This window comes from Trachurus trachurus (genome assembly GCF_905171665.1).
Source record: "Trachurus trachurus genome assembly, chromosome: 15".
Lineage (NCBI taxonomy): Eukaryota > Metazoa > Chordata > Actinopteri > Carangiformes > Carangidae > Trachurus > Trachurus trachurus.
Genome location: NC_139906.1, coordinates 8434203 through 8506291, shown reverse-complemented (window position 1 = coordinate 8506291; position 72089 = coordinate 8434203). Strand labels below are relative to the sequence as shown.

The 72089-nt window shown below is 42.1% G+C and overlaps 2 protein-coding genes across 4 annotated transcripts in view; one reads left to right on the top strand and one right to left on the bottom strand.

The window, feature by feature from the left end:
• The first annotated feature begins 33848 nt into the window (after positions 1 to 33848).
• Positions 33849 to 61288, top strand: LOC310998381 (sprouty-related, EVH1 domain-containing protein 2-like). 2 transcript variants are annotated; one of them, XM_083988393.1, is made up of 6 exons: positions 33849 to 34500; positions 47337 to 47529; positions 48177 to 48345; positions 49896 to 49960; positions 56058 to 56216; positions 57165 to 61288. In XM_083988393.1, exons 1-6 carry the CDS (start codon positions 34475 to 34477, stop codon positions 57951 to 57953), a joined length of 1401 nt encoding a protein of 466 aa, XP_083844519.1. In that variant the 5' UTR covers positions 33849 to 34474; the 3' UTR covers positions 57954 to 61288. The 2 variants fall into 2 exon arrangements, with proteins under 2 accessions (XP_083844519.1, XP_083844518.1); XM_083988392.1 differs by having other exon boundaries at positions 57162 to 61288.
• Positions 61289 to 65888: 4600 nt separating this feature from the next.
• actr2b (actin related protein 2b) overlaps positions 65889 to 72089 on the bottom strand; it is a 16568-nt gene continuing 10367 nt past the window's right edge. For both annotated transcript variants that reach the window (XM_083988415.1, XM_083988416.1), the window contains 3 exons: positions 71540 to 71685; positions 70291 to 70423; positions 65889 to 67457 (listed from right to left, as the gene is read on the bottom strand). In XM_083988415.1, coding sequence (XP_083844541.1) covers positions 67287 to 67457; positions 70291 to 70423; positions 71540 to 71685 — 450 coding nt within the window. In that variant the 3' untranslated portion in view covers positions 65889 to 67286. The remainder of the gene's footprint in view (positions 67458 to 70290; positions 70424 to 71539; positions 71686 to 72089) is intronic.

Sequence of the window (72089 nt, the reverse complement as noted above, 5' to 3'; positions counted from 1 at the left end):
GATCCTGCTTTTTAAAATCTGCTTGTTTATTAATGCCTAGAACATTTTTTTTATCAGTATTTGTGCCTTAATTTAAAGGTAGGGTTGGAGATCTTGGAAAATCAGGCCACATTTTGAAAATACACAAGTCAAAAGTCCCAGCTCCTATTTTTTGAGGCTTGTTCGTTCCCCAGGAAAGGGTTTGTGAAAAAGCCTTTATTTACTCAGTTGCAATCGGGTGTTAAGAGGATTTCTAGCAGATTAGTAAAAAAATGATCCAGAATAAAGTCTCCAACCCAACCTTTTAAGGAGGTCAAGTGTCTATGAGAAGCCAACATAAATAATAAAGTATTTTGTCTATGGATATTCTCATTCATCTCTGGGCAACAAATTGAATCGAAGGCAATTGGACTTGTATTTGTCTAGGAAGATGTTTCGCCTCTTATCCAAGAGGCTTCATCAGTTCGCTTTGATTACATTTGTTGCCCAGAGATAACAAAGTGTTTTGTTATAAATTTTCCATATCTCACATCTAATGCTTCTATCATTCCAACTTTTATATTATAAATCTGTTAGTAAACAGTTGCACATCCACCAAACATTATGTCTCATAATAATAATAACTTTATATAGCAGTGCACCTTTCACGAAACCCAAGGTTGCTTAACAAACAACAACTAGCTGTCTAGTCTAGCTCCACTTGTCCAATGTTACGTCTCCTTTCAGCTCTGTTTTGGTTTCTTCCAACTAATGAGACACTTATCTGGCTCCGTAGCTGCTTAATCCCCCACTATGTTTACCATCTATCTGTCAACCCTTTAACAAAGTGATACCGCTATATTGCCAATGATAAAAAGAGCCCCCACATTATGTCGTCTTTATTTGTTAACACTGAGTCAAACAAACAACCATATTGCTGTGCCCATGTGTGATGTTAGAGCCCATGCCAGCGCTCTGGAATCAGAGGTGTGATATGTAAAAACATATGTCCCGCCATGTTGGCTCTGACTTTGACACATATGTCCATCGGGCAACGTGACAACTGATATACAGGCAGAACAACAATACTACCGATTCATGTTCATACCGAAATGGTGCAGTGCAACGTTCCCACACTGAACAGGCTGAGTCGGCAGAGTGAAGTGGATTTATCACTGCTTTCTTTTCTTTCTTTCTTTCTTTTTTTGGCTAAAGCCGCTGCCTGCAGTGGCGTGAAACAGGGTTGATTAGAGCACTGAACCAAAACAGTAAAACAGTGAGATGTAAAAAAGAAAAAAAAAAAAAAAGAAAACTTAAACTAAAAGAAAAGGTAGAACAAATTCTAAAAGGCTCGATATAGAGCTCAAGAGACCGGCATATTCAGGTTTCTTCCATTGTTAATACAAAACTATTGATTAGCAACCGTTTAAAATGCAATTAGTAGGTCTATTAAAACGTTGTGATGTGCCCACATCATACTGCTTCAGTTGTCATGTCAACCGTGTTCAATGGCACAATAAACGTGTAGCAGTGAACGTCAGATCTCTTATTTTCCATCCACACAGGATGCATATATATATATATATATATATATATATATATGATATATACTGTATATATATATAACGTTTGAAAATCAAACCCTTCAGTTCTGTTGGCTCCTTTTGTAACAGACGGCATGTGTGTGTGTGTGTCATTGATGTGTAATTGTAAATATCGTGGCTCAAAATGAAAATACCTTCGCTACGTCAAATGGAAATCCAAGCACAACTTAATATAAACCAGCCCGGTGCACACAATAGTACACTGTTGCACCATATGGATGCATAAACCATACACACATATTTCATGGTTGCGCTGTACAAACAGACTTTCAGCTTCATGCCAGCTAACGTGCATTCGCTCTCTCTAGGTCATAGTTACTCATTTCTAAACAAAATACTTATATGTTGAATTCAGGTTTGTAAATCTGCAAACTTACAAAACACACAATCGACTTCTTGTCATTGCGCTTTGTGTGTAAATTCGACCCCCTGTGCACCTAAAGATGGGTCACTTGCGCTGGGGGCAATCTGCAATGAAAGCCTTCCCATTTGTAATAAACCAGAGCCTCTCCAAAGAGCAATCCTTCTGAGGATCTGCCATACTCTCTCTCCTTCTCCTCACTATAACAACAGCGTGTGTAAAACAAATGAGCGGGGAGGTAATTGCAGACAAACAAAAATTACATTTCCAATAAAGGTTTCTTGTCTCTTTGGGCTCCCAGAAGCCCCTGGCCCTCCTCAACAGTTTAACAGCCTTAATATACCCCCCTCTCATCAGCCTTTCGTGTTCGAGAAGCCGCCTGAGAGAGGTTATCAGAGCACAAACAGAGCTCATCTAATGTGAACAGGTTGAGGGTTTTAGTGGTTGAAGTGTTTTAGGCAATTAAAAGGGGGAAGTGATGGTGGGATAGATGGATGAGAGCATTAGACAAAACACCGAGAGTTTACATGACCCATCCTTTATACTTGAAGACATTCATGGCACTGTAGTAAAAGTCTCATCATAAGAAGCACTTATGGAAAGATGAGTAGCAGAAAGACGTGTAATAAAGAAAAACTACGCAAAATCACAGAAGAACCCAGGGCACGGTTTTCAAATTAAAGTAAAAAGAAAGGTGCTTATCTACGAACAACTGTCTGATTAAATCATCATTCATGAATTGTTCAAACATTCCTTGAGTGTTTTGAGTGCACCAGAAACAAGAACTAATATCAACCATTAGTCAAAACGTTCCTCTGTTTCCTTCAGCGGAGATGAATAAAAATGAAATGCAAGAGGGTAAAGCAGGTACCAAACACTCACCTTTAACTTGCCAAGCTATATGTGCTACGTGTTGAATATTAAAGGGATAGTTCAACATTTTGGCAAATTGGCCCATTGCCATAATCCCTATAGTCATAGCAGTAGGTTTGTTACCTTTAATTGTCGGTGCAAGCTATTTTTAGAACGGCGGAGCAGAGTCGCGAGCTGCTCAGAGCTACACTACAGAGGCTAATGGGATTTCTTGGTTTCCCTCATCAAACTCATCAAATACACAATCCAACAACTCCAAAACGCTCTGGTGGACAAGTTGTGACCTGCACATTCACCACGCTATGAGATAATAATGTAACGTCACGAGACAGAGTTGTTTTAGAGGCAAATTCATGCAAAGCAGCTGATGTGCGTTCCCGTCGGGGGCAGTTTTTCGGCAAGCAGTCTCTGCATTTGCCTCAAAAACAATGTGCTACATGTTGTACATATTAACATCAATATATATAACTGATACGGAACAGAAAGAAGGCACTGTTTATTGACAGCTTTGGGCGACATAATTGACAGTACAAGGCAAAAGATGTAATTAAATCTACATAACAACGACTGTTAGGCCAAATAGAAAAGTATGTGAACCCTTCAGTTGTGTTGCTTTTGAAGTGCCGACCTCTTTTAACGTTCAGATTCATCTCTCAATTTCCATAGCAGTGTTTGTAATTGCAGCCAGATCCCTTGTTTTGTCAGCAATCAGTCCAAAACCCCGAAAAGACATTTTAATTCACATCGATATATAAAACAGTTTGACAAGCTGGAACCTGCACAGTTTCGGCCTTTATGCTTGATAAATTATTAACAATCATCAAAAATAGCTGCCGATTAATGTTGATGGATTAAATAATTAATCAAATAAATTGTTCCAGAGGTAGTTTTTTAGAGAAACACTGGCTAACAATAGCAACACACTCCACATACACACACACACACACACACACACACACACACACACACACACACACACACACACACACACACACACACACACACACACACACACACACACACACACACACACACACACACACACACACACACACACACACACACACACACACACACACACACACACACACACACACACACACACAGCTGAGTTTATAGAGGTGTCATTCTGTGCTGTTGAGATAACGTCAGACAGATCCTTGTTTAAAAATACTGCACATAGCATTTTTCAATGAATTACCCAGACATGTTTGCACACATTCACCCAAAGTCACTATTACACACACAGTTACACAGAGTCAAACTGTGTGTGTCCTGAGCCAACACACACACACACACACACACACACACAGAGTAAGAATTCCACTGAGTGCAGCACTGAGATCAAATCAGCCTGTTTATCTGATGGTGAACCTGACATTAGGCCAAACTAAAGGTCCCTGCTCAGCTTCCTCTTATCAAACCCTGCAAACAGTGAACTCTGTGCCCCCCCCCCCCCCCCCCCCCCTCACATGGGGAGTGTGGGGGGGGGTGAATTGATTACAGCCTCGGGGCTGTAAACGGCAGTAAGTCCGCAGCTCTGTTCATTCCATTATGGATCCCGGAGCCAAGCGGGGCCGAGGTGGCTATTAGCTACAGATTCTGGATCAGATCCTCCTCTAGATATTATATTTGATCTTGTAACGGCGGTGGGTTGAACGAGAGGTGGAGTAATCTGAGCTTAGATGCAGGGAGAGGTGGTGGTGGTGGTGGTGGTGGTGGTGGTGGTTGGGGGGGGTCAGGGTTCGTATTATGACCTCAGCGGTGACTAAACGGGCGCGATCAGAGCTTTTCGACGGCGAGGTCGCGGCTGCAGGTTCGTAGCCTATTGGTTTGACATATTTTAAAGGTTGAGTCTGGAGTTTTGTGCCCAAAAATAAACGTTAGACTTATACAAATGAAATCCGTCTTAATCATCACCTATGGGCTTCTAGTATGGGCTTTTACTTTTTTTATTCTTCTTTGCTCCTGCTTTTAACTGTGTTTTTATGCTGTTCTTTAAATATTTTTTTTTTTTTTATGTAAAGCACATTGAGTTGCCTTGGTATGAAATGTGCTATATAAATAAAGATGCCTTGCCTTGCCTTGACTAGTTCTGTGCGGTGGTGGCAGGCTGTGTCTGCAGCGCCCCCTCCCCCTGCCTGTATTTTGGTCTTTTGCTTTGTTTTCTTGTGCATGTGAACGTTTCTGGGTGGAGAGCGAGAGAGTCAGTGTTTTCTCTCCAGCCAATGACGGAGCTCAGGTGAAGCTACGTGCAGCAGAGTAGGAGGCTCAGGGCTGCTAGCCGCACTAGCTGTCCCGGATGTTAGCGAGTGATAGATAGCATGTCTCTCTCTCTCTCTCTCTCAGCAGCAGCAGTCTGGACCGCAAAGAAAAAGAAATACAGTCTGAGTGAAGCGCTGGAGCCGCGGACGTCACCGACAACTAAAGCCTCAAGTGGTAACAAGTATGAGAGCTGTTGTGGTGAGCTAGCTCGATGCTAACTTCGGCTAGCGGTAGCGGTTAGCATCCGCCGCTAACACTGTCTTCCCAGCTCACCACAACGGCATAACGGAGGCTCACGGTGTTGGTGACGGTCGGCTATCGGCCCACGGCTCCAGCGCTTCACTCGGACTGTATTTCCTCTCCTTTGCGGTCCTGACAACTGCTGCTACCCAGCTTAGCCCGAGAGGAGGGTCCCAGTTTGAATGTTGTTTACCAACTGCAACGAACAAAAATCCAGACTCTACCTTTAACTCTCAAAATGGACGGATTGACTGGAGAGAAAAGATGGAGCGGCTCATTTTGTTGGGTAAAAATGTTGTTGTTTTTTAAAAAAGGTTGTGTAAGTGTCTGCGCAACACATCTGCCTGGTGTTTACCACTGTTGATCCATTCTGTTTAAACTGATGTGTGAGAGAGGGATAAACAGCGAGAAAGTCTGAGAGAGATGAAGAGCTAACAGTTTGAGGGCATTCCTGTCAGTGTTGCTGTATGATTGCAGGTCCTCTGTGGCTTCCTGCAAACTTTGCTGCGAAGACGGGGTTTGATGTAAACGCTCAGAGGAGGCAGAGATGGGGAAAGTCCCTGAGATATTTAACTGACTAATTCCTTCACCGTTTTTTTTTTTTTTCGTTCTCTCTCTGCTCTCTGTCTCTTTTTCTTTTCATTACTTTGCCTCAATCAGTCCTCTGTGGCGGAAGAAACTGGGAATCCGGGATATGCAAAACAAACATGCCCTTTTCCTTCATCATCAAAACACAAAAAAAAAAAGAAAAAATGTGGATGTGTGCTACAGACGAGCAGACATGCAAGTACACACAAACACACACCTCCATCTAACAAACACACCTTTATGTTAAAACTTAGCTCGAGGCGTTTTATTTCTCCAATTAGACTTGTCAACGGCCTGACAAGTCTCAACTTTGTTTGCTCCACCAGACAGGAAATTAAAAACTATATTTGAAACTGTTGTCTTCCAACTGAACCAAGCAGCAGGCAAAAAAAAACAAAAAACATCAGCATAACTGCTGCTTGGCACAGAAACATACAGAGTTTTCATCACAATTTAGACAAAAACATTGATTGTGTGTGTCTAATTGAGTGCTGTGTTTACATTTTACGAGTCAACCCTTCAGTCTTTGAAATATAAATTATCTTTTTATTCTATTTTGCATAATTTGTTCAAGCTTTAGGTGCCATATGAGTGACGTTTGCTTTACTGGACAACAACATTAGTACAGTGACGGGCTACAAGAACAAGAAAAAGTGCTCAACCACTTGAAGCTGACGGACATGCTGAGGTGTGAGGACCAACCGTTGCATGTTTTGTTTTTGTCATTTTCTGTGGGCATGGGTGTGTCCTGATGACAAAGGGTGGCCTTTATTTTGGCGTGTCTGCAAACATGCATTGTGGAGGATCCTGGGATCTCTGATTGGAGGTTATGGGTGGTAAAGCTACGAGCTACAGACAAGTGGTGTCTTTAATTCAGCTGATACAGGAATCAGCTAAGAAACTGTGCACATTTTGATGCATTGTGTGCAGACGTAGGTGGAAAATGTAGGTGGTTCTTCAGCTCTCTGTAGCCTAATGCATCTGAATATCTTTTATGGAATAGGTGATATACTGTAGTTGTCATGATAACCATTACTTTTACAGTGCATGGTGGTACCAGGATGTTTGTTTGACTGGTTTTATTAACTTGTTCAATTAATCAGGCTTTTGTATATCTTCATTTCACAACATATACAATGTAAATTTACCCCTATGAGAACAAAAACCTACATTAAAATCTACACTGATAGCTGGAAATAGCAGTAAAATCAATCTTAACTAGATATGACCACACCTGGAAATATTTCACTTGAGCATCTTTTGCCCTGTAACATTTCTTCCTGTTAAAGAATGACACCTCGCTTCACTGTCTCCAATCCATTACCCACCACAACACATCGAGGTGAGAACAACCATCTATATTAATATATAGTATAGGATATGCACACACACATCAGAATAACCATTAATAGTAGATGCTAATTTAATTCTAATAATAATTTATTCTCTGAGCTGCTCTTGTTCCATCCTGAGACAAAAAAAAAAAAAAACTTTGCCACACCTGGACTGAGAAACCAGCGGCCCACACCATTTGCAGGCTACATGCCGTCATGCTGTATCACGCACGCACGCTAATTGCAAAGTGGGACTTATCGGCCACATGTCTGCATTTCCATGTATGCACACCCCCACAGGCCGCCGACCCCTCCCTCCCTCCCTCCTTCCTCCTCCTCTCTGATGTGTTTTTCATGTTAACACTTTGCAGTGCCTTAGGTACATCATGCGGCTTCCCGCCATACACAGCACTACTGAGCCCATTTAGAATGTTTTTATGGGATAACATCGTTTTTATTTTTCAATTAAATTTTCATACTTTTGTGTTTTTTTTCCCCCCTTTCTCCTTTTAAGGGTTGCTATTTTCCCCCTTGTTCAATTTCCTTATGTTCTGCTTTCTGCATTCTGTGCTGTCTTTGTCTTGAAGAAATGCTGGTTGTTAACTCTGTTGTGGTCTCTAAAGAAACTAAGAATAAAATAATAAACATAGTTTAAAGACTACTCAGTATAGTGGAACATTTCATTGTGGAAAAATATTATTATTAACATTTTATAGCAGTTACACTATTGAAAAGTCTAATGTGAGTAGTTGACCGGAGTTTGACATTTTAAAAAAAAAAACGTTTTCCTGTGTTTGATGTGTCAAACCATCACGGAAGGAAATTAACTACTATAGATATACATTCATTACGTACAATTACGAGATACTCTTACCTCACATAAGTACCTTTAATCATTTTAAATGTGCTAACTGCAGTTGTAAGATGTTTTAAATATAAGCTCTGACTTGCTAAAATAAGCTAAAGCAATAAAATGAGATGCATTGCTGTGATTTAAAGCATCAAACAGCTCAGTCAAACCACATCAGATGGAAGAAAAGTTGTGTGAAAGGAAATATTAACACATCCATACGTTATTAATAATGTTATAATCAGAGAAAGACTTTTCTTCACAATAAAATAGCATCACTTTGACACTTAAGAGCCTTCTTCCGTTAATACCGACTTCCTTTATTTAGTTTAACTCAAGACGTTTTCCATCTTAGTGTTACAACATTTGTTTAAGTTAAGTGCTTGAATGGTTTTTCCACTAATGACGATGATACCTAATCACCGCTTCATTTTTTTTTTTTTTCCTTATTCTTCTGTGCTGCTGTTGAGCCAAAACACAGGACACATTCATGACTCATGGTCTGAGTATTTATACAGAAACTCTGGGATCACAGCCTGTCGTCCTCAGGGCTCCACTGAGAAAACTATAAAAATATAGCATCATCTATTCATCATCTACTGTCACAAAAGGAACACACCAATTAGCAGAATACATTTTTCCCATGAACTGCACTCTTATCCTCTTATGTTTTATTAAAAATCAAATAAAAGTTGAACTTAAATGATTAGTGATCTGTGGAGAAACCTCTACTCTGAACTCAGCGTGTTAAAGAATGACCCTGATGCCTTTTCAAGTGTATGTAACATGTGTGTGCAGCTACGGGGGAAAAACAGGAGAGTGGGTGGAACCACGCTGCTCCTCGGTGAGACCTACACATCCCTCCCTCCCATCACTGCAGGGGCTTTGTCACTGTACTATCGTCATGACCAAGAAACTGATAAGAACAGATCATTGTTTCCATCTCTCTGGCTTTCAAAAGAAATGTTTAGCCGTGTTACAGTAGCAGCATGACTCGAGGGCTCATCCATCCATCCATCCATCCATCCATCCATCCGCCCACCACTGCAGACTGACAGATCCTAACAGCGAGATGGATAACCATGAACTTTTGTACAGACGGTCACAGTCCCACAAGTAGGATCCTATTGACGCCACTATGAGCCTGACATTTGTTGTTTTCAGTCTCAACGCTCGTATTGGATACCTTGTTAAGACGTTCATGTCCCCCTCAGGAGGAATTAGTATAATTACCTCGGTAAACCCTTAAAATTTTCATCTGGCACTTTCATCAAGTCGAAATGTTAATTAGTGCAATACTTTTTCTGACTAAATAGCTGCACAACTTGATATGACAGTAAATAACCACACACCTGCCTGTCATTACGAACAGCCTAACATGCTGATGTTAGCATTCAGCACAAACCAGCTACGTATCTGCCCATATGCAGCCTCACAGGACGGCGGATGAACTCCTGGTCGCATTTGGACGTATTTTCTCCATATTTTTCCCCTTTCCTCTTGTTTTCATCCTCTATTCCTTCGTCTACAACAGGTTCAGCAGCCTCACCCGCTCTCACTGCTTCAGCTGCAGCTTCCTCCTCACTCTGCTGCAGCCCTGACACCGCAGCTGCAGCTCTGGGTCTGTGGCAGGAGTCTGGACTGACTCAAGATTGTTTTAAAGAGATGTGTGCAACGTCAGTCAGATGCATCATGCAGCCATCCTATCCACTACATGGAGAGAGAGAGGGAACAACATCCATCCATCTATGTATCTATCCGTCTTCCAGAGCTCTGCAGTGGAAGCCACATTCACCCATTCACACACTCATTCATCCACCACTTTGGCACCACATCTAGGGCAATCTGAGGTTCAGCGTCTTGCCCGAGCACACTTTGAAATGCGGAAAAGTGTTGGTGAGCGGTGCACCACAATTGCGATGATAAAAACCCTGTTTACTGTTTGCACACAGGAAGCGTTTTATGTTGCGTGCAGCAGCAAGTGGTTTCTTTGAAGCACCTACTGTATGACGAGCCACCACCACCACCGACAGAAACAGCAGCAGCAGCAGCAGCAGTGTTGACACTAGATCAACAGAAAATCCAGGACAGAGAACATCACACACTGATTCTGATTCAAATTGATTTTTTTGTACACAATAAAAAGGATAGAAAGACCATTGCTTAACTACAAAGATGCAGACAAACTAACACATTTCACAAATGATCGCCACTCCAACAAACTCCATATGCAGCAAACAATCAATCAATCAATCAATCAATCAAAGCCTGTCAAAACAAAAGAAAGCCAGCAGATGGATCGGCTCGTCTCATCTCCTTCCCTCTCATCACCTTGCACACCAATCTGAATTGCAATTTGAATGGTTCTGCTGATGAGAAGAACCAAAAAAAAAAAGAAAAAAAGAAAAAAGCTTTGAAGCTCCTTTACACCACCCCGGCAAAGTGATGCCATATCGCATCTGACACCCCAAAGCCTGAGAAATTGATCCCCCGGTGTGGTCATTGATCGGGTCGGGGGTTTGAACATGCGCTCGGGCCGAGCGTGGAGGGAAGGGTCAGGAGGAAGACGTGTGCCCGGCTCAGTTCTTTTGTTACGGGAATCGATGCTCGCTCACAATGGGGAAGATTAGCCCAGTCGGGTCATGTGAGGCGCACAGCGTGAGTTTATGTTACATCCAGTTTGTATACGCGTCTGTCTCCAGTATGTTTTTGTCCTTCCGTCTTTTACTTGGTCTTTAATCTAATTTGTTGGGGTGTGTGTGTGCTCTTGCCTTTTTTTTTTTTTGTCCTTGTGAACACCGAGAAAAGAGATAAAATAAAATACAAAAGTGTGCATGCATTTGTTTGTGTGCGTGTGACCTCTCCTGTGCGGAAGTACGCATTTCTCAGACAGATGCTAATTGGCTTTGCTGGGAAGTGAGGCTATAAGCAGGCACACACACACACACACACACACGCATGCCCACATTTTCCCCGAGGCCAGATAAAACTATCTCTGTGCCATCTATCTCGACTACAAGTTCATACACTGACACTTAAAAGTACAGGCAGGCACTGTTTGCCAGGAAACAAAGTCGAGTAAATGAGCTTGACGGAGCATGCTGTCTAATGATGTGCATGCATCTTCGTTTTTTGTTTTAGCTAGATTGTGTCTTCCAGAGACGCGCTTGTTCTTAATGGCATAAAATCATGTTATACTTCAAACTTCAAAACAAAGAGTTCACACTGCCACACTCAGATAGAACAAACAAGACGTTTAGTGATGCTAAGTTTGCACTAAAGAGAAAATAAAGGATTAAGTATTTTTGTGTCCAGGGTGCTTCAAATTTCAAATGGTCCACAGTGGGAAACATACTGGACTTGTTCGCTCTCATGCAAAAAGAAGCTTTCACTCACACATCTGGCCACAGCTTAGCAACAATGCTGCAAACATGTAAAAATTCTAACAAACATCATCTCTAAGTTCATTAATCTAATGTTATCAATCAATTAATCAACTTTATTTATATAGAACATTTAAAAACCACAGGGGAAGGCAAAGTGCTTTACATTGAGACATAAAAATAGGTTTAGGATTAGGGTAAAAGGCATAAAGACACAAACACAAAGTCAGTTCAGGAAAAACAAACAAGAAAAAGCAAAAAATAGAGTAAAGGAACAAACAAGCTCACTGCAAGTGCTTTTAGGGAATGACAGACAAAAAATGAAGGTGAGTTAAAGGCGAGGGAGTAAAAGTGCGTTTCTAAAAGAGATTTAAAAACAGGAAGCGATCTCATTCTCATTCTCTATCTCATTTAACCTTCAAAAAAACATATAAAATGAGTTTGAGGTTTACATAAGGCTTGTATCTTACATAAAAAGTGCAGAAATAAAGAAAGCCTAAGCAGGATCCAAAGGAAAAAAAGAACAGAGGGAATAGAGGAGAGAGCAGAGAGCAGAGGCAGGGAGAGCTGAAGGCTTTGGCAGGGGCCAAAACAGGCCATGAACAGACCAGTGCTAAAGGGCCCAGGACAAGTGTTGCCATGTCCCCCTGAAACCGCCGAGGCCGCTGGGTAATGAATAAATAAACACCCCCTCCAACCATGCAGCCTCTTCCTCTTCCTGCTCTCCACGTTTGGCAGCCAACACACACACATGCATATGCATATGCATACACACACACAAACTGGCACAGGCACATAAACAATACACACAAATGCATACATGCATGATTGCCATCAGCCCGACAGCCCAAATACGGACTCAACAAAAAATGTAGGTTTTTGTGCAGCAGAGTCTCTGTGATTGTGTGTAGCGTGCGTGTGGGCAGTGGTCTTCCATACATCCAGCTGACGGCGAGCCAGAGTACATTCACATTCCCTGCTCTGCCCACTTCATACTGTTCATCTGTATGCATTTTATTTGCCCATCCATATTTATCTAAGACATTTGGCGGGCGAGCCTCAGTCAGTTCCATTCCCACACTCATGCCATGTTTAACCCAACTGAGAAATCACCACCACACGCCAACGTAGAGGCATGAGGCAACGCCGTGTCAGAGCTTAAGAAAACAAGACACACGAAGCGGGCGAGACTCGCGGAGATGGATCCTCGGCTCCACGTCTCCTGGCCTGACAAGTCAGAGAAAATATTTTCAATTATTCAACTTGGCGAGATCGAGAAGCCAAAGACGGAGCAAAGGCCTTTTAAAATGTAACTTGTTGTGACAACACTAAACGACCTCCACCGCCGCCTGATGAAATATAGATATTTTGTTTTGTTTCCAAGAGGCTTTAATTTGTCATTACCGGAGTTGTTGCTTTGGCAAAGGGGGCTGAGATCCGCTCCTATCAAAAGGGTGAGAGGGAAAATGACGAGAGCTGGTGAGTGACAAAACCTCCAGACATAATCCGATCGCCCAACAGGAAACAGAAGGACGGCAGTAAAAACACACAAAAACACAAGAGCGTTATGCGGTTTTTAAGGCTGAGATCAATATTTTTACAGTGAAGCTTTTTTATTTATTACATTTGACCTTTTTCACAGCTAAATTTTCCTGCCAAGATTTGCATCCCGTTTTATCTGATTTTTATGCGACACTAAAGTTCTCCATTAAAACCAGACGACTAAGATGCTCGTAGGTAGGTGGGGTAGCGACTCTTTAAACCTGCAGGAGCCAAGTTCCATTACAGCTTTTATAAACAGCCAATTGTGAAGCTTCTGTGTGAAATAATATCCTCTCCATCCATCACGGCAACATCAGTAACATGACTTTTATTAAATGGTCCATCAATGTAGCTGTACTGTGACTGCCAGGGCGAGAAAATAGGACGCCTTGACCAAAACATTTCCTTGAACGTTCACAAAATGCGTATAAAATTAAATAATTCACCAAGCCATCCAATTTTCCCATGTAAATTAAACCATACGGGCCCCATTAATCATCCCTGATTATATATTATACTCTATGCCCAGGTACTATGTTTTAATGAGAGGAGAAATAGCTTTTTTATATATAAATCAGAAAGCAGGAGATTGCACAGCCTGGAGCCACAGGGAATTTTATCAGGCAGAAGTAAAGGAGAAAGTTTACTGAACACAAACCACAAAAAAAGAGAAAAAAATCAGGTTAGATTTGAATACTGTTCTTGTGCATAGATAGAATAAATGCCTCTAAAGCTCACACCAGTCCCCCAAAAGTTAATTTCTTTCACCACTACACACACACGTCTGCAAATTCCCAAGTGTGGGACTAATAAAGGACTATCTTATCTTATACCATCTACTTCCCATGTGACCACACATACACACACACACGTATTGCTCTCCATTAGACAGAAGATTACACGGCAACCTTGACCTGTCTGCCCATCATAAATTACCACACAGCCTCCGCTGGCTCCTCATTTTGGTGTGTCATCAGCTCGCGCCCACCACCACCACCACCGCCGCCGCCGCCGCCTTCACCGCCGCCATTACACTACATCAGTGCCTTGGTGAGTCGACCGTATGTATTACACCATGTTTTGTAATGTAAGTGAGCTCCTGTTGTCCTTGCAAGCCATGGTGCAACATCCATACGCTGCGTTATGGGCCGATTCTGCAAATCTACAGGAAGATTGATTGCAAATGCATGAAAAATTTGAACTTCATTCAACAGAAATCATATTGCATGTTCTCAATTTCTTGCAGACAACAGGGATATTAAATAAATGCAAAAAGATTCTTCCTTCTCCACCACAACGACATGTTTCTTCAGATGGAAAACAACCACTTCTACTGTAGGTCAGGAAAAGGAGGAGATAATGAGAAATGGAGGGCCCTGTCTTATGATTTACCCTGACAAGACTTGTGCATCTTAACAACAATAAACCGTAACCCCCAAGCAGCTTTAATTGAACGTGGCAATTAAAGTGATTCAGATGCTGATCATTAGGGGCCTGAGTACCAGCTATGCTCATTCATCCCCAAAAACATAAAGGCCTAACAGGTACGGAGACAAAGCGTTCACAATCCTCCTGTATACAAAACCTGAAATGCTGAGCAGCCAACTTTAAGGGCGAAAGACAAAACAATTAACGTGAAAAATACACTTTCACGGCGCGTCGATGCTCTGTGATGGGTTTATTCATCAACGCCGTGACCTGCGCCGGCCTTCATTAGGTCTGTCAAGGCATCAACAGATTATGTTCTGACGCTGTCGTCGGCGTATGAATGGCTGTCACTGTAATTACACTTAGGTGTCAAGTAAACAAAAGGCGGCGAGTTTTCCAAAAGAGAGACGGGAGTTATGAATTAAATGTTTGATTCACTTTAACCTTGAGTGATTGTGGCGGAGCAGAGTGAGCAGCACATGTGAGTAATCTGTCTAGTATTCTGGTACATGCATATGTGTCTCGCTCTGTGCAAACGTGCGTTGTCGGCGCTCTCCATGCTGCTCTGCTCCCACAGGGCCCCTGGGACCCATCTGCCTCCCTGTTATTAATTCATCAGGCTTAACCATGCAGTGCTTTATGACTCTGTTTGGACTGACGAACTATCACACACCCCTATCTCTCTCTCTCATCCTCTCTCAGGAACACGGTATTGAAAAACAATATCTGTCACTGGATGCTGAACCTACACTCGCAGCTTGATCTGTCTGCTGCATTGTCTGCTATATGTCTTTGCCTCTCTGTACAGGGCTGCTGTCTCTATATGAACAGTCAATATACTGTAGTGGGAACCAGTGAAGTCTCTGCACCATTGACATCAACACCACTTTATGCTTTTTACATCTTATTGTCAATTTTACTGCTGCCTGGTAATTTTGCAAGAGCCTTCAATAATCATTAAGTCACTCAAAAATGATTACTTTGAATAAGAGCCAACAAAGTAGAATATCCTATTACATTTCAGGGGCCCTAAGGGCCAGAGATGATTTCTCAAAGGGCCACAAACCTTCTTTGCACCGCTCTGAACTTCACTCACTTTCCTCTGACTTTGTCTCTGTGTCACTAATTCCCCCATCATGGAAACTATTTTGGCTGAAAACACAGCTGATTGTGACCATGTTCAAAAATAAACCCCTTTAAAAAGAAAGAAATCTAAACTCAACATTGAAAGATAATCTAAGAATCAATCAATGCCCTTCACGTGAATACGTCTTGATTGCCATGTCTAAACCTATTCCCATCAAAGACAGAGGGAAGAGATCTGAGATTGCGGCACATCAAAAGAGTTTATCTAGCTAGAATTATGTGGCTGTAAATAGCTGCAGCAAAGATACAAGACACACTGACGGAGCAGTGAGAAAGTAACAGTGGAAAGAAAATAAAGACGGAAGGGAAAGTTTTCTTTACTGGCTAGCAGCTTAAAATCAGACAGTGCAATCCTCAAGAGACACAAAAATTAACCAGCATGATAAGAAAATGATATTTATATATTTATAACTGATAGTAAGAAAATATAAGCTTTTTTTCCTAGTGTGAATGCTTTGCATGTTTGCAACTAAAACGTCTGATCTCTAGTTTTTTGTATCTGTTTTAACTGAATACAACCACAGTATGATTGATTATTATTATTATAATATAACATGAAGGTCTAATAATACTCTTAATTAAGTATTTTAAACACATATAACGTATTTTGAAAGACTGTTTTCTTTCTGCAAAGATAAGAAGAGTTTTGTTTTTGTTGTTTTGGGTTTTTTTTTTTTTTCTTTAAACATGAACATACTTGGTGTAGGTGACTTTTCCTTCCTCCCTCAGAGGGCAGCAGTAAACTTGAGGGCATCCAGGGGGAGTTCTTGTTGGGTCTCGGGCAGCTTTCTACTGGGGCTGCACTGCCCCCCAGTGGACACGGGGCAAACACAACCACCTGCAACAGAGAGGGAAGGACAGTCAGTATGAACAAGTCAAGAGTGTGTGTGTGTGTGTGTGTGTGTGTGTGTGTGTGTGTGTGTGTGTGTGTGTGTGTGTGTGTGTGTGTGTGTGTGTGTGTGTGTGTGTGTGTGTGTGTGTGTGTGTGTTCAGTCTTACGTTGCAACAACTTGTATAGACTGAGATGTGGTAGCCCTGGAGCGGGTTCAGGATTTTTGCTCAAGGGCACTTCAGCATTAAAAAAAAAAAAAGCCGACAGATGTTGTCAGTGGAGCAGGAGAGAGTGAGTGTTCAAAGTGAAGCCAAAAACATAAATATCTAATTAACCTGACTGATGTGTTTGTGACTAGACTAAAAAAAAAAAAATGCAGAAAATTCCCTTGTTCCCTATGTAATTTAATTCAATTGCATGTTTAAACAAACAAAAATACATGTAGAAATCATACTGGGTAAAACTGTTGCACCAGGAAATCACAATTACAAATCACTGTATTTCCACAAACCACTACAAGACACATAAACACACATCAGTCAAAATTGCCCATGATATAGTGTAAGTCCTTCTTTTATACTGGTTGACAATTCCCCTGTTTGATTCTTAGAGCTCTCACATATTTCCCACCTCGGAGCCTCCACGGAGCAAAACCACTGACAATGTTTGAAAATGTCCCTGACAACGTGATTACAGATATGACAGTTTGCATGTTGTCACTTCAAAAAGTAAAAAAAAAAAAAAAAAAAGTCTGCAGAAAGAGAGAGAGAGATGGGAACTGGATGGAGAGGAGGGATGACAATAGATGGAGAACAGTGGTAAGACATGGAAGTGGAAAAAGTTGACAGAGAAGATCGAGGATGAGAGGAGAAATGAGAGAGTGACATGAGGCTTTTACCCTCCCTTCACCACGGCGACACGGTCGGACGAGGAGATGGAGAGACAGGAAGGAAGGACGGACGGACGGGGGAATGAGGGTAAAAGGAGGAGCAATCTCATTAGGAAGTAGCATGACATTAAAGCAGAGTGCACAGCCACTCCCTGAAGTGTGCAAGTAAATCTTCATCTCTTATCTACGAGGACACAAACTTGCATGATGCAAATTTACATCCTCGTTTCTACCAGGAGACACATTGGAAATAAAATAAGTGATATTTTAAATGTATCTGAAGAGGAGACGGAAAGAAAAGTGGGAAATCTCAATGATTTATATCGATTTAATGTCATTTTCTGTGTAATAAGGGGAGAAGGTGATAGACACTGATAATAAAGCAGACTGCAGGACAGGAAAATGTAACATTTATTTTTATTATTTACCATTATCTATCATCAAAAGAGCTGAAGGACAAGTTTATTTCCCCTAGAGGATAAATGAAGTCCAACTATCATATCTCAAAATATCTATTAGACACTTGACTTCCTCCACCTCAGTGTATTTTACACTGCAATATCATACTGTATATTCTGTCAGGTGGAGTTGGCGACTAGCATGAGCTGTCAAGATTATCCTCCACACAGGAAAAAAATACTTTTGCTTCATTTATATGTTGCCCAAGTGCAAGTAAGAATTGCATGTGTTGACAGCTTCTCAAGTACAAAAGTAGCTCCTCTAAAGACACCATAAAAAATGTAATTAAACAAGGTCACTGTAAGAGGGCCAATTTGGCATCTTCACTGTGCTATTAGCAAGTACACTCATCCCTCCTACCCTTCTCTCAGCTCACCGATGTGCTTTAAAGAAGCCACTATGTTTATTCCAGCTTTCTTACAAACAAACAAACACTGTAAATTACTCAAAAAGTACAAGAAAAGGCTCCTCGGCTGTCGTAATGAAGTTCTTGTCACATTAACACTATGACATTTTATGAGTTAAACAATTAAAACCCTTAAATCTAATTCAGCATCAATGCCAAGATTGCATCTTTGTTGTTGTCTGCCATGTAAACAGTCATTATAACTACAGCAGAGACAATGTAGAGTGAATTAAAAACAATTAGCCGTAGACGATATGGAGTAGTTTGAACCCTCTTCTTAGATATTATAGATATTCTCCTCCTAACGCTGACTGGAGACCTCACTGCTCCTCACTGCTGCTCTTTGTAATATAACCCATGTGTACAGGGGAACCTGAACAGCCATAAACCAGTATGGGGTTTTCTGTAATACACAGTAAATTTCCGGGACTTTCCCTCCGGTCGACCTGAGGCAGATTATACACGCAGCTAAAAAAGACTAAAAGGAAGAAACACGACAAAGCCGAGGCAGAGCAGAGCAGGTACTCTGGTGGCGTTAAGGAAGTGTTTAGACTTTTTCTCTGTTTCCAAAAAAGAAGAAGCAAACATCTTTTTATCTCCTCGGGTATAAACTGCTGCCATCTCTTCCATTTCCTGCCCCGAGCAACCTCACTTAGTGCCTTTTCCCTCCAGGGAGCTTTTTCTTGGCAAACAGGGCTGTTTATTTTACTAAAACGGGCGCTCACTTCAGCTGGTTTGTCTAATTAAAATGTTGCAAAAGCGTAGAGGAGTAGGCATTTTATTTAACGGCTAATTGTGCTGACGCTAGGGACTGGGATATTTTATGCATACACTTTCCAGGATCTTGGGAGAAACACACACACACACACACACACACACACACACACAGGAGATCAGTTTCTTGCTCATTGGTGGGATGAATTTTAAACAGTCAGGAGTATCGAGTTAATCAGTGAGAATCCTGTGGGGGAATATCAGGTTGCCTTTTAACACGGGAGGATGCATGTATGATTAACGCACCGCTCCCCGTTGGACTCAACAGAATAATTGTCTTGTTTACCAACAGGTGTTTTTAATCTAGACACAGGAATTAACAATCCTGGTTTGTGAGCGGGGCACTCAGGGGTTGTCATGTTGGAGCTGTAACCACTTGCTGTTTTTCTTGTCAACAGCTCATGTCATCGTAATTGAGTGTTTCAAGTCAACAAGTTTAAAGAGGATGAGGTGCATCTCCAAATGAATAAAATGTTAAAGGGATAGTTCAACATTTTTGGCAAATTCGCCTCATCCCTATAGTTTTAGTAGTAGGTTCATTACCTTTAATTGTCGGTGCAAGCTGTTTTTAGATCGGCGGGGCAGAGGCGCGAGCTGCTTACGAATCGGTACTTTCCCTCAAAACTCATCAAATGCACAATCCAACAACACCAAAACACTCTCGTGGAGAAGTTATGACCTGCACATTCGCCACGCTATGAAATAATAACGTATATGAAGCAAATACTCGGAACAACTCGTGCTTTTGAAATCACTCCACCCAGCAGCCGTGTCTGAGTCTGGGATGTAGTTCCGGCTACGCATTTACCTCAAAAACAACTCTGTCTCGTAATGTTACATTATAATCTCATAGCGTGGTGAATGTGCAGGTCACAACTTCTCCACGAAAGTGTTTTGGAGTTGTTGGATTGTGTATTTGATGAGGGAGTGGCGAAAGTACCGATTCGTGAGCAGCTCCCGTCTCTGCCAAGCCGATCTAAAAACAAAATGCACTGACAATTGAAGGTAATGAACCTACTCCTATGACTATAAGGATTATGGCAACAGGCGAATTTGCCAAAATGTTGAACTATCGCTTTAAGGAAAGTTGAATCTTGTGGACATTCCCACACTCACAGTGTTATTGTGCTCGCTATAAATGTGTGTTTTTTAGTTGGTGATCTGTGCTCTATTACACATTATTCATCTTCTGTTCAGGGATCTCTTGTTTGGACACAGTCACACCTGCAGGAACAACCACAGACTAATCAGATGATCAAACTGGTCACTGCTGCCCCCCCCCCCCCCCCCCCCCCCCCAACATGAAAGGTGGGTTAACCCAACTCCCCGGTCACTTGTTAAACACACACGGCTCATTTTCAAGCGTCACTTTTCACCTCAAACTGGGTGCTTTTCCAGTTCACCAGCAGCCAAGACAGCAACAGATTTCAGGAACCAGTCCTTGCTCTGCTTTTATGGCTTTTTGTGCATTTTCATTTGTGTTTCCCAGACCACAACTGTGTCTGTCTTCATGTCTTTACACTTTACATTTCTTGTGCAATCACGCCACTTCCAACATTTGCTTTGCATTCAGGTTGAACAAAGCCTTTCAAGGACCTTTTGACACACAAGTGACAACTGCAGCAGCTCTTACTAATGTACTGCATGTTACAGCACAGGTCTCAGCAGAACCACACATCAGCCGGCACATCAATCAGCTCTACATCCACAGGTAAAAGCCGCAAAGGTCTGACATGTTTGTCAGACCTCAGCAGTATCAGCAGGAGAAAACACAAACATCTATGTTGATTCACTAGAGCTGCAACAACACCTCTCCTCCCCAACAGCACAGCTAGCTGCCAGAAAGCTGGGTGACAAAGGGAGAAAAGGGACGAGGTTACAAATGGATCCTAATGAACAATGACCATAAAACAATGAAACTTTGATAGGAAAATGGGGGGGGGGAAATCACTGACATGCCTATGGTTGCTACAAATTAAATGCTGATAGTTTCCTTTATTTAATCTATATAAAGATATAAACATAATTTCCCTGATTCCAAGGCAACATCTCTTCTTTGCTCTGACAGGCAGCTCAAAACCAAACCTATTGAATTTCCACTGACATAAAAACCTGATAAAATACTCAAATAGGTGGTAATAAATCAATTGATCACCAGATTTTCAATTGATTTTTATAAAAAAGAAAAGAAAAGGGGCTGTTGTATTGAATAAGACTGGAAGGAGTTACTGTTCATGGATCATCCCTTGCACGTTTCCTTTCAACAGGCGTGAAGCCACTGGGAAATAAATTTATCACATTTAATATTTTTTATTCCCTATTCTGTGATATTTTGTCAGAAATATACAAAAAATCGCAATAAAAAAAATTACTCGCCTGCTTTTTTTTCTCTCTCTCTCTCTAATGAGGTGTTAAAACTCTCGGGTTGTGGTCTTCATTGGTTTAGGGTGGTTTGGAAAAAGGATAGTGTGAATTTGGTGCAGCTACTGAAGCAGTGAGTGGGGGAGGAGGGGTGAGGAGGGGGTTCCTGAGTGAGAGTAAAGGCCTAGCTTGTATTACCTTTTCACACGTCAGTCTGGAGCTGACAGGTCGCTAAAGCAAAGGTATTTTAACATCCAATTTCAACAGTTTTGTGGCACAATCGTGCGAAACGAGGGGTGAAAATGAAAATGGAGAGAGAGAAAGAGAAAGAAGGAGCTAAACTTGGGAATGGATGGAGGTTCGCCTTTGTCGTTTCTTGACGGGAAAAAAAAACTACATACAAACCAATACCTTTCCTGTCATTTCTCGCCTACACTGAAATGGAAACGCAGCGGTTTTTGAAAAAGCTGGTCTAGAGATTCAAGAGAGGAGACATTTTTAGGAGGTAAATTTAGTTGATGGAGCCTGATGTGAAATTATCGGCCCAATATTGGCCAATAATTATCATCAGACAATGTTTATCGGCCAAAATACACAGATAAGTCCGATAATTAAATGTTTCGTCCAAGAGCCAGTCCGTTTGCCCCCTAAGTTGATTTAAAACAACAATAAATGTTGATTTTTGAAGAGTCATAACTGTTACAACAGTAGTGATGTCGGTTATATTATATTGTTAAGTCAGAGGCATTGTAATAATGTTTAATTCATCTTTACTCACTACATCTACTACATACAGCCTTTATTAACCTCAGGTGTGGATATAAACTATTAAAAAATGTTAACTGTATCAGCATTGGTTACGAGAAGCAGGAAGTTATCGGTTATCGGTGGAAAAAAACAGTTAGAGACGAGCTTTTACACTAAATATAGTGCATTATTATCACTGAATTGTTTTAATTCAGTCTGAACAGCCGCTACTTTAACTCCATAGCTTTGAGACCGGGCACGCTATCACAAGTTTGTCCAAAGGGAACAGCCTAACCTTAACACTTTCAGATTTTATGGTTTTACTCATGCCTACGATTTGTTGTTCAACCACATCAGAAAATGTTTGGAGTTTCTTCTTCACACTTGAAGGTATATTGTTCAAATATGAGAATAAAATAATCATAAGTGAACTAGATCATGACAGATGTTATAGCTAACAGAGCTGGCAAATCACAAGCAGTGTGCTTTGAAAAGACACAGTGACGTCAGCAGCAAGGTGTAAATTATCTGGCACCTTTCAACCAGAAATGTTTACTAGGAGATGTTAGTTGATGGACATGCCAGTCAAGCTGTTTCTTCATTTCCAGTCTTTGTGCTAAGCTAAACTAAGCTGCTGTTCCAGCTTCTTATCACTGTACAGACATGAGAGCGGTATTACTTTTTATCTTTTCATTTTTCACATCTAATCCTCATTCAGTTATTTACATTTATATATGTACACAAGATGAACTTTGCTGTTGCTGAATAAAATAAATCAGAGCATCTACAGCGGTTTGAAGCTAAACTTTGAGCTGCTCTTCACAGCCCTCCTCCCCTCCAGTGATCTTGCCAGGATCCCATCCTATTTAGAAAAGGGTTAGTCAGGATTAAAGGGTGTTTCTGTCGCTCTTATCTAGTGTTTGAGCACTTGATCACGGAGGCGTGCCCTAATCCGAACATCGATGCGGTTCCATCAACACGCTCTCCTGGAGCAACTCGCCAACAAAGCGGCTGTTGGAGCTTGTTTAGATGGGGCCACACTCGCCCCCCCCCCCATCCACCCTCCGCACACGCAACATACACACATGCACACAAACACACAGATCCCTTTTTAAGGGAACACTGTTTCTGCTGTTGCTCGCTTTGATAGTTGATGCCAAACGTCTAATCTCATAAACTTCTGCTTGTTCTCTGCTGACGGACTCAGACTTAAGATCTGTGACGCATTTGTGTGCATGTGTGTACGCGTGTGCATGTGTGTGTGTGTGTGTGTGTGTCTGACACAGGGTTTGTTTGGAAATCTAAGTGGGAGATTAAGTCAGGTTGGTTGATCACCAGTGGATTTGTTTACAGCAAGCTTTAGACAGAGATGATAAGCTGTTTATGTCAGATCTGTCATGAATAATTGCAAATGTTTGGGCCCCTCTGATGTGTGTAACATGATCGCCTACATGTGATGGGGCTTCCCATCAGTATAGATAAGCAATGAGCTGTTGTGTATCATTTTTGAAAACTACTTTTTAAATTTTTGACCTGTAAATTTCAGAATAAAACAACATGCATTACCATTATTTATATTTCTGCAGCTGGGGTGCGTGTTTTTGTTGTGATGCACGGACAGATATATTTTGACCTTGTGGTTGCATCTGTGTTTATCAATTAGCACATGGGGAAAGAAATGAACCTCGAAAAATCCAATCGTGCAGGATCCAATGGTTTTTCTTTTTTGTGGGTTGCAAGAATAATCTGAGCGAATTATGAATCATTTCACTTCTTTGTAACTCCAAGTTCTTCAAATAGGCTAAAAATCACATTAGGGAACTGTGTGTTGGTTGTACTGATCACAAGCCACTGAAATTTGCAATTTGATTTTGAGCGAACTGCGCCAAAGAGGGAGCCAAGGAGCCAAAACATGTTCAACAACAGAGGATGAAAGATGAACAATAAAAATCCATGTCTCAGGTAAAAATCTCTCGAGTATCATAAGCACACTGAGTATTAGTGCAGACAGCGATGGACTGACCGAGAATGGTCAAACAAGAAAAAAAGAAAAAGAAAAAAGAAAGCCCCTCTGCTTCCCTTGTGGGCCCGCTGGCTATTTGACAGGACTGTATATCATACTCTTGGATGAGCTGTAATTGCAAGTGACTGCTCTGTGTTTCTCAGAAGTAGTAGTGTTGTATGTGTGTGCATGGTGGTGGTGGTGGTGGTGGTGGTGGTGGTGGTGGTTGGGGGGGGTAGCGAGGGGGAGGGGGTGGGTGGGGGTCAGTGGTGTTTTTGTAAAAATAAAAGCAGAAGTGTTGCGCTCGCTGTGGATTCTTTAGGAAATTGCTGTCGCACACACAGGGGCTGGAGCCGGGCCCTGGCGACGGAGACACAGTCTGGCTCCCAGAACCATTACTGTGCCTGCTGGAGCCACGGAGGCCAAGCTGTGTGTGTGTGTGTGTGTGTGTGTGTGTGTGTGTGTGTGTGTGTGTGTGTGTGTGTGTGTGTGTGTGTGTGTGTCTGTGTGTGTGTGTGTATTTTGATAGTACTGCAGGCTTCTGGGGCCCAAGCTGGACATGAGTTGTGTGTAGGTTTGAGGCTGTAGCAGTCACATACATGTGTTCATTTTCTGTCTGGGCTGAAAATCAAAGAGTCAACATTGTTTAAGTTGAAACTTCTGTGTCATGTGATGATGATGAGGATGATGATGAAGATGAAGCCATCACAAGTGGCTTTTGTGCTGAATCTACTGAATTCAATTCTTTGTCTTTTGAGTTTCATCTTCATCTCAGTTCTCAGGTCTATTCAGTTACAATACAGTAAGGAACTAAAAGCTATTTAACAATGAAAGATCTGAGTTTAAAACACAGACATAATGCTGTGTAATGCTCTAGCAATACTGAAAATAAGGGTGTATGTACTGTACATGTATATACGTATATACGCATGTGTGTGTGTGTGTGTGTGTGTGTTTACCAAGAAGGTCCCTGTTGAGAAGGTTTCCATATAAATCTCGGCAATGTGGACAGGAAGCTGGAGTCGCCACTCTGGAAAAACCCACAGACTAAACACTGATGACCTGAGCACTGACCTTACACACACACACACACACACACACACACACACATTCACATACACACAGCAAAATGACACACATGAGTACTTTCGGACCTGCTTAGTTAAAGCAACAATTTTGAGGTTTCTGGTAAAGCGGGAGAAAATTTGAAGGCTGCAACTACAACTTATTGTCGCCATCACTTCATCTGTTGGTCATTTAGATTTTCTATCTATTTATCATTTGACATGGAAAAAAAACATCTGATAATTGTTTTTAAAAAATAAAATAAAAAAGGCTCATCATAAACAATCGTGTAACCCAAGTTCACCAACTTCAAATTGTTTTTTCATGCCAAAAGTCCAAAACCTCAAACATATCAAGTTTTGGACAATTATTTAAACTACGTATACCATATGACAATGGTCCAAGTACTTGACATACTTTCTCTGCTGTAAAAAAAAAAGTTTGCATCCATATTCGATTTAATATAGAAGAAAATGAAAGAAAGACTATTCAGAACAAGCTCTAACCAGTGAACATCTGGTATTTTGCTTCTAAGACAATAAATACATTATGACAAATGCACCCGCAATTTCCCTTACAAATATGTTGATGTTTTCAAATTACATGAAATTACTTGTTTTTTTTCTTCCCCAAACCAAAATATCACCAATGTCCAATAATCTACTGGGAATTTTTTTTAGACAGCTGTTGGCAACTTGTGAAGGCCTTTAAGTTTTCCAATATCCTCTGAAGTAAAAAAAACAAAACAAAAATGTAATATTTCTTGTTTATTGGTACTTTTTTTTCTTCTTTTTTTTTAAATATAAAGCACTCTATTAAGGTATGATACCAGCTGGGAGAACCACTGGACCACTGTGTCAGGAGCGATGCAGTTAAATGATTCTCTGTCTCCCTCTGCTGGAGCAGACGGACACAGACCTGTTGCGGTCTGGTAGTCCGGTAACTAGGAAGTGGGGCAGGAGTTCAGTTCAGTGAGACTAGTAAGTAACCCACGTCCCACTGACTTCGATTTGCCCCCGAGAACCCCACAAGAACTGTTAGGTCGACCTCTGACCTGATACCACACACTGGGGGCAACCTCATTTATCACCTGGATGTGGAGTGTTGTGATATGGGGGAAGGAGGGAGGAAGAGGGGTGTGGGGATGTAGGGAGGGGGTCATTAATGTGCAGAGCAGTGCCGATGTTGGTTTTTAAGGGGGTGTGTGGCTTTGTGGGGGTGTAAGCAGCGATGTTGAAGCGAAAGAAGGCTTTTATGTACGTGTACAAAACTTACAGACAGAGAGACGCTGTCTGGTTTGATTCTGATTGGCCGGGGGGCTGGGGATGCAGAGAGAGGTCAGGGAGTCAGGCCTGATGAATGTTTTGTGATACTCAGGGGGGGGTCGCTATAAGGGGAGAGTGCAATATGGTGTGGTTTGAATTAGAGACAAATTGACCCTCTTGAAAAAAAAAAAAAAAAAAAGAAAAGAACAGCCTATGTATTTACTGTTGTGACTGGAACTGCTCCTGAAAATGAACAGAGAAAATGTTGTGAAACGTGTTTTTTAAGAGTCAGGCTCATGACCAAAGATCTGCTATTTAAGGACACCAACAATTTTTATTTCATTTCTGCTTATTTTTAGCCAGTTGTTCCCCGTTTCTCTTCCAATTTTCACTTCCAATTTGGAGCAACCCATTTCAGTATGTGCTGCAGCATTGCCAACTTTGGGATATCAGATATTTAAGTGAACCCTCAACACCAAGGAGAGGTAGTTTACAGTGAGACTGACTGGAACATTTCAACCCGCAGAATGCAGAGGCTGATATTATTCCTCCTCAAAAACGCTAATGTGAACTTGCATTTCAAACACACATGGGACACATTTTGTTTTTTGTGGCACAACTGGACAGCGCAATCTAAAACACTGAATTACGCCTGTCTCTTCCTTTTCAGGAGATCCTTGAGTTGATGATGTGACAACCAAGTTCAACTTCAAATTATGAACAGTACTCTCAAAAAGTATTCAAACTAAATTCATTTATAAAATTGTGACAGGGAACTTTGTCACACGCTGCGTGCACACTGCACTCATATTGACCTGAGTGCACACAAACACTGTTGCTGTTTCAGAGAAGTTCTCAAGGCTGCATTGTTCTCAATGGGCACTAGATGCATATGCTGACATAATTTACCAATTAGAAATCACTTAACACTCCAGTAACACAAAATGCAGCATCATGAACACAATATTTGTCAAAGCAGCCACAGTAATTTTACCCAATATAACACTGGTTGCAGGTAAATGGGCAGGTAAAAGGGCCCTTTTCATATGTGAACATGTCACAACAGATAAAGCACAGACAGATAGCTGAATGACCAAACTCACGACTTACAGTATTGAGACACTAGCATAAATCCAAACCAAGCCAGTTTATCATATAGGCTACTTAATGCATCTCACAATTGGCCTTGGTAAAGACATGAAACTGAGTTGCATGAAATAAAAAGTGTAAATGATCAAATGAAATGATCGGAAACTAAACTGGCCTAATACCAACGCGAAAGCAGCAACAGAAATTACACAACTAAGATCAGATATGACAGTATCAGTCCATCATGAGACAGCAACTGAAACTTCCCTAACAATTGCACTATCATTAGTCACTTACTCTTTTTACTTCCCATTGTCTACACAAGTGTCCAAATCTTGACCATTCAATTTCCAGTGACACAAAACTGAGAAAATCAACCAATACTGACATTTCAAAGCTGGAAGCACAGACGAATGAGTGAATGTTAATGGCTCAGGTTGGTCTAGTACAGGGGTGGGCAAACTTTTTGGCTCAGACAGGGGCCACAATGAGTTTTAAATTTTGACAGACAAGCTGGGCCAGTGTCAGATGGATGGAGAGTGTTTGTGAGAACTAATATAAATTACATGTAATCCTACTGTAAAAGTAAAAGAAAACTCCAAACATTCAATTTCAGTGGGAGCAGTGGTGTAGGTCACCTTTTTCTGCCAGTGCATCAAAGTTTGCAGTCTTTCCTATAATTTTGACAATTTTGTAGGCCTACCAATATTTGTCAGGCCAGATTAAGATAGGCTATTTATATAGATAATTAATTTGCCCATGCATGGACTCTAGCAGCATTAGCAGAGTTAGCTAGCTAGCTCACGATTATTCACCTTAACAGTTTTAAAAAACGAGGTTTTTAGTTAACAAGTCTAGTGTTTTAGGGCTGCAACTAACTATTATTTTCATTATCGATTAATCTGTTGATTATTTAAACGATTAATCGATTAGTTGTCTGGTCAGAAAAATGTCAGTGTTTCCCAAACCACAAGTTGATGTCCTCAAAAAATCTCTTGTTTTGTCCACAAACCAAGGAGATATTCAGTTCAGAAACCAGAAATATATATTATATATATTGAAACCAGAGAATTTGGACATGAAAAAAAAAAAAAAAAAAACTCAAACCGATTAGCCTGTTAGCTTATCAAAACAATTGACGGTGAATTTAATAATCGATTATTGTTCGGTTGTAGCTCTCGAGTGTTTACAGTTATCAGTCTGCTCCAAATGTAACAATTTAGGTTATATAATATATTTAAAAGTTATTTTATTTCATATCAACAAAGCAAACAAATTAGACAAGCAGCTCAGATAACACATTACTACAAAAACGGAATAAAGTTACATAGCAACATTAGCATTAAGCCAAGTAGCCATAGCAACACATTCATGGTAGCATGGTAGCTAACTTTTCTATGAACTTACCTGCTGTCGACAATAACAACAAGCTCCGGTGATGATGTACAATCCTGTGTTGTCAGCCTCCTGGTTTGTGGCCTGGACTGTAGCTGGGAATCACGGGGGAGATCCGGGGACTTGTGTCTGGAGGACTCGGCGGTTTTTACCAACTAAAAGTGCAGGTATGTACCAAACATTGACAGCTAAGTTGCTAAGTCCTAGCCAGCTAACCGCTCCAGTCACCACGTTGTCTCACTTTACTTTCTCTCTCGCTCGTTATGCGCACATTTCTTCGTACTGAACTCTTCCTGAAAGGAGCTTCGCCACTTGTAGAACAATATTTAACGTTTAGTCTCAAACTTTAAGCAGAACTATGCAAGTCTGGTCTCTTTTCCGCTGTTTTGCTAACCCTCCTCTCCGTCGGTGCATTTGTTCACAACGAAACCGCCCAGAAAGCAATCATTAGAGCGGTAAATAACGTTATATATCATATGCGATGTTACAGCGGGTATATTTGTGTAATTTAATCTGTCATAAACAAAAGATTACATGTTATGGGCGCGTTTGTATCGCGGTGCCGCAGACAGGAGAGCTGGGACACAGGGGCGGGGGCGGCGGCTCTGATCTCATAGGTTGTTTTTAGGCAAAAGAGACGCTACGTTCAGAGCCATTATATCAATACGAAGTTACATGTCATTTATTTAACCACCACAATTACTCCAAAGCTGTTAATTAAGGTAAAGATGTAGCATAGTTAAGAGAAAAATCCTGCATAGTTCCTCTTTAGACGGAGAAAATAGGCTAAATCAGTCGTTTGTTTGTTTGTTTCTGTTGCTTTTCATAACGATTTTTTTTCATAAGATCTTATGAAAAATAAAAACGCCATTAAACTGTTTGGTGTTATTAATATGATTTACAAAAGAAGCCCTAGCCTTTGTTTATTTATTTTATCAATTTTATACACTTATATTTATGTATACGTAGCTTTTGTTTGTTTTTACTGGGTTCATTTGCACCTGTTCCTTTATTGAGTTGTTAAATTATGCCATGAATGTTTGTTTGGACATATCTATTTGTGCAAAAAAAAAAAGTTTGTCTTGCTGCTGCTTCCTCAAAAGCTTAAGTCTGTAATACTGTGATATTAAAACTGATCTCAGACCGGTAAAAGATGAGTCAAGGGCAAGTAGGAAAAACACTGGAGGTGCCACTAGTCAGTTTCTGGGATTATCCTCATCACTGCTTGTGGGCAAACCAAACCTCCAAGAGAGGATCCATTCTTCTCAATGGCCCAGAGCCACGCCCACAAAACTGACATTTTAACAGCTGGTAGTGAAGTTAGACACTATAGGGCCATTAGAAATAGTAAATAACATGATGAGTGCAAAGAAGCATCAGAACACTCTTTAAGACATAAGGAGGAGGAGGAGGTACATAACTTTCACTTTGATAATCAAGCTGTGTTTTTTTAGGTTTAACTGATCAGTTACTGCTTGTCTTGCTATACCTGACAGCACGACACTGCACAGATGACAAGAAAAGTCAGTTTGAGTCTAAAATGAGTCGATTAGCAGCGAGTATGGCTGTTTATCTCTAAAGTTAAGTAAAGTAACCAAGCGAGGGGATGTGACTCATGATGTCCTTACTCCACTGTATCTTTACATGGAGTTGCTGGTTGCAGCTCTATTATTGTTTCAAAGTATGATGTGATCCTGGAGGCTGTAAGAACAGGCAGTTCGTGACAACACGTCATTGCATTATTATATTTATATTATGTTTTCTGGAGTTCTTTACAGTCCTTAACAGTGTAAACATCGCATACAGACATGTTTTCAAACACATAACAAAGTGGATAAGTATTAAAATGTTGTATAAACTGCTGAAACAAAATGTTAAAAGCACATCAACTCATTAAACATCTACAATAACCCATGACATTTGCAGATTTGACTACAATTGGCTTCCAAATTAGTTGTCATGTCTCAAAATAATGTTCATATGCACACATGCTTAACTAAACAACAACATATAAAACTCATGAATATAAAAGCACCTTTCTACATAACCACTGAAAAACAAGGGCCAAGGGACATGATACATTTGACAATAGTTTGTGGCATTTACTGATGAGCCGGACTCCACAAGAATTATGTTATGTGATATTATTGTGAAATTGGGATACTATTGGCCTCCCAGAGCTGCATGGGAAACAGAAAACTGAGACTTAAATTTGTGGTGTTAACTTCACTGATGATGAATGGGTAGGCTGAGTTTTTGTGTGTGGACTCATTAACTATTTATATACACAAGGGAGCTGTGGATGAATGACCCTTCAATACCCCGAGAGGAAATTTCTGTTGCATGAAGTACATACACAATATAAAGCAAATATTAGGACAGCACAAGGATACAAAAACAACACACACACTGACAGAAACCAGACACAGTTTAAAAAAAAAAAAAAATAGCTACTATGCCCACAGAGGTGTAGGTTAAATGCTTACAAAGACAAAATGCAACCACAGTAAATGACCTTTGATTAGTGAATCACATTTTCTATGTTTTTAGATACTGTATAAACTAAGTTTTAAAAAATAACGCTAAGTCAGAAACAGGTTTAGCAACCCAACAAGCAAGGTCTATGTTTTTGAAATGCTGTGTGCCTCTCTGGGTACCTTTATAGCTCATTTAATGAACTCTTTCAATCATGATTATAACATTATACTAATCAACCGACAGTTTACAGTTGTTACATGATCTGGGACACAATGAAACGGGTCATATCTTTGCAACAAAACAAAAAAAAGGATAGTTTTATAGCCCAGTGAAATTCAACTGACTGTGTACAGGCATATTAGTCTGTTTTCTGAGGAAAGACAAAAACGGTTGGTAGCATGAGCAAACATTTCCTCTGAAGTGTTTATTTAGATGACTGACTGTAATCTGAAGTTCCACATCAGACCACATGGTGGCAGCCCAGGCTCCAAATACTCCAGTTTACAGCACAACATTCATGCATTTTGGGAATAATGAGATTATAATAAGGTGATAATCATAATATCTCATCGTAATTAAATACAATATTATTATACTATACCAGGGTTGATAATATGACGCTTTTTAACTCCATGAAACGCTTTTAAAATTGCAGGTTTCTGTTGAATAAATAAAGTTCACCGCCCCACCCTGCCTCAAAGTTGAATTTTAACAATATGATGATTGATGAGATGAAACACAAGTCTAGACCTGATAACCTGAAGCAGACTGGTGTGCTCCAAGATAGACTCAGATCCTCAGACAAGGTCACGTATTCATGTGAGGACACAAATAAATGAGCGTGAGCCATCTACTGCAACACATGGTGAAACTGTTGTGTTGAACTGCAAATGTTGAGTTATTCTTTCTAACATGTACAGCCAACAGTTTACGGTAAATATCCAAAATGCCCATTATATAACTTCAATAAACTACACATGGCACAAACATTGCAAATGTTTTGTTTTGTTTTATCCATTAAATAGCAGAACTACACTGGTAAAAAAAAACACATAGTTTGGTCCAGTTCGTGCGTCTGTGAATCAACAACAGAATATCACTGTAATAAATAAAACTGTCGGTGGGAATGCTGCAGTCGCTTTTTGTGTGGTTTATGTTGACAGGGATTGTAGAAAATTGTTCCCCGGGGCTGCTTTTGTTACATGTGGCTTGTTAATATTAAATAGTCGAACACACAGTGAGAAATGTAGATTAAAACTTTTTGTTGTTTTTCTAATCAGCCTCTGATCCACTCAGCTGCTCCTTTGATTAAAAGGGCCACAATCACAATCAGTGTGATGTTCACCCTCATCTGTTTTCATGTTTGATGTGTGATAGGCCCAAATTCCTTATGCGAATAAATGTTCACATGGTATTGCTTATGATAAAAGTCAAATCAATTGAGTTTATACAGTAATATGGGCTGCTCACGGCATTAAAAAACAAAGGGTTGCAGTAGGTCATTGATAACTTCTTTGCTATAAACGTGTAAGATGCAGTAATGACCAGCTGAGGGCGCCGCACGACCACAGTTTCAAAGTTACATTAGACGAAGACGTGTTGAGTTTTCGCCTGAGCATGAACCTGGAAACAATGCTGGCAACTGTTTTAAGTCGGGAACACAAATCTGGCAGCACTCAGCGAAAACAAAAAAAACAAAAAAAAAAGTGGCTAATCATGTAACTTCCCCCACACTGTAGGAGATCAATAGGTGTTAAAGAGCTCAACCCCCCCCCCGCCCCCCAGTTCACTTCACTGCACAAAGGCAACGAGAGCCTACACACACAAAGCTGCTGTGGATTACTACCTGATAGCCTCTCAAAGATATGAGGGTAAAAAGTTAACAAGATTAGCATCAAAAGCCCTTTAATCTTTCTCTTTTTTCCCCCATTAACGTGCACAGCGTTGGAGTTTATAAAGATTTAAACTCACTCACTGAAATGCAAATTTTTAATCTAATTAAATATAAACGTTTAATTAAATACCCTATAAAAAAAACTGCCTCTGCTTTTTCTCAATGATAGTAGCCCTATAGGTTATACTTAGAGTAACATAACTCACAATCAGGCTCACGTGCCTCAGTGGTTGAGTTTTTCACTGCGCACTTCTGGTGCTTTTAATTTCCTATGGAATAAGTATAAAAGTCATTTCCAATAGGAACTTGTCGGATTTTTATGCGAGAACAAAGGTGACATGTCCGGATTTGAAATCAAGGATCCGGGGAAGGAAAAAGGAGGGAGGGGAGGGGGAGAGGGAGGAGGAGAGGAGAGGAGATGAGGGAGAGGAGGGGGGGGTCATTTATCAAGGGCCCGTACGGCTTGCAGCCATCGTGGGCCCTCCACCAAAATGTAGACCGACGTCACCGCTTCCGCCCTGCAACCCCCTCCCCTCCTCCTCCTCCCTCCTCCCCCTTCCCTCTCTCTCTCTCTCTCCCTCTCCCTCTCTCTCCTCCCTCCCTCCCCCGGCGTCGTTGGAGCTGCTCGCCTGCCTGCAATCCAACATGGAGTAGAGAGAGATGGGGCTCTAGCGGGGCCACCCCTCGGTAACAACAGCGACGACGCGCTTTTTTACGCACAACTGGAACCGGAGTCGTCGGTGAAAACATGCGCCTTAGGACTTAAAATCGGAGTGTGTTGCCTTGTGTGTCCGTGGTGTGTGCGTGCCTGCGTGCGTGCGGTGTGTGTGTGTGTGTGTTTGGGCAAGGGGGTAGCGAGAGAGAGAGAGAGAAGAGCTGGATTCTGGCTCTAAATTGTCCGTATAGGCTACGTTACCTTTACTGAAAGGCGATGAGGCTGTTAAAGTTATAGCGAAAGAGGGGTGTTTTTTTTTTGCATTTTGCGATCCAGCAGGAGAAACTGGGTGGCTCCGCCGCTGGTGGGGGGGAAAAGGAGAAAGAAAGAAAAAGAAGAAAGAAAGAGAGAGGGAGAGAAGGGGGGAAAGTGAGGAAAAAGAAGACGGTCGAAGGCGAACCAAAGAGCCGACACTCCGCACAAAGGCGCAGGGGGGATTTATGCGGAATTGGAGACGGAATCGGAGGCGAAAGAATGACGAGCGAAAAGTATGCAACCGCCGTGGTACCATACCTGAGGTGAAACGAGAAAATGATAGAAGAAACACACCCAAACGAGTAAGTACTGAGCCTTAAAGACCTCTCTATCCCCCTCTCTCTCCCTTTTTCCGCTTCTGCCAGTGCCTACAAGTTGCATATGACTGGGGCAACTTGGAGGAATGTGCAGCCTGAAAACTACCACCACCACCTTCTCCCCCCTCCTCCTCCTCCTCCTCTCGTACAAAGCTGGTTTTCATAAATGTTGTTTTTTAATGCTTTTTATTTTTATGCTTGATAACTCGATGGGATTTAATGCTGCTCGTGAAGCAATGCATTGACAGTGCTCGTGGAAGAGAGGTAGATATAGAGAGGAGAGGGGGGGTTTCTTAGGGCCCCCACCTTGGTGTTAGAAGAGGACTAGTCTTGAGAAGGCAAGAGAGAAAGAAGAGGAGGAGGAGGAGGAGGGGAATAAGCGTGGGTGGATCGGAAACATTTTCTGAAAGGATCTGAAGCGAGGGAGCAGGCCCTGTTGCAGTGTAACTTAGAAACTCAAACACGCCCCGAAGTTACACCTTTTATAAATACACAAACAGCAGCAGCGAGTCCACACACATACAGCTACACCTCTTGTTTGTGCGTTGTTCGGTTTGAAAAAGGGAAAAAAGACCCGACGGCGTTTAGCTACAGAGAGAGAGAGAGGCAATTTCATTTCGCCTCGTTATTTGGCCACATCTGTGTGTTTGCTTCCAACCGAAGGGGGAAGTCTCACAGGATATGAGATATCCGATATGCCTCATCCGCCATCTCTTTCTCAATCGCCCTCATTTGCATAGCCTGCCGCGCTCCATTCATAAAAAAAAATACCGATTGTAAACGACGGCTTGCCCTGGAAAAAAAACACACACGGGTCTGTTTTTCTCCGTGAGAGTCGAGCCTGGTGAACTCGTTTTCTGAGTCTGACAGACCGGGGAGGACTCGTCGCTGTTGCGTCTTGCGAAATGTGGCTAATATCGAGCCGTAGCCGAGGCCCACCGACCTGTTTACACGGCACCGACACACACACACAGGCCTGACAGGGATTCAAGCTTTTTAAAATTAGCTGCACCGAGTGGGAACTGTAGATTATTCTGAGTTTCATTAAATGCCGGCTGCAGGCAGGCAGGTGGTGTCCAGCGCTAAATAGCCGCGTTGTTGTTGTTAAAACAAACACGAATAGACCACCACAGCTTTAAAACACTAATCGTTGTTTTGTTTTTCAGTGAAGATAGCTATGCAGGCGAGTTTGCCAAAAATCGATCCCTTTAAGGCTCAAATGGAAATGTGCAGACACGGAAACATGCGTGCCAGAGCTATATACACGACTAGATCTTCTTTTTTTAATAACTTCATTAACTTATACACACACAACTTGTCTGTCAGACTGCACGGAGAGGGAGGGAGGGAGGGGGGCTGTGCTCGGTAGGAATGCCTGCCTTGCAGGTCTCTGTCGGCGGGGGTGGAAGGGCGAAGGGCACCGGAGGGGATGTTTGCGCTGCGGTGGCGTGACGCCGGCTCATTCATAAAAGCCCTCTAACCTTCAGCGCGTCCCCATTCATGCCTGCTGGCCGTAACTCGGCTCTCCACAAAGCCAGCAGCGTAGACACAGTGTCCGTGTGTCTGTCCCCGCGGTCCCACAGACAGGAGGAAGGGACCACAAGCTAACCTGGCTCCACCATGAGAGCCACTAGCTGCTATAGAGACAACTGACCTTATGTGTAATTCTTTATTTCCATTGAGTCCATATGACAACTAAGAAAATGAAAGACAGACAAAGAATGAGAGGAAGTAGGCCTACATCGTACAGTATATAACCATAGCTATTACCATTTGTCATTAAAAATACTTTTCATATAGCGTACTAAATATACTCAACCCATAGGCTACATATCTAAATAAAGCACATGCGCTATGAGACAGCATTTACTTTAGAAAGGATCAAGCTAAATTCAAGCTTTTCTCTCTTGTACTTTCATGAAGCAGACAGTGTAAACGTCTGCTATAGGCACCACTGTGTCATTATGAGCTCATTGTAAGTCACATATTTGTTCATTTAAAACAAAAAACACGTGTGTGTTTAGGCCTTACCCCTGGATTTTTAAGTAGGCTATCTTCCATTTCCGGCTAATAAATCGTTTGAATGGTGATGACGTAGAGTTGTTATCTGGCACGTAACGAACGTGCAGATTGGACCACGCCCACGACGGGTTCAAATACTAAAACTAAAAAGCAGAACTAAAAAAGTGTCTATTTTCATTAGCGAGATAAGCACTGTTTATCCATAAGAAGAAATTATTGGCTGTAAAGTCAATGGTAAACAAATAATTTACTTAAAGCCTACTTTTTTGGTGTGGCCAAATTATATGTGGTGACCCACAAAACACATGCTGGCAAAGAAAACATCTTCCACACCACTACTTTGTCGGCACGTAAGCTTATAGCTTGTGTGTCATGGTAAAGGAGGATTTTCTAAAACCTGGCTACCCTACCTAAGTTTGTTAAAACTTCATTTAAATCATACAGATAAATGCTAATCTCTACAAATTAACTGTAATCATAGTTTACATATATAACTCTTTATTATAGTCATGTGTCACCGGCCTATCGGCTTCTGTCTTATATGTTCTCGCAAGGCTAGAAGACTGGGATGTTGCTTTGCTTTTGAGGCTTTTTGAAATATCTGTGTTTTAAAATATTCCTCTAATAATTTTGTATTACCCAAACAACACAGTGTTTGAATCCTATTTTGTTGCAGTGGCAGGCAATGGTCAGTTTATTTAGTGTAATGGTAAAAAAGTTTTTGGTGCTACCATGTTGTTGCACCGTACAAACGTCTTTATTGTGAAATTACTGGACGGAAATAAGCAGTGTGCACTAGTATCTGTAAGTTTGTCTGTTGTGGTCTTTCTTATCAGTAGCCTAATAAAAGACTCTTATGGGCATTAAGGCCGCGTCAGGAAACAAAAGACACACCTTTGTATCTTTTGTGCCATGTTATACCTACTGTAAGGTGCAGCAGTGTGACTTTTTTTAGTCGGGTTATGTAGCCTGTTTCACAAGTTGGATATTATTTACCTACAGGAAGCTATGTGATCACAGACACGCACACATAACATAACGTATGTCTTTTTTTTTTTCTTCTTTCTTTCTTTTTTGGACTGCATGTCGTACACTAAACCACAATGTTTAGTTTACAAGAGCAAAGGGCGAAGAGGCACATCCTCCGAGTTAAGGATCATGTCCTCAGTTTCGGAGGATGTGCCTCTTTGCCCCCGTCCTTCTGAGGACGTTTATTACCTTTTATAGAAGCACACCATCTCTCTTGCACGTACACACACACACACACACACCCTGCAGAGTGGAAGCACGAGCAGGGGGTGGGTTGGGGGGGGTGTATTGATCCGGTGTGTGGTGCTGCAGGGTCAGCATGTGCACAGTCAGTATCAGACAGGAGATGCCCGGTGACATTCAGCTAAGGTCAACGTAGCAACGAAATATAATCCATCCCACGAACAAAAAGCGCTCATCAACTGGCACACACAGCAGCAGCAGCGAGGAGTTAGCAGGTCTGCATGTTCCCTCAGCAGGACCGCTCTGTTCCTCACACGTATAATTTTCTACGTTAGCAGCATTTTGATAATGAGACTATAATAATCCTGACAGGTGTGGAATTTCGGCTCCAGCTCGGCCTGAACAATGCACGACCGGCAGAATAACTTGTAGAAACAGTGGAAAAGAGTCGTTAAACACTTTGTTAAAGAAGTACTCCTCCCTTTAGATGGCTACCTCTTACATTTGTATGTGTAACTATTCAATATTTATTTGTTACTAATGCAACAGCTACTCTTCCTGGGGTCTATGTTAGAAACATGCATATATCCAAATTGCAATAATATTTTACATGAATACACTTAGTTTTGGTAACATAACATGTTACCAAATACATTGAGATGAAAAGTTCATTAAACAAAACCAGCAAAAACAGGTCAAATATTTTAGTTTTTACCCAAGAATAACCTTTTTAGCTATTTTTTTTAAAAACTTGTTGGTTGAGTTATGACATATGGCAACTTAGTCCACTCAGAAATAACCCAGTGGATATTGAAAGTAGGTCTTACTAACTTATTTTTTTCAACCCCCCTGAACTGACCTGGTTTCTTATTTTGCTGAAGTGATTTCCTGCATTTCCCACAATGCAACCATCCAGGTTTCTGCTTGTGTTGCGTTAATCTACTATATGGACGTTAATAGCCCTTATTGCAATAGAAGCTAAACTTTTTTTTTATTTTTTCTGAGTGATGTGCGGTGAGGGACTGCACTGCTATTTCCTGTTGTTGTTTGGTCTGCTGCTGACAGGTTATCTACTGCCAGGCTCTATTTGTGACGAGCTAACTTGTGTGTGTTAGGTGTGCTGTCTGTGCATGTTACTGTAAAAACAAAACCTAAATGTGCTAAACCACAAGAGAGTGGGGGAACAGAGACTGAGGGAGTGGGTGTGGGGTGTGGGGTGGGGGCTCATTTAGCAACGTCACCTCTGCTTTATACCACCATTTAGGCGCCAAGTGATCATATAATTTAGAAAAAACTGAAGGTAAAGGAAACAAAACGACACAAAAAGAGCAAAAAAAATATGTCAAGTAAGTATTTAGGTTGACTCGCCATCATAATAACAATAACAAAGAGTCTATTAGAGTGGATGCATCTGGATAAAGTCCAAGTCTGCGTATATATGTGGAACCACAGATAATTATCATGACACATGGTGTTAGTAACAGACATATCGCACACAAACAAATAGAATATGGACACACACACACACACACACACACACACTCCATGTCCACAAATGAACTTCCTTTGCAGACCCTTGGCATTTTTTTTCTCCGTTTCTCTCTGTACTCCCCCTACACACACAGACACACACACTCACACGCATCATGTGGAACAGATCCTTGTTCACAGTGTTTCCTGTGTTTTACAGAGCTCATCACTGGTTGCTATCCGGAGCCTTTATATAATGGCCTGAGCTGTTTATATCTGGAGACCAAACAATGGCCCCGGATTGTTTGCCTGTTTTTTTTTTACTAATCTCTGCTCATCAGCTGACTGGATGACCAAGATTATAATAGCTTGAGTTTTCATTCACTTCACTCAGTGTGTTTCTGCCCTTGTCACGCACAAGTATACAACAACAACAACAGTCCGACTGGGCCGGTTACTGAAGACTCGGGATTCTCTGCTGCAGCTCTTCAGTAAATGAACTCTGTGAACTTTTCAGTTCTTCGCCAGCGAGTTCAGAGTCTATAGGGGGTTTTGACAGCGTGTGTGCACTACCTGGATGAATTGTACAGTATAATCAAGGTGTGCATAATGCATATATGTGCTTATGTAAACTAATACTACTGTTCTGCTCTGTTGATTCAGGTTATTATCCTTTTAAAGGCTGGCCTGTGGCTTCTGTAGTTGAGCTCTACATCTGATATGTGTTTGAAAACTAAACCATATTTTTTCCTGTAGCCTAAAGATATTATTTATTTATCTATTCATGCACCATATAGTCTAGTCTTCAGTCTCAGTCCTCCTCCGTCCTGGTCACTCAGCGTCACATCTTTGTTGAGCTCACCTGCACTTAAAAAGTTAAATCCCCCCGCCCCACGATTAAACCCGACTGGCAGCGTTTAATTAGACTTAAAAGGGCGTCTTTGCAAGTTAATCTTTTCATCTTTTTAAAATTAACCAACAACACATAATAGGGAAAGACTACAGGCTATTTAAAGCCAACCAAAAATAGCAGCAGGAAGCGTTGCAGCCCGTCATGTGTAGTGGTAAATATATCAGCATATTTAGACAAGGGAAGCCCTAACAGAACAGACTTCCTAGTGTTCATTATGCAAATCGTTTTAAGTCGGTCCGGTGCCCCCGGGAGCTGGACGACGCGGTCCACCCAATAACAAGATAAACCTGTGACACCTGACAGTTTATGTAAACGAAGTCTATCTGATCAAACGTACTGAGGTCCATGTTGTTGTTGCTGCAGAGGGCATTAATTAAAAATCCTCCCTGGTCACTTACATTTGACCCCAAGGGGTGGCGGTAGGTCTAACACAGTATAAGAGGATATGAGGCATTATAGAGGGGGTCCAGGTCGCCTTCTCACTTTCCTGTAAGAGGGTTAGAACCAATCAGCTTATTTTCAGTTCAGTTTCCACCTCAATGGAGACGGAGCGGCTGCAGAGGCACCTCCAGAGACGACGGCCTCCTCTGGGGGACGACCGTTGTTTCTGTAACGTATCACAACATCCCGGTGTCTTTACCCATCCAGGCTGCACAGTGTGTTTGCTCTGTGTGTGTGAGAGACAGGCTCTTTTCATCCACTTTAAAAACCATTAACTGCAACAACACACTCCTGAAGAGATGATTAATAATCATGAAGAGGCCTGAGCTCCCTCTGTTGTGATTGGTCAGTTGGCCATGGGATGTTATCCATCAATCGCTCCTCTCTCTTTCTCTCGACATTATCGGCGACCTAACCTCTCTTTCATGTCAACTGACACACCCGCAGTCACTCACTAACCACAGCAGCCCCGGAGTCTTGTGCTGCCCGAACATGTGAGCGCTTCATATAACTACAGCTGATTGACAGAAAGCCGATCAAACTCACCCTCGGGAGCCTCCAATGTCAATAGTTGTGAATGAACTCGCTTCACCCCACCTCTCCGGCTCTCTCTCTCTCTCTCTCGTTCTCTGTCACACACATTTGAAATCACTTGGATTTCCAATTTACTTATGGAAATCCGCTCATTTCTTGTGGTTGGTTTTACATACAAAGTTTGACTTATTAAACTTTCCCACACTTTCCCCTTTTCTTTGTTCTCCCTGTTCCTCATTAAAAACCAGAAGTGTATTGACATACCAATGCAAAACTCAACGGAACTGCATTTTTGCATTGTACATAATAATTATTACTTTTCTTGTCACGATATACGTCAATAAGCTGTGTATCTACTGTCTAAAACTCATATATGTAGGCATTTGTTTATCAGACGGAAACAAAAGTTTAAAAAATGACGATCTTAAGTCTGTTTTGAATAATTTAGTGAATTACGTCAATGGGTAAAGGTCAAAAGTTGACCAGGATCCAAAGCTTTACGCACGGTTGCTCAGTCTGAACAATATTCAAAAAAAAAAAAACCCTGATGTTAGTGAATTAATGATGAAGTGAAACTGAGAAAATGAGCTGGAGGCGACATCTGGTTGATACTTTGAACTAATGAGCAAAAACAAATGAACTGTTTGAATGTGACGTTACAGTATCAAAAGGTGTCGTCGTGCCATCAAACCTACAAAACAACACTGAAACAGTCATTCAGTGTGTGTGTGTGTGTGTGTGAGAAGCACCTTTCAGTCACTTCCTGATCACCGCAGACAGAGCATACATGTTCTGTGTGTGTGTGTGTGTGTGTGTGTGTGGAGCTCCGGGGGAGAGGCAGGACAGAGTATGTGTGCGTGTCATTGTGTGTGTGTGTGTGTGTATGTGTGTGTGGTTCTGTTGATCAGGCAGAGGTGCGGTCATTCCTTATCAGAGGAAGTATAGCCGCCCTTATCACACATGGCTGGGCTGCCCTCAGTGACCCTTTTATCTGTCACACATGAGCTGGATTCCAGACCTGATAACCGGGGCCGCTTCCCAGCCGCCTTTACTGTTTTATTGCAAAAATTGTGACACACACACACACACACACACAGAGAGAGAGAGAGAGAGAGACCACGTCAGGTATTTTCAGCATCCGGCTAATCCGTTCATAGTCTTCACTTCCCCCCCCCCCTCCACCTCTTCCCAAAAACAAAAAAGTGTATTTAAACGACTCTTCATTTCAGCTACAGTTTTGTGGTGTTTTTTAATGGTAAATATAGACAGAATATCAATGTTGACATGGCTCACAGGCAAACAAAATTAACAGATGGAACTTAAGAGTTCATTGACGGCGCACTAATGTGGCTTGGCACGGACTCCACAGGTGTGTACTCCACCCCACAGCTCATTTCCTGATTATGATACAGACTTGTTTGCAAGGTGTGCGTGTGAGAAAAAAAAAAAAAAAAAAAAGTCAGAATGAGTAGCAATTATATAACAGCAATGATTGTATGAAGCACAGGAGATAATGAGATAAGCGGGGAAAAAAAACATTAGACCTCATCAGATGACTAATCTTGGCTAACACGGCCTCTGTACGGTGGCTTTTTGTATTGATTTCACATTAGAGCTACGATAAACAAAACAGATATTCCCTCTTTGGCTAACTTTTATTAAATAGGCTAATGACAAAGTTTTTGTGCCATAAAACAAAATGGTCACGACTTCTTATTGTCTCTCAGGTCAGAAGGTGGTGGAGACCAAAACAGAGCAACAAGGAAAGTGAATAAGATGCTGAAGTATCCCTGTTATGTTTCTTGCTTTTTGCTCTTGTATTTAATGGCTCCTATTTAAAGGGATAGTTCAACATTTTGGCAAATCTAACAACTCCAAAACGCTTTGGTGGACAAGTTGTGACATGCACATTCACCACACTATGAGATAATAACAGAACGTTACAAGACAGAGTTGTTTTCGAGGCAAATGCAGAGACTGCTTGCAGAAAAACTGCCCTCGAAAGGAACGCGCATCAGCGGTTTTGCATGAATTTGCCTCAAAAACAACTCAGTCTCGTAACATTACATTATTATCTCATAGCGTGGTGAATGTGCAGGTCACAACTTGTCCACCAGAGCGTTTTGGAGTTGTTGGATTGTGTATTTGATGAGTTTGATGAGGGAAACCAAGAAATCCCATTAGCCTCTGTAGCGTAGCTCTGAGCAGCTGGCGGCTCTGCTCCGCCCTTCTAAAAATAGCTTGCACCGACAATTAAAGGTAACAAACCTACTGTTAAGACTATAGGGATTATGGCAATGGGCCAATTTGCCAAAACGTTGAACTATCCCTTTGAATCTGGAGGACTAAATCTGAAAACTGACCACCAACAGGTGATTGCCTGTTGTTGGATGTGCAAAGTGTTTGGCTGGTTCAATGCCAGCGTACTTCCTTCCTTTTGAGCAGTAGAAGCCCGACACACCCCGCACTTTGACCTGCTTGTTCAGGAACAACTCATATTAGATTAAAAGAGGATGTGATACATGAATTACTTGCTCTTTCCTTATCAGTGCGGTGTCAGATTCCCTCCTAACTCTATTCAAAAGTGAGTCATCGCTCAACTTTTCACGCAACGCCTTTACATCCTAATCCCACCTAAAAGGGATTTTAAAACATGTTCGCAGCTTTAAACATGACACATGGCACTTTTTTCTTCTTTTGGGGGTCAAATATCAGGCAAACCATAATGTTTGGATAAAGGTGTGTGTCTGTGTATGTGGAATATAAATAGATCATAAACCACCTTTACTTGAAAGAAGGCGTCACGGTCCCCTTTTCAGCACCGGTACCTCGTGCAGCATTCGTGTGGCCAGAATTAGATTCACAGCTCCCAAATGTACTGTATGTGTGTGTGTCTGTGTGTATTTATGCCAGAATGTGTGGTCACTCCCCAGTGTATTAAAGTAGCACGTTGCTGCTGGTTGTGGCCGTCTGTGTGTTCCAGCCACAGATTATAGGGCCTGTCGGCAGACGGGGCTCTAAACACGGGTCACAAGACAGACCAAAATGTGACAAGTTCATCTCAGAGAGAGCTGATAGCTGGTATCGTGTGTCTTAAAGCACATGTGCTTATATAGTACAGAATTTGGTGTTATTTCTGTATGTGAGTGGCCTGGATGTGCGGTTTCGTTCGTGGGGAATGTGTCGTACGTCGTACATGTGTGTGAGCCACGTTGAAACGCTCCGGTGCTTTAATATAAAAGCTGCGAGTGTAGATTTCCAGAAGGTAACATTTTCCAGAGTTTCAGAAATTATATCACGGGTGGGATTTGACACTTTAATTAAAGGTTTCTGGATTTTGTCACCCTCTGTAGGTTGAAGCTAACACCTGAGTGTATATTAGGAATATTTCTTTTGTTTGGCCTTTTTAGCAAACTCGCTTTACCCCAATCTGACATCAAATATCACAAAAGGTTAGTAAAACATGATATGTATTAGGGCTGTCAAAGTTAACGCAATCTAAACTCATCAATACAAATTCCTTTTTTGAATCGGATGCCAGAGATGAATCATCTGTGCTAACATTTACCACTCGGGTGGCGCCGTCATGTCATTATTTGAGCATAATATGATAAAATACATATTATAAAGTTACATTTGCATCAAACAAGCACATTCATCCATTTGTAAACACGTGACAATACAATTTTAAGATGCATTTTGACCAAATAAAATAGGTGCGTTAATCATGATTAAATATGGACACTAATATGATTAATAGCAGCTATATGTATATATATACACATGGTTTACAAGTTTGTCTCAACCTGTGATAATGTTGGATGTGCAATTGTAAAAACACACCCAGAGAAATGTCACATCACGACGTTAAACAACAATTTCAGCCGCACTAAAATGTGCCACTCTATAACGCTGCTGACGTTTCTATTTTTGATTTCTATTATTTCCTTTTGTCGCTATTCAGGTTTCCCCACGTGGTTTTTAAGTCGAGCCTGAATGACTATTTATTTACCTCCTCTCATTGTGGTTTGGCACAACGACAACGGAAACGTATCTGCCCATGAACCACTGTAACAACATCTGTACTGTTCTACTGATTGTTTTTGGGGCAACGTCAAATTTTATAATCTCCTCCTTTTAATCGCATTTTTCGTTATCGTCGTTTGTTACAGCAGCTTCTGGCCGACGTGTCTGTGATATACCGACTCGACAAAGAAAAACCTTTAATATGTGAATGGAAAAGTCTCATTTAATGGAGTGGGTTCAGCAGGGGATCATTTATTTTAAGTGTGTGTGTCTGTCTATGTCTCTGTGTGTGTGTGTGTGTTTTACACGGCAGCACAGATCTTGTGGGTGAAGCTGTGGTCGTTTTCCTGTACGAGCTGTTTGTCTGCAGTCACTCACTCAGTCAGTCTGTCATTCAGTCAGTTTTATGAATGTGTGTGGGTGGGAGCCGGTGAACCAGTTTTGCCACCTGTGTGTATGTGCGTGTATGTGTGTGTGTACGTGTGTGTGTGTGTGAGTGTGTGTACGTACATCAAATCCCTAGGACTGTCTGTAAGCTAATTATATAACAACACCTCTCTCATTCACTCCCACTCTGCCTCCCTCCCTCCCTCCCTCTCTCTCTATGTTTCTCTTTCCCTCTTCATCCCACACACACACACACACACACACACACACACACACACACATAGACACACACACGCACACACACACACAGATACATCCTGTTATTGTGAGATCATTCATGCGGCTTGTGACTGCTCACCGTGTGCCTGTGAGGATGGCGGCTGTCTGTCATCCTGATGCCTGAGAACGTCTTGTGTTTTGCCGCCACTGTATTGTCTGATGTGACGACTCTGTCGACTGCAGAGGGAGGAGTTTTTGTCGTGTATTGTTTTGCTCCGCTCCACAGACTAAACTGTATCAGTATTATCTGTCTGCGTGTCTCCGATCTGCAGTCGCATGTGCGTTTAACTGGCGTGTGTGTGTGTGTGTTTGGTGTGTGTGTGTGTATGATTTATAATTAGAGCAGCCAGACTGATGCTGGACTTTTTTAAGGCTGGTGCTGACATTGATATATGAGAGTTTATAACGACATGTCGTCTGATGTTAATTCTCTTTACAGAGCCCATAATGTAAATAAATAGATTACATAAATGGGTTGCACAGTTTTAACAGTTGGGAAAATCACCCCGATGGACAAACTACACATGATGGTGAGACTGTTTATCGCAGTGACATTATGCCGATAAATCAATATCCTGTAACTAAAAGCAGCAGATTATTGTTTGGGATGCACAGTGTGTAAAAGAAACATCATATCGTGATGATATGGGTCAATATTATGTTTACGATTTCAGTGTGCAGGTCATTTTTGCTTCATTTTAACTTCAAAAAATATAAAATTGATGATTGGATTTGTGTTTGGTCCCTTTATGTCTTGAGACATTGATCTGTTGGCCAGGAAGTCTCCGTAGCAACACAACACTTACAGTGCTGACAACATTTTAACCTTTTTTTATAAAAAAAAAAATTCAACCTCTTTTGATTTGCATGATTTAAACGTACGAATCGTGCAGCCCTATTTCCTGTGATCAGAAAAAGAGATCGTAATGATTTAAATCCTCACATTTGACAAGTTCGCATGCAGCACGGAGTTACATTAAAGTGTGTGTGCTACACAAAATTTGTGTGTGTTTGTGCTGACTTGTCCCGGTGCGACACCTCCCACCTCGGCACACCGAGGACCAGGCAGAGTCGTGACTCGAGACGCCCTCAGACCTTCTGCCAGTGTGTGAATGCAGCTCTATAATAAAACTGCTGTGACATTAACAAACACTTTGAAACTGAGCACAAGTTTGAGTTCATGGGATTTGTCCGTTTTCGACCGGCTGAGGCCACGGTGACACTGTCCCAGCTGCATAGGGAGGAGTTTTTGTGTGTTTCGAGTGCTGTTTATGAACTCAAAGTGTTTTTTCTATTTCTTTTTTTTTTTGTATTTTGCCTCCTTTTGATGTGCTTTGTGTATTTTACCACATTTTCCGCATTAAATTTGTGACCCAACCTCAGATAAATTGGAGAAAACAGCTGGAGAGATGTTTGTATGTGCAAATTCAAGGTATCAACACCGAGAATTAACTCCGGCAGATTTTCAATATGTGCTGTTTGCATTGCAGTCGTCATTAACGACCCCTCCCTCCTCCCTGTGTTTCTGTCTCTGCAGTGACAGCTACATCGTTCGTGTGAAAGCGGTGGTGATGACGCGGGACGACTCGAGCGGCGGCTGGCTGGCCCAGGACGGGGGAGCTCTGACCCGGGTGGGCGTGTGCCGCCTCCTCCCGCCGGAGCTGGCCCCCGTCCCGGCCGCCAGCAGCTCCCAGTTCCTCATCCGGGGCGAGCGGCTACGGGACAAACAGGTAAAAACACACACACACACACACAAAAGGTTGTGAAAAGTAATTTATAAGACGAGACGAGATGGACAGCATCTCCTATGTATAATATATCTTCTGCCACAATCACATATTAGCTTAATCATGCACTATTTATTATAAAACCTCAGGAAGAATCATGTATCTCGTATTAACATATACTATTTTTTGTAACCTCCGCCAGAATCATGTTTCGCCTAGAATCACGTATCTTGCCTTATTTAAGTAATTACAATATAACCATTGTCAGAATCATGTACCTCCTGGAAACAATGCTGTTTATGAGTATATGTGTACCTTGTATGAGTGTGTGGGTGCTTGTGTACAGAATAGGTCGATGACTGCGTGTACCAATAGATGGCTAGCAAAGAGTGCGGGTCTCGGGGTGTTTTTGTGATTATGCGGGTGTGGGGGGGTTATGGTGGGGTGGAGGGGTTGTGGGATAGAGTATGTCCTTGTTGTTGAGTGTTGGGTCCCCCTTCTTATAAGCAGTTTCTGCTTCCTTGGGGTTCCCTTTCATGTACATCTGTCGTAATTGTAAATCCGTAATATATTCTCTCTTGCAAAGTACATGAATAAAATATCTGAATCAATCAAATATCTGAATCTGAATTCCCGTTGTGACGAAACAGGTGATCCTGGACTGTCCGCTGCGGAAGGATCTGGTCTACACCATAGCAACGCCCACGTTTCATCATTGGAAGGTGGAGGACAGGAAGTGCGGCCTGTCCTTCCAGAGTCCGGCCGACGCCAGAGCTTTCGACAGAGGGGTACGGAAAGCCATCGAGGACCTGGCTGAAGGTGAGGCGGCGTAGCGTAGCGTAGCTCTGCACGGACAGACACGGTGTCGGGTTAGAGACTCGTCAGAGGATAACGAGGTCCCAGCTGACCACATGCAGTCGACCTCGAGGTTAAGACGGTGTCGTGTCATGAGGTCCAAGCTGTGACTAAAAGCCCCGTGCGTGGCTTTTCAAACGTCCTATTCATGCTAAAGGAGCTGCACATACAGAGCGGAGAGGGTTAAAGTATGATGTTGTGTTATGTTATGTTATGTAGACAACACAATGCATATTATAAAAGATGATGAAAGCTAAAAGTTCACATTAAATAACATAACGTTCATAAAAATACAAATTTCCAAAAGGATAGAGAGACACATCTGTACCAGTGTCAGCAGCACAGTGACTGGTATCTGTGACAGTGCTGTGTTTTATGTTAGTCAAACTGGAAAAGATAACATACATTATTAAAGGGAAACATCATGTTTTTGATGACATCTGGAGACCTTTTATACGTTTTTTAAGACATGATGTTAATGTTGGTAACTCGCTTCAGCATGAGGAGGCTCTGAGGGAGTAGAATGTGTGATATAATGTCCTGAGAAACGCCCTTGAAATCTATCATATAACTGTTATCGGTATTTGTCTATTTTTTATTTATTGATTTAAGTTTTATTAAAAAAATGTCTTCCATTTTGCTTCATCTTATTTTTATAGTTTTAATATTTTACTTATTTAGCGAGGGGAAGAGGGGATGGGAGGGAGAATAGGGAGAAAAGGTTTGCTCTGTTTCTTGCATGTAAGAATGTCTTGTTTGATTTGCTGTAACTTGCAAACAAAAACTAATAAACACATGCTTAAAAAAAAAAAAAAAGAAAGGCCAGCACTCTCAAAATGTCCTTTTGGTAGCGAGGTACAAACGTTTCCACTGCAATAGTCTTCCTCAGTGTACAAAGAACCAGGAAATGCTTGACATTTAAATACTGTCAGCTAATAATCACTTCCGCTTTTCAAAATTAAACTTTTCATTTCATACTTCATTAAAAGACATTTTGAGAGTGCTGGCCTTTCTACTCTTTTTATGCTTTTTCGAGCCGTGCACCCATCGGCTGCTTTAACCTGTGAGTGTGCTTGCTGTCTGATCCCTTTTCATGTTAGTCAAACTTAAAAAGAGTTTGTTCTTTGTGGCGTCAAGTCTACACACTGTAAGACATAAATCTATACTCTTAACACAGCTTTAAGAGTATCAACATGTGCATAAAAGTTTATTAGGTGCAGCAGATGCAAATACAAACAGCTCTGAAGGTTTGGGTTGCAGCTTGATTTTTTTAAGAGCGCAACCAGAATTTGTGAACTTTGAAGTGAAAAGCTCCTCCAGAGAATGATGAGAGCCTGAGATTGCAAAGATGCATGAAGCAGTAATTTCCACTTTGAACTGAAATGAGGTTTATCTCACCTTTTTACTGCAGCGTCACTGTGACTTCTGCTAATTTGCCCACAAATGTCTCTCTCTTCTCTGCAACACAGGGGCACTAACATCATGTTCTTCTTTTTTTTTTCCCCTCCACACAGGCTCCACAACCTCATCTACAGCACTCCAGAACGAGGGCGAGCTGGGCGATGACGACGTCTTCACCGTAAGTTCCTTAAAGTTCATCCTGTATCATAATTACGGCCAAAATGAGGCACCGGGGGTTAGAACAGCAGCAGCAGCAGCAGCAGCAGCTTCAAACGGGAACACGTCTGAGGAAACAGTGACAAAGTGGTTCATTTTCAGACTAATGGTTTTTCTCATTCGTGTCCAGAAGAAGAATCAGTGAAGTTATGTCACAGGGAACTGGAAATCTGTTGATGGCGATAATTAGCTTTTCCTCAGTTTTCTTTGATGCTGTTGAACTCCAAGTATAAAACAACTCTGTGCTTTCCCGGAGGAGGCGAAAAAAAGCATGACTGGATGTCTCCAGGATGTCACTCCTGTGCGTCAGAGGACATGAGCATAGAGCTCAACTCTCCTCAGTTTCCTTAGATTGGGATTTTTCTTTTTCTTTTTTGAGTCCTGAGCCGCAGCGGGCGGCAGCAGCAGCAGCGGCATCAGGATGTTGTTTCAAGGTTGATGGCATTTCTGCTTTGTTGGGAAATCAGACCTAGAAACAGTGGAGACGATGCCGGTGGAACAGATCAATAGGTGTGACGGCTTTTTAAGAAACAAAACGCTGCAAGATGTTTGTGATAATAACTGGTGGAGGGAAACGCTCCTCGTCGTCACATGACGTTGCTTTCAAGTAAAAACTGGAATCTGATGCAGAGGGCTGCGGCAAAACAATGTAGAGTTGACACACAGAGAGAGGGAGAAAAAGCTGAACGTGGCTCAACTTTTGCAGCAACACAACGCGACGTCATCTGGCACATTCCTGCAAGATTAGAGTAGTTCTGCTGTTTACCTTGCAATTGTAGTGAGGAAAGATAAAACTGTTGCACGCTGCGATATTATTCCAGAGTTGTAAAATCCTCTGTGTGTGTGCGTGTGTGTGTGTGTGTATTATCAAGTGTGGGAGGTGTTTTAGTGTCTTAGTTTAAACGCATTAATAAATGGCTCCGGCTCGACTTCCTGGATCAGATTTCATGTCGACCCGGTACAACTTCACCAACCAACCAATCAACACGCCCCCACCGGTGCAGTCAGCTTCCCTGCCGCCGCCACTGAGTGTTGACTGTTGCACTTTGTCGTCGGACTCTGACTCGGTTTATAGCAGCAGCAGCAGCAGCAGCTTCAATGTGCAGCGCTGAAACGGACGTTCGAGGAATCACGTCTAAAAATCCCACTAGAGTCCAGAAACATCTCTAAACTGACTTTGTTTCATCCATCAAGCAAGAGAAGTATTTCAGCTCAGGACTTCTGCTTCTCCCCCCTCCTCCTCTTCCTCTCCCTCCCTCCCTCCCTGTCGCACATACCTGCTGCAGGACGTGAAGCGTGTGTGTGTTGTTTGTGTGTCAGGGCCTCTCCACCTTAAGTTAGCATGGAGGACCCCCTCCCCCAGCCCTGAAACCTGACACCAGGGACAGCAGGCAAGGTCACAAGGTCACTTCCTGTATTCCACCACCTCCCTCTCTCCTGATGACCCCCTCCTCCTCCCTCTCCCCTTTCCCTCTCTCTCTCTCTGGCTCTCTCCTCCTCCCCCACCACCTCCCTCCCTCCCAGTTGAAAAAGAGAGCAGACACCAAACTAGCAGCAAGCAGCTGTTTCCCAGCTTAGTGCAGGGCCGGTGATTTACGAGAGGAAGTGCCTCGTGGTTCATCTTTGACTTGAGCTGTCTGTAAGGGCCAAGACTAATAGGTGCTCTGCTGGGAGTGTACAGCCACCACAGAGACGCATACAAACACATGAGGAGGGGTGGAGGAGGAGGGGGGAGGAGAGGAGAGGAGAGGAGGTGGGGGGAGAGGCTACAGCGCTGTCAGTGGGCGGAGCGATCCCTGAAATGGAGCATCAGGTTTTCAGGAAAGTTAGAAGGTTTTCAGTGCAACAAATGCAACTCAGTGTTACACATTAGTCTTCATGTTTCTATTTCATCCAACTTGGAAGTGTTTTACATCTTTTAGCTTAATTTTTTATTCAGTATATAATCCTGACAGTGCCGAGAACCAACTAAGACAGAGAGAAAGATATTTTTTTGTGTTGTCTCATGTCTGCTCTTTTCAAAACTGTGCACTTGAATGCACCTTAAAGACTACACTGCAAAATCTTTCCAAGAATATTTGTCTTATTTCTTGTCGAAACTAAACTCTTTCCACTTAAAATAAGACTCATCACCTTAAAATTTACTTGTTTTTAGATAATTTTCACTTGTTTCAAACAAATTTTCAATTGAAATAAGTAGAAACATTTGCCAGTTTTTTGTGTGCTTGTAATAAGAAAGAAAAACTTACTCCACTATCAGATTTTTCTACTTATTTCAAGTGAAAATATGCTTGAAAGAAGTAAAAAAGTGTCTACAACCAAGCTACTTTTTAAGCTGATGAGTCTTATTTTAAGGATATTTAGATTTGTTTTGACTAGAAATGACATTTTGGACTAGAAATAAGACAAATATTCTTGGTGAGATTTTGAGTTTTTGCAGTGTAATAAAGCAAACAGCCAGCAGCTCTGCCGTTACATTGTGTACCTGCATGAGAGTATTATAGTCTGTATTTGTTATCAAATTATATGATTAGTTAAGTTCATCATGCCTCTGTGTTGCAACAGTTTCACATAAGAGTCCAATGGGAAGATGTTGCATTAGCCTTTTGCGAGCTAATAGGGTGTAGTCGCCTAGAAATCTTAAACTTTGACCCCCGTATATGATGTAACCTGGACTGGACCTGCTCAGTATCATAGTATAGTGTGATGATGTCTGATCAGAAAATCTCCCGATCTGCTTCAGATTTTGAGATTTTTCATTTCGTCCATGTGTCTTTGTCCATCCATCGGTCACAGTTTCTCCTCTGTGGAGTGTTTTTGAGTCGTTTCACATCCGCCTGAGCACAGAGGATGTCAGATGAAACCCAACAGTCGACACCACTACGACGGTGGTATCGCACTTCAATAACCATGTGATGCATTTGTGATGTCTTTATTACGACCAGGCTGCGTTAATGACCTTTTCCTAAAGTTGGCGATGGCAGTGGAGTTTTCGTGGCGGGCAGTCGTAGACAGAGGGAAATGCTGCAGTAGATTTACGGCCGTTGGGGGCGGGGGGGGTTGAAGGGGGATAGAAGAGGGGAGCTAGGATGGACATACTTCCCTAAATTATTCCTCGTTCGCCAAACCTAAACTTAACCCAACCCTTCCTCTGTCCCTCCCTCCCTCCCTTCAGCACGTCTCCTTTCTCTCTGCCTCTATTTTGGCTCATTCACAACAGGGGGAGTGAAAGCTATTGAGGCAATTCTGGGCTCATCCCAGGAGAGCGAGACGGGCCCCGTTGAAGGATGAATCCTCCCGAGCTTTGAGTCAGGACATGTTTTGTGTCAGAAAATAACTTGAAATGCCCTCTGCCCAGCCTTGGGCCAAAATATATAGAGAGGATGTCCCGAAATATAAACTCTCCCCCTCAACTACTCCTCTCTGTCTCCGAGTCGGCTCCTCCTGCGCTGTTCGAGCTCAGCAGCAGCAGCAGCAGCAGCAGCAGAAAGTCTGGTCTGTGTTTTGAATTAGTTGCAGCCGTGGAGGCCAGAGAGAGAGAGAGAGAGTCGGGACTGGGTTTAAACCGTATCAGCTCCTCCTCCCCCGGTAATGTCTTCTCCAGGGGGGCGGGGCCAGGAGCGGAGGCAGCATTTTATGTTATTTTTGGCCGGCTGCTCTGAGGGCTTTGTAAGAAAGCTGGGGGAAATTCTCAGCATGGTGGTTTCCATGTGGGGAGCAGGATATAATAGGGATCGCTTCAGCAGACAGACAGAGAGACAGAGAGACAGACACAAGATCTGGGTCATATAACTCTGGCAAATAATTCATAGTATTGGTTTTAGACCCGTTGTTGCAGTGCCATATATCGGCACATGTGGTGAATAGTTTGTCAGGACTTCCAGGGGAGACGTGACACCTGACAATGACCCGTGTTTACACTGCAAGAAATATAGTTCTACTAGGACCGACTGCAGTTTGGACTCATGCAGAGCAGCTCCGGAAAAGTGAAGAAAAAACACTCGAGGATGGTTTGAAAATGCAAAATTCAGAGCTTCACATCCAACCCATTGATGCATTTTTGCAAGCGTTTGGATTCATGGTACCCAGAAGATGAACCCTGACAACTGCAGCGCCACCATGAGGCTGATGTCTCACATTATGTTTGATGGATTTGCACAAAACTTGGCTCAAACATTCGTGTTCCCCCGAGGATGTGATTTCTACATAAGACGAATCAGTCCACCATTAATAACCAACCTGTTGCAGCTGAGCTTCAGCCTTTGTTTTTTTTTTATCTGGAGAGATTTGAGTAGCTGGAGTTGAACTTCTCATCTGTTTTATGCTTGTCAGGAGGAATTGTTTTTGTTTAGTTTTTCTTTTTTTCCCTTTTTCCTCGTGAAATGAAATCACATCAGCACAGACAAAAGGGGAGCACAGAAGTCTCTGAGCTGCTGCGAGCTGCTGGCAAAGGATGACCACGGACAATCCAGCCAACTTTTCTTTTGGCAGACGAACTTGTTGACCATTGATACAAGTTTCTACGACTCCGTTGACTCGACATATGGTTCGCAAAGCAAGATTAAACAAATGCAGAGGGGAGAACTTTTTCTTTTTTTAATGCAACAAGTCATAACAACAAAGGCAAGAAAGACATTAAGAGCACAGCAGAACAGAGCGTTTGGAAGTTTGGTTTCCCCTCACAAAAGCACCTGCAGCTTTTTTCCTGTGGTGCAAACTCAGATGACACGACAAGACAGCAGAAGTCCCGACCTGCCAATCAGCTGGCACGCTACGATACCCCCACTGTGGCTGACCCCCAGCGTGCCTGTCTGAAATCTGTCTGTGTGAGAGCGCTACGCAGCAGCGGCCCCGACCGTCTAGTGTCTGGCCAAGGTTTGAGTTGGAGTGGAGCCCTGACAGCCTTTAACGGAAGGGGGACAGGATACTGTTCACACACACACACGCACATAGAGGGAAAGGTGCAATGTGTCGAAAGTGAGATTGAAGGAAGGAGGACAGGTTGCTGGGGGAGGACGGAGAATGAAGAGGAGGGGGCGAAGAAGAAGAAGAAAGAGGCCAAAAAGAAGTCGATCCTGCAAAAACTTTGTGTTTTTAGACGACTGGTTTCCTCATAAAAAAGCAGCGGCACCAACTTTATGTGAAGCGTGAAACATCTTTTAACCTGTCGAAACTTATTGTCTGTGTCTCCCTCAAGACTGAAGTGGAGTCACAAGGTGAAGATGTCATTTACTCTAAGGTTATTAGTTCAAGTGAAACAAAAAATTGTGTGTCTTTATCAAACAAAAACACAAAATATTCGTTATTCGGCTTCTCCAAGTACTTATTTAATGTTTTATGTCATTGGAGAGTCAATATTTTTTCTTTTCTGGCCAAAGTGCTTTGTAATTTTCTGCCTGGTTGTTTAATTTTTTGTTACAATTCAAAATTAGACGAAGTTGACTTCACAGAGGTTGTAATGTTCAGTTTTTGCTGTCGAAACAGTTGTCGATTCGACTCTTTGAGCATTTTTCGATGCTGGGTTTGTTGACTTTTATTTTGAAAGGCTGAGTTCTGTGTTCCTAATATTTTGTCCCCCCTCCTCTGGGTGAGGACACGCCAGATATCGGTGGTGAATCAGATGAGCTTCATTACACAACACAACAAAACAATAACTACTTGACTGATTTGATAACCAGCTCCTCCAGATGTCAGCTGCACTGACATCACTCCACACTTGTGTCACCATGGCAACCTTATTAAGTGGAAAAACGTTATAAATACATGGGATCAACATATTGTCTTCACTTTAGTAAATGTTTTACTTCTGGTTTGTCTCTTCGTTATGTGACTGTTGAAAGTTAAACACAATGATCCAAATGTGGATCCTAGCGACATTTTTTTTTTTTAAAACAGAGCCTCGCCGCTTCCTGTTTTCCCGATCGGAGGCGCACCGATGCTTCCTGTTTTTGTTTGTCCAATCATGGCGTCCTCCTCTCGCACTAATTATTTGTGTTTTTGGTATCCAATCGGAGAGCAGCTCTCAGCCCTGCATCCTGTGTTTGTTGTTGTCCCCTCAGAACACCACAGACAGCTCATCCAACTCCTCCCAGAAGCTGGAGAGCTCGCTGCAGCCGCTCGAGTCCTCGCCCCTTCCGCAGAGGCACAAGTGCGTGATGGGACATCGCCACGACCTCCACGACCCCTACCGGCTCTCAGACCACTACTTCTTGGACCAGGTGAGAGGAGACACGACTGTACGAGGGGGGTTTCCAAAATGATTCTGCGACCGATATAGACTTTTTTTCTTTTTTTAATTAATATTTCCCCTCAACAAACAGTTTTAAAGTTTTTTCAACAAGTGTCTTTATTAGTTTTCAGAGGAAATAATCACACTACAACAAATAATACAGGTGCAAAACAGAACTATCACAGTAAGGCTCATTTTCAATAAGGTAAACATGACAGGGCTGTAGAATACGCTATTTGGCTCAGTCTAAAACATAAATCATCATAAACATAAAGTGTCACCGGTGGTCCAAAAGTTGCCTTGGTTATCCCGAAGACAAAAGCACTTCAAATAAAATAAAACAAAAACATACAGACAAATATACTAAATACATAACAATACTTGTTTGTTGATGGCTGACACTTTCCTCCAATGCTTTCCTCGCCTCTAAGAACTCCATAAAAGACATACGACTGTTTATTTATTCCACACATGCGAAATTTGGTTGTTACATTTGTAGCATTTGTAACATACAAGGTAAAAAAAAAAAAGTTGAATAATATGCAAATATACAGATATACATACATAGAGATAACGTTTTATATGTTTTCATGTTTATTCTTTTTATGAGTATTTATTAAAATGCTGCTATGATGATAGGGACTGCTCTCAAAGGAAGTCTCGTTGTATGGAGATGTGCAATGACAATAAAAGCATCTAATCTAATAGAAACTATGCAAGACAAATATATAGTTATGTACCAAAATGGTTCAGGAAAAGATCTCCACATATTGTCAAAGATGGTATATTTACCTTCTAACGTAAAAGTGAGTTCTATCAGTGCCAGAGAGTCTGACAGTCGGACACTAACTCTTGGTTTGGTCCTGATTTGGCTGTGATGTGTTTAACTTGTAACATGCAAACAGTGTTTAAGTTTAATTGTGTTTTTCCTCAGCAGCCGTTGTCTCGGCTTCCCCGCCACGTCACTTTCCAAGAGGACGAGGAAATCGTCCGCATCAACCCCCGGGAGCGCAGCTGGGAACGAACCACGGAGCATCACCATGGACGCCAGCCGGACCGGCCCTGGCTCCGGGGCTACGAGGACTACCGCCACGCCACGGTGCGGGACAAGTTCATCCAGATGGACGACTCCGAGTCCTACGTGCACTTCGCCAAGACGGAGGCGCAGAAGCACGACTACACGTACCCGCTGCAGCCGGCGCTGTCGCCCTCAGACTCTGACCCCGCCCTCGGACCCTTGACCAATAAGGGCGGCGGCTCGTACCGCCACGGCTTCTCGTCCGTGGTCTCCACCCAGCCCCGCTCCTTCCTCCCGAGCTCCTCTCCGTCCACCAACGGCGGGAAGGGGCGGAAGGAGGACGGGCTGGAGCGCGCGCAGTGCGAGCACTGCGGCGAGGCCTTTTACGTGTCCGACAACCGGAGAGGCCGGTGCCAGGACGCGCCGGACCCTGTGCGGGCGTGCGTCCGGCGGGTCAGCTGCATGTGGCTGGCAGACACGATGCTCTACCACTGCATGTCCGACCCGGAGGGGGACTACTCGGACCCCTGCTCCTGCGACGGGGGCGAGGGCGGCGGGGGCGGCGGCCGGCTCGGCACACGCTGGTTAGCTCTGCTCGGCTTGTCTCTGGTGGCGCCGTGCCTCTGCCTCTACCCGCCGCTCCACGCCTGCCACCGGGCGGGGCTGGCGTGCGGCTGCTGCGGAGGCCGACACAAGCCCCTGAGCTGAGCCGCCGCCACCGCCACCGCCGTTGCAGTCGCGCTTGGAAAAAAACCTCTCAGAGGAAACGATTAAAAGACTAAAACAAACCCAACGCAAGCACAGGGAAAGGGAAGGATGGGGAAGTACAGAGAGGACAAGTGGTCATGGCTGCTCGCTCTCCTGCCTCGGTTCCTCTGGGTTTCTCTACAAATTCCAGACACTGAAATAAGCCAAAAAAAAAAAAAAAACACACACACACACACAGAAACAAAAAAAACAGTTGGTGCATTTTCTGAACGGCCTGGGAAGATAAGCTCCCCCTTACGGCAGACAGTTCTCTCACCTCTTCACATGGCCATTTCATGCTCTGTTTCTAGTGAGAGAGCACTCTTTTTCAGGGGGCCTTTTTTTTTTATAGCTGACCTATATGTCATGTATCACATATGCAGGTACTTTATACTTTGTACACTGACTCGGCGTCAAAGAACTTGAATTGTTTCTTTGTTCTGTTTCTCTCTCTCTTTTTTTTCTTTCTTTCTCTCTTTCTCTCTCTCTCTCTCTCTCCTTTTGATGTACGCGCGGCCATTTTGTTTATTCCAATATCAGGCCCGCTCAGCTCAACTCCAGCTACAAGAGAAATCAGACACTACACCTCTCTGTGTGTGCGCATGTTTGTATGTGTGTGTGTGTGTGTGAGTGTGTGTGAGAGTGTGTGTGGACGGTGTATGTGCATGCTTACAATGTGCGCCGAGGCCTTTTTGTTGTCTGTACTGCAGCTTATAGTAAAGCTCATGTATATAGTCTACATAGCTCTCCACCAACATCAACATCTTCTTTGTTCACTGAAACAAAAAAACGTGGTACTCATCTTAATCTAATCTAATATCCCAAAGATTCGTGTTTTTATCCTATTTATTTTCTCACTGAATTGATCTACCAGCATAAAAAAAAAGGGTGCTGGGTTTGTGATTCACCCGCCGAAAACGAGACGGTGCCTCAAAGTCATGCTACACAACGCTCTGGCGCCCGTCTCCCTGCTCCTTTCACGTTATTTCAAACAGTGCCTAAACTTACCACCTGAACCAGGAACCCCAGTAGTGTTTTTTTTTTTTTTTTTATCCATACATTTTACTTACACATACACGGTTAGTGAGGTGAGATCTGAAGGCTCTGATTTCCTCATTCTCAGCCAGTCACACCGAGGACTTGAAGGGTCGTCCTTAGAAAAGCCGTTAAAAAAAATTGGTGCCTGTTATGCCTTAAAAACTTCACCCTTCTCTGAAGATGTCTTGCTATAATGAATATGAAAAACAAAGAAAGAAAAAAAAGAGCGTGAGCGTCATTACGGCTCCAAGCAATCAGCCTCACCATCTACTCCTAGACACTTGGTTTAAGCTATTTTTCTATGATGGAAAAAGGAACTCTTTAAAATGGTTCAACTTCTCATCAATGGGACAGTTCACCTGCGATGTACAATCAGCTCCCCCTCCTCCTGAAGCCCAGCAGCTCTCCAGCAGAGCTCACCAGTCACATGTGCAACAGTTGGAAAGCAAATATAACTTTTTATAAAAATGATGCAGCTGTAGTTTAAAACCATCACAATCTTTACCTGTACTTTTTTTATTGTTACTGCTATATTTGGCCAAAAACATCCCTATAAACCTTTCAATGCAGTGATTTTTATTTCTCATTTATATATATTTTTATATTTCGACAGCACTCGTGTCTGTGCATTAAATACAGAAGCAGACCTAGAGCCCAGGAGATGGGTGTCAGGCCGGCTTAGCTTTGCATAAACACTGTAAACTGTAGGGAACTGCTAGTCTGGCTCGGTCCACCGTAGCTTCTATGTCTTGACTGAAAATAGCTGATGGTCATTGATTGGTTTTGTTTTATTGTTGTTGTTTTTGCCCTTATGGAGCTAGGCTAATGGTTTCCAGACTTTAAGCTCAGTTAAATGAAGTTAAGCTAAACTAAACTAAGCTAAGATAATCAGGGCTCGTTTTATTGTAAATGGGAGATAAATATTAGTGATAATTTGCTGAACCAATAGTAAAGGCCTACATGTGACTGGTGCGCACTGTTCTTCTCAAGTCCTAGAGCTTTTTCTTTTTTCTTTTTTTTCCTCCATTGCCTGATTTAGCATTGTCATCATCATCATCACCGTCGTCCTCCTCCTGGCTAACATCAGATGGATGTTTGACAACAGCGCAAATGAAAGAAGCTGTTCATTCAGGATTTTACTGGATGATGTTGATGTGAAAAATCAGGCATTGGAGGCAAAAAAAACAAACAATCCCCCTCCCAAAAAAAAAAAAAAGCTGTCCTTGCCCCCCTCACACCTGACAGCACAACACTACACTGACAGCCGCTCGGGTGCTTTAACAACGCTTCATCTATAAGCCTGGTTGATGGCAGCATCGGGGATGTGACCATGAACACAATAAGCTTTCTGGAAAAGGAAAAAATAAATAAATATAAAAGCAGGACATCAGCAGAGTCCCTTTGGAAAAGAACGGGAGTCCAAAAAACAGCTGAAATCCTGGAGACAAACATCCATCCCTGATTGTTTTGCCAAGGAAATGTCACTTACTGTAGTTGAAATACAGAATGCCTGAGGATGTCCTTTTTCCTTCCCTGGTTGTGTCTGTTTCATACATCCTGTCCTGTGTACCAGTTTGTATGTCCTTGGTGTGTGTGTGTGTGTGTGTGTGTGTGTGTGTGTGTACGTGTGTGTTTGTGCGAGTGTGTTTATGCCACATCCCTTTCCCCTCTCCTGCTCCTTGATCCAAAGCTACTGGGATCAGCTGAATATGCTATCGGACACTATAACACCTCGCCAGTATATAATCAGATCCTTTGATTATGTGATGCATCAGGGACAGGGCCAATCAGATTGGAAAGTGTGTGTGTATGTGTATGTGTATGTGTATGTGTATGTGTGTGTGCGCGTCTAATCGTCTCATCTGGTGTTTGAGTGTGTCTTCACATGTCAGAGCCATTTACAAGTGCCTGAACGCATCCTCTTTATCTCCTTGTCTTTAAATTGAAAAAAAAAGAAAAAAATTAAAGAAACGACTCCCTGTAATGAATTAGACCCATTTTTTTACGCTTAGTATTTTTACCTCTGTAAAAAAAAAAAGAGAGCAAAAATTATATTATATATATCAAGTGTATGTTGTACATTTTTATTTCTATTTTGTTTTTTTTTAAATAACTGTTTCTAACATGTACGATGGATGTAGCTCTTGCTTTTCGAGAAGGAACAGGAAGTACTTTGTAGATACTGAAGGGTGGCCAGGTCTGTGAGAAAACTAAAGTGAAATGTGTGTCTTACCTTCCGCCTCCAATAAAATGAGAGAAAACAGTGAAACTACACGCGAGTCTGGTTATTTCCTCATAAAATATCTACTGTAAAACAAGAAAGGCCCAAACTAAAGCTCATTAAAGGGAGGTTTTGTATGTTTTCTCTGCTGCTTGAAATGCTTCCAAGACAAGAGAGCAGAGCTACGTCGTCAGGCTGGGGCTAACAGATTAGCATGCTAACTTCAGTAGAAGAAAACACTTGATAAAAACAAAAGATGACAATAGAGTTTATTTCTACCTCTGAAAACAGCTCATGTAGAGTAAAAGAATAAAGTTTAATGCTGAATTTGTGTTTGCTTCTGGGAAATTAGTTGCTAATGTTGACTAATATGTAGCTGTAGCTAAACTTACAGGTATTTTAAAGCGACAAATTGCATCAAAAACTAGCTGTGAATGCACATTGATAAAAACATTTAACTAAAAATGTAATATAGTCAGATTTTTAAAAGGATTTTACCACAGGAAACCTGAGAGAACACACAGCTAGCGTGCCAGCAATAGTAAAGAGTACAAATAACCCTTTTTAAATGGACAAAATGCATCAAAAGCGTATTGTAAATGGACTCTAATAAAATTTGAAACTAAATTCAGTCACATAAAAAAAGGATTTTACAGGAGATAAATCAAGGAACACAAATTAGCCATTAGCACGCTAAGCAGCGGTGCTGATGATGACTTTCCTCTGGAGAACATGAATCATGAAGAAAGCCCAAATCCTGTGGCAAATTATTGACATTTTATGAAGTGAAAATAGTTAACCGTCACATGTGGAGTTCCTGAGCTGTTTTTAAAGACAAATACTGGATCTTTAGAGAGACATAAAAATTGCTGGGGAGAGCGGATGCCACCCATGACTTTGTGAGGAGATCCAGAGAATAAAAAATGTCAGTCAAGGCCTGAAGTTTCTCATTATCCTTTAATAACTTCCATCGTTTGCTGCACCAAACTCTTTGTAAAGTATTTAATGAAAGAAAGCTCAAAGAAGAAGAAGAGAAAAAAAAAACCCAGCCTAGTACACCATGTTTCATTCTCCTCAAGATGTCTTTCCCCGGCTGCCTCCCTCCTCAGCAGGAACATGTGATAGCCATCGAGGACGTCGAGCTGTTTGACTCAGGATGTCTCTGGAAAAGCATGTGGGCGATAATGATGGAGCGCGAGAGCGGGGAGGGGGAGGGAGAAAAGAGAAGAAAAAGAAGGTCCCTCAGGGCTTTTGGGGGCCTGCTAAGCAGCTCAGCGGCTGCAAACAGCATCACAGTCCACATGTGCAAACATTTAAGATATCTGCTTGTGTAATGGGGTCAGCGTGGCCCCTCTCTGGGTGCACGGAGCACCGGCGCTCACTTCCCAGTGCAATTTACAGGAATGGGTGGCTTGTCCCGCACCAGTGCTGTGGTCTCATGTCCAAAGATAGGCAGGATTTTATGTTTTTTTTTTTTTTTTTTTACATTTCCCTCCTTACAGCTGAGGTTTTGTTGTTGCACATCTTATGTTATCTGTGCAACTTTAACTCCAAGTTGTGGGTCTCTTTCTCAGGCCTGATGAAACCACGCACGTTGAGAGGAGATGTTGCAGCAGTGAAGCTTACAAGGAGGCAGATAATTGTTTCAGCATACTTTATTTAAAACTGAGTTTCAAAACCCTGCACCTGAGATAAACCGGGTCAGACTGAGGAAAACCTCTCTCTACTCCCACCCTGTGGAAAATCTTTTAGCTGGAAACCGTTTGTGCAAAAGCAACTTGGAAAAACCCACTGTTGATGAAAGCAGTTTAATCTTTTACTTTAATAATAGGCTACAAGATAAGAAAAGTACTAAAAAGGTGTGAGGAAAAACCTTTTATTGCATATAGGTCCTTTAAATAACAACTGAAAAGTTCATGTTTTAGATGTTAAGTATAAAAAGCAAGTATGATGCATTGTCCTATGTGTTACATATCAGTATGAGAGAGAAAACTAAAATTTCAAGATAAAAAGAAGTTGTAGATCAGGATTTTCATTTTAATGCATTTTTGCAGGTTGAAGAAATCTCTCAGAACGAGGTCCATTTTGTAGCTGTTCTGGAGCTTTTGATCACAGCACATGATCTTCATCCGTAGATGACATTTGGCTGAAATTGTAAGTTTTCAATTCTCATTTTTGTTTTGTTTTTTTTGTTTACAAACTGAGACTCAAAGTTCATTCATGACATCGACCAATGCTCGGTCTAATCTCGACCATCAACCTCATCCGATAAGAGCAAAACTTATCTGATTCTTTTCTATGAGTAACTGTCCTCGGCTACAAACCCCGGCCACCCCCGCTGAGGCCAGTGTTAGTGGCCTGTTTGTGCTGGGATGGGGTATAGGAAACTTCAAACGGTGCATCAGAGGTAACAGTTCAGGGTTAAGAGGGAAGTGGCAAAGAGTCGAGGGATTAAAATGGAACAAGGCCGGAAGAGTCTGGGTGAGATCTTTATTTCAGGCACGGAAAGAGAGCCTCTTCCTCTGGTGGCGCCAGTCCTCTGCCACTGTTCCATTTCCTCTTCCTCCTCCTGCTCTGCTCTGCTCTGCTCTGCGCCGAGCTCTCCTCCTCCTCCTCCTCCTCCTCCTCCTCCTCCTCTGTGACCCAGCCACAGTCACCTTCATACCTCCATCCTCTCCTCTGATGTGTTTATATCTCCACACTGAATTCCAGCTCCCTGCTAAAAACCTACCATCAACTGACAAGTAAAAAAAAAAAACAGAGAGATTTTATCTACAAGTATTTTTTTTTTTACAGTCAGTTTATAACACTGTCAAACATTTGACACTTCCTGTGTCTCAGATGTGAGACTTTGCTGTTTTAACTTTAGATTTTGGACTATTAGTTGGACAGAAATACTCTTAATGATTCCTGTTTTTTGATTTTATGATGATCCAAAGATTGATTGATCTACAAGGCAGGGCATATTTTATAAGCACTTATCAAACAAGAGTACAAAGTGCTTAACAGAGAAAATGAGGATAACAGTTAAAACAAGAAAATCAGGAAATGCTAAACGAAAGAAATGTGTTTTAAGTAGAGATTTAAAAGAAGACACCGACTCCGACCACCTTATTTCTTATGAGACATGGATTTTAAAAAAACACAAAACTTGAATTCCACTTCATCCTCTCATATTTTACAGCTGAAAAACGTTTCAAATAAACTTGTAAATTGCAGATTTATCTTTGGTTTTCCCATTTTGCCAAAGGTAAAATAAAAACCTGTATTCATGTAAAAACCCTGACTTCATTCCAGTTGATGCAAACAGGAATATCTGACAACACAAAGTCGTTTTTCCACATTGCAGAGCTGTGAGGAAATCCACTGCGGCACATACTTCAGTGTTGTGCTGAGCTGCTGCTGTCGGACGCTGGAGCAACAAGTAGAAGCTAAGATAAAGATTTTTTGCTGAATAAGAGACACTTTAGGGTAAAATTTGAAGAAGAGCAGGAAATATTTTTGTTTATGTGCATTTAAGATCTTCTCCAACACCAGCAGTGTTCAGATTCAGAGCTCAGACGGGATTATTTGGAAACCAGACATCAGTTAGTTGTGATTTCTCTACTGATTATCAGTCTCTTTTTTTTCTTTCCTGTGTATAAATCTGTTTTTCTCAGACCAGAGATAAGTGACGACTTCAGCTTGACCGGCTGCACGACAACAGGTAGAACAAGTTCTGACTGACAAAACAATCCCATCATCCTCAGGGTCACTAAATGGCTTTTTTTTAAACAGCTTTCAACCCCATTAAATGGTCTTCAGCAACAGACAGGGTTGAACTCAGAGTTGCTTTGTTGATTATGTTTCCAAAAGGTCAATAATGAACTTTTGAGGCTTTTATTTTTAGGAACACAGTGAATAAACAGTCTTTAAGGTGCAGAGATGAGTAGAAACCTGCCTCCTCTGATGTGGGTAAGTAGGAAACTCTGGAACAAGTTTACACTTATTGACCACAATTTTTGATGATCATTCAACAGTTCATTAAATATTATCAGTTTTTCTAACTCACTTCACTGTAAACTGAATATTTGTGAAGTTTAATGTGTTGGTAGAAAAAATAAAACATCAGTTTGGCCTCTAAGGAATTGCAATTTGCATTTTTACACCACATTTTCTTTAACTTTTCATAGACTTGTAAATGAATCAGAGACATTAATTTGAAGAGCTGCAGCCCTACATGCCTGTTGAATACTTAAGTCACTTTTTTTTTTTATAACTACATCTCTGCATGACATTTTATTCCACCAATTCAGTGAAGAAAAGAGGACACCGCACAGCGATCCTTATAAATCACTTTTCTTTATTTAAATCAGCGTTAGGCAGTTATGCTATGAACAACACAGGAAAATAAAAACAAAAAACAGTGACAAAAAGAAAAAGACATTAAAACATGAGAGATCCAGTTAACATTAACTGCACTTGGCACTGGATAGACGTTCATGGAAAGAGGAAAAAAAAAAATACACATTTATCATACTCAAAATAGAAGTGCCTCCAGTAATCATCAATTCGACTGTTGGGAGAGAACGACTGGAGAACTTAAATATGATCTCAACAGCATTTCAACTTCAGAAAACAAAAAAAAAAAATTAACATTTTGTTCTTCTTTTTCTTCTTCGTTTTTTTTTTTAATATCAAGTTTCTCGGTGCTCAGATTCAAATCGATCTCATCATCAGCCTGCGACTGCCTCCCTTGCTTCGGGGGCGGAGCTGAAGGAACGCGACAGGTGAGGTACTGCAGCGTTGGTTGCACTCGATTGTCGCTACAACTGCTCACACCCACTCGTTCAGCTTCACATTTTCCGCCACCAAAAAGAAAGGGAGGCAGCGGCGCGGCGGGCTGATGAGGAACAAATAGTAACGCTCCACCCACGTCCCATCATCATCATCATCTCACCACCCACAAACCCCAAAGTACCGTCACACAACCGATGTCAAGCTCAGGGGCCTCTACTTTGCGTATTTGTCCCTTTTGTAAATCAACCATCAATTCTTCATAAAAACATGGAGGAAACTTCTGTTACCACAATACACTCCATTTACAATGGTAGTAGTGCACAGCAACAAAAGAAAAAAGTCAATGGAAAAAAAAAAGAAAGTCTGATTTAAAGATATGAGCTCATACATCCAACAAAAAAGGAAAAAAGCAAAAAAAAAAGAAAAAGAAAAGAGAAAAGAAGTAGTCCCTCTCCCAGAAAAGAAAAGTCATGATATCATTTATAAAAACCGACATAAAACTGTGATCAGTTCTCGCTCACCTGGAACAGATGCTGAAAGCGGCCCGTGGCTGTTTGTGGTGGACCCTGATTGTGATATTACAGACGCTTATGAGTTGCTTAGAAACTTTGCATCGATTAATCCCCTCCGGACGTTTTAATCAAAGGGAGGAAACTAAACTTTCTGAGACGCTCGCCTCGCTGCACTGGCTGCTGGCTTCTACCTGCCAAATGTAATTCACATCAAACTCATTTCCCACTCACGGTTTTAACCTCCTCCACCAGCTTTTGGAGTTTGTTTTTTGTTTTTTTGAGTTTTTTTTTTTCCTTCTTTTAAAAATCAGGCTTCAAAATTCACCAGCCGGGGCGACGTTAACCCTTCTAGTCCTACTTTTAAAGTACAAGGAGGAGGAGTTTCAGTGGAAATCTGGGGGGCTTGCGAGGAAAAGTGTGAACCAATCCCAAACCAGGAGAGAAGAAGAGGCAAAGAGGAGAGAGAAGAAGGAGGAAGAGGAAGAGGAGGAGGAGGTGATGGCTCGATTCCCTCTGATGTTTGAGGAGAATCAGGAGCCGGAGGAAGAGGAGGAGGAGGAGGAGGAGGAGGAGGAGGAGGAGGAGAAGAGGGATAAATAGTTATATACTCTGCGATGGGGGGGCGAGGGGGGGGAAGTGTGTGCATGTCGTGTGTATATATGTGTGTGTGTGTGTGTGTGTGTGTATTTATTTTTTTTGTTTGTTTTTGTAACGTGTGTATGCGTGGTCTGTCCGTACAGTGCTTTATCTGACGGTGACTCCGAGTTTTTCCAGCACGCGGACTCCCTTCTCCTGGTACTCCTCCCGGGTCAGCCAGAAGTTGTCCTTGTCCTTCATGATGTCGGCCAGCACGGCTCCGCCCAGGAACACCATGTGCTTTCGCCTGGGAGGATCCTCGATCCGGATCTTAAATTTCTACAAGACAAGGGGACAAAGGGACGTACAGTGTGAGGAGAGACCCTGCGCAACAAAGAAAAGACCTGTGACTCAGGCGGCGTTCACGCTGCTGCCTCAAAGTGCCCCATTGTTTTGTTTCTCTGCACTCGGATGCGATACTGATCTTAATGTTTTTCTAGTCAGTGTGAGGGTTTTTTTCTTTTTTTGTTTCCCCAGTTTCAGTTTGGACTACATTTAAGTTTGCATGCATGATCGTTCAAGTTGTATATTAAAATAAAACATTTGTAATTGCTGCCGCGGCGAAGAACAACTGGAGAACAACTGGAGAAGAACTGCTCGGAGCCTCGGGCAGCGTCAGCAACACGAAACAGTAAAAGAAAAACAGCCACATCTGAAATACGTGTCTACTGTTTAGAGACTCTCTCTCTGTGAGGACATTAGTCGCACATGTAGCACTCAGGACGAGCAGCATGAGCAACGCTACCGGTTGTATTGATAACCCTAATTGTTGGAAAACAGCCATAATATGGTCACCTGATCTTATCCAATATTAAAAGGGATACCTCGTTCAAAATCAATAATTCACCAATTTTCTACTCACCGTCATGCCAAGGAAGGGTTTGGAGAATTTTAGGAGTTATCAAAACGCTTTTGGAGTTGCAGGGGGGGGTCCGGCTGGCAACGGATTTTCATATAATGGCGGCGGATAGAGTTCACTTTTGAATCGTCCAAAACACACACACTGTTTTTTAGCCTTGTTGTAGCAGTAGCTCCCAGTGGCTGCACGAGATTTGCTGCGAGATGTTCTTCCGTGTTTACATCATAGGTCCAATGGTTTACAACGACGAACGAACATCTCGCAGCCACTGGGAGCTTGGTCAGTACGGACGAGCAGTATGGTGGTATTTGGATGTTTCATAGTGTGTGTTTTGGACGATTCAAAAGTGAACTCTATCCGCCGCCATTATATGAAAATCCGTTGCCAGTCGGACCCCCCCTCGAACTCCAAAGGCGTTTTGATAACTCTTAAAGTTCTCCAAACCCTTCCTTGGCATGACGGTGAGTAGAAAATTGGTGAATTATCAACTTTGGGTGAAGTATCCATTTAAGAAACAATATTCAGTCTCATTGGAGCTGAACCACTGAGAGAAGATGTTGTATGAAGACATGACTCAACATGAGCGCTGCACCATCCTGAACCACTACATGATTTTAAGGTGTGAAACCAAGACAACAACCTCAAACAGCAGTGACTTCACTATGTGCAACACCTGTGATTGTACAGTCGTCTCATCCATTGTTGTAAAAATGTTGATTAGTGCAAAGAAAACCGAGGCCAACGTGGCGCCTCCTCGACCTCTGTGGTCACACACGTGCTCCCAGGTTTTATAATGGAAAAACTCTCAAAAATCAACACTCAGACCTCGGCCCCTGCAACATAATCCACTTCTCCGCGGTGTCTTGAAGCCTCCAGTGCGTCCAAACGCTCATATTTTCACCAAATAGGGCGAAAGACGCAAGGCTTGTTTGTTGCTCACGTGGCGCGCTGTCCAAACATAGGTGCAGCAGCAGCAGCGGCAACAAACAAACAGCTGAAAAAAGGCGCAGGGGCCGGGCTGCGGATCCAAGGTGGAGTCATTGAGCCGCACTGAGAGGGGGAAAAGGACGGAGCGGAGACGAGCAGATGCAAACAGCAGCAAGTGGAATGTGCTGCAGGAATTTACTGAATGGATGTTTGGATGCTTCTCCTCCCCAACATGTTTGAATCCAGTGTAATCAACATGGAGCGAAGCTGACCACAGCCCCGGCTCTATATGAAAAGACTAAACAACCGAGCAGGGGGGTTTTAGTATTTAAGTATAAATATGACCTTGGGCTCTCCGGGAGAAGACACATGTGCCGTTACAGACTGTGCACATTTCATTAGAAGCAACAGAGATATGTGAAAAACACTCGCTCGCCATTAGAGAATGAGATAAACAATTTGAGCAGAGCGAGTCTGGCTGCAGTTGTGGGCAGAGAAGTAAAGCACATAATGACTTGCTATTAAACTTATGAGTCATCTGTGGACCTTTGTTTATAGAGTAGGTCTGTGTCTTTGGGACACGGACACGGAAATGTAACGTAGTGATATTTTCCCCCAAAACAAATATTTATCATTGGGAAGTGAACCCTACATGTGTTGTGATTAGCGTTGGTGAGCTCTGATTAAGCTAAATGAGCGTCCACTGGCCGCTGGCACCACCTGGTGGTCGTTCACGTCCACTGCACCGAACAAACAGAGACGTCGATGTTCATAAAAAAACTTGTTTCCTAAACCTTGCAAATGTATTCAAATAGTAGCAGCGCGGATAAAAAGCGATTCATTTATTCTGCTGTGAATTGAAGCGTGTGGGACTTCCTCATTTGGACAGAGGAAACACTGTCAGGTGTCAGTCACAGTTTACTCTCTAAAAAACCGACTTAAATATGTTCACTGCGGTCGTTTTCACCTTTCTGGTGCTTTACTGCTCCCTCACATGTGGGAAACTCCGCCCAGGCTTAGTCAAACAAACCCCCAGAATCAGCTGGAAATATTAATTCACACCAACTGAGGGGGAGACTTCAGCTCATCTCAGTGCTTTTTTTTTTTTTTTTTTTAAAGACATCAGCATTTGTTGCAGGAAACTTGACACTAACCAACTTCTAAATTTGGGCTAAAATTAATTTTATGCGACCTGTTTTCATAGTCGCAGTCAATCTGCAAACCACATGCGAGTGGTTTTAGCTCAGAGAAGTTCCGTATCGATCACGTATTCTCAACAGTGCGACTGCAACAAGTGAAGCCGAGGCGATCAGAACAGTTTCTCACCGAAAGCTTGTCCACGTCTCCCTTGAGCACACGCTCCAGGTAGAGCTGCTTGAGCTCCCTCTCCAGCCGAGAGGGCAGCCCCGGGTACATGGTGGAGCCGCCCGACAGCACGATGTGTTTGTAGAACTCAGGCCTGATGACGGGAAGAGAGAGAGAGAGAGGGTGAGAAAGAGCAGGAAGAGAAATCAGCATCTCAAAAATCATACAAGTAGTTTTGCTGATTTCCCTCCCGATGAATATATCATGAAATTCATAGTCCACATTGTTGAACATGAACTTTCTGGTCAGATTTGAGTCCCTCTGTGACGTGACGTTAATCACTCAACAAAACTTATTTAAAAACAAAATTATTGATAAATATAAAACTGAATTATGAACACCAGTGTGCTCATGAACTGCCTACTGTTTGTAGAATATATACACACGGAAAGTGTTAATTTAAGAAGGGGAGGCAAAATAAGCTGAAGCTTCTGCCTACACCTTTTAGGTCAAGGTACATTTGTTTTGTTTTGTATTTATACTTTAAGGTAAAATAAGAAATTAATTATTGCTTCTTGTTTATTTACATTTAAAACATATGTGTATATAATGTATATTGATTCTCCGAGACCAAAATAAACTCTTGTAACTAAACTAAACTTAACAACATCAAGGAATAAATAATAATTGAATAGGCTTCAAAGCATACTCTTTTTTATTTTTACAATTAGTGACTTGTAAATGTGTGTGTGTGTCAGTATTGGGCACGTTATTTAAAAAAAGTAATTAGTTATAGTTAACTAGTTACTTTCCCCAAAAAGTAACTAAGTTAGTAACTGAATTACTACATTATAAAAGTAAGTGATTACCAGGAAAAGAGTCAAATTACTTGGACTCGACCTCCTTTAATCTCCCATTTAACTGGAACTAACCAACTCACTCACTCAGAATCCCTCCACGCAGTTGGTTAGTTCCAGATAAACAGCGTTTTTCTGACTAGTTGATGGACAAAAAAAAAAAGTGTAAATAATGTCCTACACTTTAACGGGTGTATTACTTTGAGACAGGACTTCTTGGGTCAAGTAACGGCGCATTTTATTGTCCGTAACGGTAACAGCGTTATAACGGGGGAAACAGTAACTTTTTTGATTATTGTTACTGGAAAAAAAGAAGCGGCGTTAGTAATGCTGTTTATTTTATAACGCCGTTATTCCCGTCACTGGTGCGTCAGTGGAAACACGGTGTATCCGTGCCTCGTCACCGGCCTCACCTGGTGTCTATATCGGCCGCCTGGATGGTGTTGAAGAGGAGCTCGGCCACTCCGACACCCTCCACGTTGATGAGGTGGGGCTGGAACAGAGCCTCCGGGGCCTCAAACCGCTCTCCTCCCACCTTGATCACACGACCATCTGGCAGCTGGAGATGTGTGGGAGGGGATGAGATGAAAAGAGAAGGAAAAAAAAAGAAAAAGAAGGAAAGAAAGAAGCATGACACCAGTGAAGAGGTAGGATGTAATGTATGACTCAACAGAGTGTGCTAAAGGATGTAAATCTCGTCTGCAAGAATCAAGGCTACTCTCCGTTTGAGATGTGTGAAAGGAAGTCCTGACTTCTCTATATCTCTCTGTTTTCTTTTTTTTTTTTTAAGAGATTTAATGTGTTTAATCCAGATTGAAAACACCCCCCCGCGCCAGAGCAGCAGGTAAAAAGGCACAGTGAGTGTCGGCTCCAAAACGAGTAGACTGGATGTGTATGACTATAAAAAGGCTTCATTCAGCTGAGGGCAGTGGGAGGAAGCGGAGCCCAGCCTCAGCCGCAATG

Coding starts and splice junctions, on each gene's coding strand:
- LOC310998381 (XM_083988392.1), top strand. CDS start 34,475: ATGATAGAAGAAACACACCCAAACGA. Junction 48,346..49,895: donor CATCGAGGACCTGGCTGAAG/GTGAGGCGGCGT, acceptor CCCTCCACACAG/GCTCCACAACCTCATCTACA. Junction 56,217..57,161: donor ACCACTACTTCTTGGACCAG/GTGAGAGGAGAC, acceptor GTTTTTCCTCAG/CAGCCGTTGTCTCGGCTTCC.